The following is a 71,142-nucleotide window of genomic DNA, read 5'->3' as shown; positions in this document are numbered from 1 at the left end:
ATCCGGAGCCTTGGATTCGAAGATTAAGCGGTTGCGCGTTATCCAAATTGACCAGTACAGATCTTTACAGAGGAGGGTAATAGCACGTCACTGAAAATTTCCATTAATCAATCCGGACCATTCCTGTAGATTTTGATTTGGGTCTTTGTGCAAACAACCTGAGCACCCGAACCATTTCAAGAAACGACCCCAAAGAGACCATGTTATAGGACACCAATGGAAAAGATGATTAATTGTCTTGGTTTCCTTGCAGCAGAATAGGCAGTGAGATTCGTCATAATTAATGATTCTCCTCTCAGCTAAAAAACTTCTTGTACTCAAACTGCCATGAAGAAGAAGCCATATGAACATATCCACTTTTGGGGGGCATAACCATTCCATAGCAGAACAGGGGAGTGATTATTTTCAGTGGCCGATAGACTATCAAAGAAGAGGCAACCTAATTGAGCTGAGTACATGCCAGAGCTGTGGAATTTCCATAACTTGCAGTCTGCACAATCTGAGAAAAGAAGACCATGCTGCACCTCTGCGATCAAGCTCTCCCTCATGCAGATCTCACGGGGCCGAAGGGTTCTTCTCCAGGATAGGTTGAAAGATGTATCTGTCAAATTATATATATCTGCAAGGCTGGTGTTTTGCTGCAAGGAGAGGTTATAAAGTCTGGGGAATAAGAGCTGGAGAGTGGTTGCAGAGCTGAGCCAAGAGTCAGTCCAAAACCAGATGTTCCTCCCGTCACCCACCTTGAACCCGACATTTACATGAAAAAGACTGGCTATGTTTTGTGTTGAGAAGATCGCCGAAACAATGCCATGCCAAGTTGGAGATAAAGAACCTGTAAACTCAGGGATACCATTTATAAAGTGAGGTCAGTATTTTATAAGAATGTGTTCTTGCCAGCCTCCTGCCACTCCATTGTCTAAATTCCATAGCCATTTAAAGAGTAGAGCTAGATTTTTGTTGTGGATGGATCCCAGCCCGAGACCACCAGAAGATTTATCCTTTATTACCTTGTGCCAAGCCACCTTAAAAAGGCTATGAGAAGTTGAGCTTCCTTTCCAGAGGAAAGACCGGGTTAAAGAAGAGATGGCTTTAGTAATACCCTTTGGCATAGCAAAAACTGACATGTAAAATAGAGGAAGAGAGCTCAAGACTGATTTAATTAGACATAACCTTCCCGCCATGCTTAAAAAATTCCCTTTCCATGTGAGTAGCTTTGCTCTGATAGTGGACAACACTGGTTTCCAAGTAGAGAGTCTACTAGGATTGGCTCCAAAAGGTAGTCCAAGGTACCTAACCAGGAAAGTATCACTACGATAGAAAACTGAGTTCGCCAGGCTAGAGGTGTAGTCGTTGTCCAAGTGGATACCTATTAGTGAGCTTTTATAGAAGTTAACTTCCAGTCAGGAAATGATCTCAAACCAACGTAGTATCCTCTTGGCATGTAGAAGAGAGGGAAAATCATTTGGTAGGAAAATCAGAGAGTCATCGGCATATTGCAAATGAGTTAAGTAATGCCTTGGAGTAGTCTGTAAGCCTTTGAAGTAACCTGAAGCTGATGCCCTATTGAATAAAACTGTCAATCCCTGAATTGCGATGTCAAATAAGAATGGAGAGAGAGGGTCCCCTTGCCTGAGACCCTTGTCCAGACTGAATTCTCTACTAGGAGAACCGTTTATCAAGATGGCTAATTTAGAAGTGGATAAGCATTCGAATATCAGCTTCCTCTAGTGTGAGCCAAAACCCATGTATCCCATGCTTGTGTCAATATGTTCCCATAAAATTGAGTCAAAGGATTTATGGAAATCTACCTTCAGTAATAGGCCATGCTTCTTCTTGCTGCGCACACCATGGACAACCTCATTTGCTATTATGAACCCATCTAGAATCTGACGCCCAGCAATGAATGCAGACTGGTTAACATTGATCACATCTGTCATGACACGTCGAAGCCTAGTGGACAGTAGCTTTGCCACTATTTTGTATAGCCCGTGAATCAGGCTTATCAGACGAAAATGAGAGAATCTGCTCGGCCCCTTTGATTTCGGAATCAGAGTTACAAAAAAAGAGTTGATACCCTTTGGAAGTTTACCAGTTCTGAAAAAACTCTTAACCAGCATAAAAACCTCTGAGCTGATGATAGTCCATACTTTTTTATAGAAGGAGAAGGTGAAACCATTGGGGCCAGGGGCTTTAGAACCATCACAGTCCCACACAACTTGCTTCACTTCTTCCATTGAAGGTGGTCTTTCTAGCCAAATTGATTTGGCTTCTGAAATTTTAGAGAACCCCAAGCCTCCCATTTCAATTCTTTTACATGTTGGTTTGCGAAACAAGGATGAGAAGAAATTGACAGCGCCTTCTTTTATATCATTTGAGGAGACTAGATGACTACCATTATGTTCAATCTTACTAATGTAGTTGCAGCCCTTCCTTAGACTTGTTGATATGTGAAAAAAAAAAAATGTGTTCTTATCCCCCATTTTACACCAGCTCTAATGAGATTTTTGCCTCCATATATCTTCCACCCTTATGTTAACCTCCCATTGTTCAGAGTTCAGCCCTTGGAGCTTTGTTTTTTCGGTCTCAAATAAGGGACGCACTTCGCTTAAGTTTTTAAGTGTTGTAATGGAGTTCCGGATGTCTGCAAGTTTTAGATTTTGATCCCCGAAAGTGGATTTATTCCATTGTCTCAGCTTTTTTCCCATGTTCCCCAGCTTCTTAATCAAACTAAACTCACCTGGAAATTCCTTGTAGTTTTCAGACCAGAGGGCCTCAAAATCTGTTAAGAAAGAAGGGTGCGATAGCCAGCAGTTTATGAAATGAAACGGCTTCCACCCCCAGTCTACCTCAGGGCTTTGAAGAAGCAGCTGATAGTGATTGGACATCCCTCTAGGGTAGCGGCAGAGAGATAAAGACGAGAACTGCAGCTGAAAATCCAGGGAAGCGAAAGCTCTGTCAATGCGGCTCATAGAGCTACCCCTAAACCAAGTGAACCGATGCCCTTACAGATTGAATTCAACCAGTTCATAGTCTGATATGAATCTGCGGAATGAAGTTGAACCTGATGGATTGAGGTGACCACTACTTCTCTTATGAGCGTGTAGAGTTTCGTTGAAGTTGCCTAACACCACCAGTGGTAGTTCGAAAGCAAACTTAAGAGTGGTGATTACTTCCCACAGATCAGCACGTTCCTTCACTGAAGATGCAGCATAGACACCAACTATCATACAATTAAAGGAAGAGGGAATATGCGTGCCGCATAGGCTGATCCACTGCCCCCCCTAAATTCTACAGAGTTAACTTCAAAGACAGAGCTATCCCACATTGCTATAATCCCTCCTGATTTCCCTATAGATTCTAGAAAAGCCCATTTGACAATTGCAATATTCCACAGATTTCTAATGAAGGAGTCACAACAGTTATTTTTCTTTGTTTCTAAAAGAAAACAGATGCCAATATTATTGTTTATAAGCCTATTCTGGATGGAATTTTGTTTCTGTGACATACCTAAACCACAGCTGTTCCAAGAAAAGATATTCATAAAGAGAGCAAAAAACCAAGGCAGGCTAGACTTATCGGGGTAGAGAACTTACAACTGATTAACTGATGTCCACTCATCTACTTCTCTGTCAATGTTTCTTATTATTCCTTCTTTAAACCCTTTTAGTTCTTACGGGTTTCCCAAACCTAGAGCCACAGCATCTTGTATCATTTCTTGAGTCTCCTTTTCACTGTCAAACCCATTGTCTTGATGTTTCATACAAGTGATCTGAAACCGAATATTTCCTTGTTGGATTCCTGAGTTTAAGGAGTCGGAAGAATCACAATCCTCTATAGTGTTAGCAACACTACCACTTGCTTGTTGCAACTTCAGTTTTCTTATTTTGCTGTTATTCTCGTTTGCATTTTCATTGGTCGCGTCTGAAGAGGTTTGTGGGTTGCTTTGAGGATTCAGCAGGGGTGGTAAATGGAGATGCCTGACATTGGTTTCATCATCCGTGGAGGCATAGTTATGGTTCTTTCCAATGCCGGATGACTCAATAATAGGGGATGATGTGGTGTCTTGTAGAGGTGTGTTGTTTTGGGTGCTGGTTACCTTCATTGCAAGAAGGTTGGGTGCTCTATTAGGTATGTGAGCTGCAAACGATTTAACTTTCATCACATTCTTTCTTTTGCTGAAAAAAGATTTAAGCGCAACCCTTCTAGCTCTTTTAAGCTTCTTATCTTTCATTTTTCCTTCCAACTCCATTTCCACTACTTCTTGTGGTTCTACCAGGTCACGTATGAAGGCAGAGAAAGATTCCTGATGTGTATTAGGCTAGTATCATGGGTCTGGTTAGTTTTGGGGTAGGCCTTGTAACTTGGGCTGAGGAGGCTTTAGTTTGTGTTTGTTTTTTATCGAGGCCCACTCTCGAAAAGGATATTGCTGCTGAGTCATCTGGGTTGCTGTAGTTGGTTTCTGCCACTTGTATTTTTTTCTTAATGATGTCGTAGCATAGCTCTATAGAGGACAATTGGTGAGAGGTGGTGTGCAGTTGCCGGTTTTTTGTTTGTAGCTTGTGTGTTTCCTTAGTTTCAGGAAAGAGGCAGAAGGTTTTGTATGTTGTGTCAGTTTGGTATAGGTTGTTGAGTGATTCAGTGTACCTTGTGTAGAGAATGAGAGAGGGGTCATTTTGCATGTCCTTGTCCTGTTAATCTGTTAAGGTTCGGTCAGCTTCTGGTTCATTTATACTGGCCGACGAAAACTCTTCTGGAGGTGTGATTTTACTGCATGACTCTTCATTTGATTCTTCAGTGCCTAATGTATCCATTGAGTATTTAATTGTGGTAAGCAGGGGGCTAAAACCTGGCTTCATTTCCATGACTGATATATCAAATTCCTCTCCGTCTAGAATCAGTGAAAGCTGTTTGTTTAAAGTCTTGAAAGAGGTTGTGCACAAAAGCACCTTGACTCCCATAAGTGAACCTTTACTCACACTTGTAATATCGTAACCAATCATCTTGCCTGCATCTTCTACCATGGATTCAATACATCTTCGGTTCCAGCCAATCAGAGGAAGTCCCAGAATAGATACCCAAACAAATCTGTCTACTGCTTTTACTTCCCTCTTCCATGATTTGATACTAGAGAAGTAGTTTGCCAAGGCAAAGTTACTGTTTATTAATTCTTTCTCCATAGTCTCTTTGTATGTAAAGATGATAATTGCTTGGCTTGCTCCCAGGAAGCGAAATCCAATTGCCTTCTTGACAGTTTTCAAAACCATATGCTCCAGTTGTGCATAGTCCATTTCTGTGGCTATAGAACCGACTAAACTTCTCAATAGCCATTCCTTATCATCATGTATAGACTCATACATCACAGTCTTCTTTGATGGTTGTTGGACCAAAAGAGCTTCAACAAAGGTCCTGTTGTCTCTAAGGTCTAGTTTAGGTGAGATTTTGATTTCTAGCTTTGTGGTGAGGGCTGTCTTTTCCTTGGAATCTGTAGGTGTTTGAAATCTTGCTAGGTTTGCACGAATTTTAAAAGAGTCGAACCATACAAGGTTCAATCTATCATAAAGGTATGTATCTTCTAAATAGGAGAAGAAAGATACAAAACCAAACCGTCTCCCTCGTTTTGTTTTTTTCCTGGAAACAAAGAGGTTGGTGACAGGACTAATCTTTGAAAAAGCCTTTTTGAGATCTTAGTAATCAAGCCAAGATGAGAAACGTTCAAAATAAAACTTAGTAGAGACAGAGGGAGTGAGAGCTGTATTAGGTAAATGTTTGTTGTTTTGGCTATTGTTTGTGTAACACATAGGTTGCAAAAAGTTCAGGGTGGCAAGATGAAGCGAGCGGTGTTGTGTATGTTTAAGAGGGACATTTGCAGGTGTTTGTGGGGTTGGATTGTAAAGGGGAGGTTTGAAGGAGGTTGCTAAGACCTGAGTTGCAGGGGAGGGGAGGATAGACAGAAGGGCAGGTTTTTTGGTTGGGAGCATTCTTGCAGGTTTTCCGCAGGATAGACAGAAGGAAAACCTTTTCTAGTATTGAAGAGATCAAGCATCTGTCTTGTTCATCATAATATTCAAGGCCTGATGATGAAAATATATAGCTACAAAGAGCTGAAAGCCTGAGTATCCTTTCAGTTTATAATAGGAGATGCGGTCTTAGAACATGTCCTGCTTCTGTTCCAGTATTTTCTACCATTCAGATTTTTCTCTCTAGCCTTTTGAAAATATCAAGATTTTTTTCTGGTTTTTTTTTTTTTTGATGAATTAGTTCAGTTTTTTTTTTTTTTCAAATCAGTACTTCCACGCAGCCCACTTGTAAGTAATTCACTTAAATCATCTAAAGAGCAGAAAACAAACTGTCACATTCAGTAATAGGACCAAGAACATTATGCATATGATGCTCGATAATTAGGGAATAGAAACCTTGACCTCTCGTGTACAACTGTCGAGGAAAAAAACATTCAAGCAAATCTACCGAACATATGTTTTAGAGCCCGTTTGGCTCTGCGGCTGCAACTGCGTTTTATTTAAAACGTAGTGCGCAGCTGTTTGGTTAAGAAAAAAATCAATTTACTGTTCACTGGGCCCTACTTAATTTCTGCGTTAGAAACGCAGGAAAGAAAAAGTAGTCATTTCTTACTCTTTTTTTTTACTATACATGTTAATTGCACTATTCAATAAACAATGCAATTAACATGAACAGTGTATTGTGTACATTGTTCACTTAAAAATAGTGAACAGTGCAATTCTCTTGCACTGTTCACTTACCTGCAGGAACCCTCTTTTTTTTTAAGTATGTTATTTTTTTTAGTGTGTTATTTTTTTAACATTTAAAAAAAAAACTAGTTTAGAGTGAATTTTATACCTGATAATATTTTATCCAATTTTATTACATGCTAAAAATATTATGAAAACTGTAGTTTTTGTCGGATGTATTTCATACGTAAAGGAATTATAAATGATTTCATGGAATAATAAAAATATTTTATATAAAGTATGATTTATTTCATGATATAATAGCAATAATTAAATCCATAATATTTAAATTAAAAATCGTCAGTATTAATATATATTTTTTAAAATTATTTTATAACTTCAATTTTAAAAGCATTCTTAACCAAACACATTAAACTATTTTTTCTTCGACTTCAATTTCAATCACAGTTTTAACCAATCACCTATTTTTTCAAACCAACCTCAACTAAAAGTACTTTTTATAAAACAACTTTTTTTAAATCACAACCACAACAGCTACCGCAATACCAAGCACACTCTTAATGCTTTGCCAAATGCCAACAACCAGTTAGGGTTTCTAGTGACCAAAATACTAGGTGGCGACTCCAAAGAACCAAATCAAGCAAAAACGCATTAACATGAAATATCACCACCGGAAGTCGTGCGGGGGACGTGCGATAGAATGGCGACTCCGCTGGGGACCCTTGGACTAAGCTTGGTAATTGTTTTTTTTATTATGCTATGTGTTGTTGTTTTTTTTTTTACTATGAATGATACTTTGTTTAAAAGCTTTAGCATGTATCTTTACATTTTGTCATACATGATGTTGTCATTCATCACTTTATTATTATTTTCTTTTTGGAGAGCACACACATTAAATTTTAAGTTAAGTGGGGAACTAGCAGCTTGCCTTATGACTTGAGTCAAGGTTTAAGTTTGTGTAAACCCCAACTCTTTGCTGAATGTTTAGACTGATAGTGATTGGTACATGTGCCATCCCACTATCTGCTGAACCCCTATATTGCCTTTACGAGGGTGATCACTAGGACAGTAAGAGATCCTTTTTAGAGACCAAGTAGTAAACCTACCCAATGTCTCACATAAAGGAAATAGAACCTATCCTTAGGATGTATGCTCCATAATATCTTTTTGCATCCAAACAAGCCTAAGCTCAAAGCATTTAGAATCTCAAGACCTTCATTCAAAAGCTAGCCAAGGGAGAGATGTTCCAGAATTGGGAGATCCAAGAAGCTCCTTTGGTGTTCAAAATTTAATCAACAATGTTTGTTTGATCATGATATTGTGTTGTTTGCCTTTTTCAACTTTTTAAATCGAGGTTCCAAATGTTAATGGGATTTTATCCTTGTTTTTTTTTTAGCCAAACTTTTCCCTTTAATGAGATCATGCATTTTCAAAAGTTCATCTTTGTGTTTTTACACATCACTTTCCTTTTTCAAAGCAAATCTTCCATAACTACACCTGCACTTTACACTGAGAATGAATGGCCAGACTTTAAAGAATACATATTAGTTGTAGGAGAGGAAGAATTGTAGGAAAATAACATTAGGGGTTTCATAAAAATTAATAACATGAACAACATTGGAAACCCGCTAGAGAGGGGCTTGAAACCATAGATGTGGGCGATGAAGAAATCAAGAGAGAGTTGAAGATACAGATTTTGATCACCCTTAAAGAAAGAGAAGAGTTGATTGCACAACTCCGAGATTATGTAGATGTTTTTGCTTGGTCCTACAAGGATATGCCTGGTTTGTATAGGGTACCACTAGTAGAAGGATGTAAATCGGTTAAATAAAGGTTAAGAAGGACCAATCCGAATAAAGGCAGAAATTAAAAAGGAGTGGAACGTTGATTTTCTAAAATTAGTCATGTATCCACAATGGGTGTCCAATATAGTTGTCGTGCAAAAAAAAAGAAAGATAAAATCAATATTTGGACTTTAGGGACTTAAACCAGGCTAGCTATAAGGATAATTTTCCTCTACCACACATAGATGTGTTGGTCGATCTATATTACTTTATGGATGGATTTTCGGGTTACAAACATATGAAAATGGCGCAAGAGGATAAGAAGAAGGAACCTTTGTAACACCATAAGAAACCTTTTGCTACAAAGTCATGATATTTAGATTAAAGAATGTCAGGGCCACCTACCAAAGGGCCATGATGGCTCTATTTCACAACATGATCCAAAAGGAGAGTAAAGTATACGTGGATGACATGATTGCTAAATCTAGAGAGGGAGAGAATCATGTCCAAATATTAAAGGAATTATTTGAAAGACAAGTTGAGGTTTAACCATGCAAGGTGTTCATTCAGGGTGAAATCTAGGAAGTGGGGATTTATGATGAGTAACAAAGGGATAGAAGTGGACCCCGGTTAAGTAAAGACTATTCAATCTATGCCAATTCCCAAGACTGAGAAGGACGTAAAAAGGTTCTTAGGAATGTTAAATTACATTGCTCGGTTTATATCCCAATTAATCACGACTTGTGACTCAGTCTTCGATTGTTAAGGAAGAAGAATCTTGGAATTTTGAATAAGTGTGTGAAGAAGCTTTCACGAAAATCAAGCAGCACCTACTGAACCCACCCCTATCTATCAAGTTGAATTGCAAAATGACAAGTTCTACTAGCTGAGTACGACATAGTATATATGACAAGGAAAGCCATGAATGTCATCGTCGATCACCTAGCTGACCATGCTATGGAAAGATTATGAGCCGTTAAAATTTGATTTTTCTGATAAAGATGTGCTTTCAGTCAAGGAAGGGAAATCAGATTGGTGGATTATGTAATTTAATGGTGTTGTCGTAATAGAGTAGGGGCATTGCTAATCTTTCCTGATAAGAAATAATATCTAGTTTTAGTTAAGTAGCAATTTAGATGCACTAACAACACAACTGAGTATGAAGCTTACATTCTCGATTTTAGAGGCTGCATTGGAGCTAAACATCAGAAAGATAGATGTGTATTGGAGACTCGATTTTGATTATTTGCCAAATGAAAGAAAAAGGGTAAACCAAGGACGAGAAGTTGAGACCTTACCTAGAATACCTGTCTAATTTGGCAAGAGAATTTGAGGAAATAAAGTTCACTCATCTAGGAAATGAAGGAAACCATTTTGATGCTTTGGTCACGCTAGCTTCTATAGTTAGAATAGACTTTGGCCACAAAGTACAATCGGTACACATTGATACCAGAAATAACCCAGCTCATTGTTGCTCAGTTGAAAGAGAAATAGATGTAAACTCTTGGTATTATGATATCAAGAATTTCATCCAAAACCAGACATATCCCATAGGGGCATCCACAATCAACAAGAAGACTTTGAGGAGGTTGGTAAGGGATTTCTATCTTGATGAGGAAACTTTGTATAAGAAATCATCTGATAGGACTTTGTTGAGATGTTTAGAGGCAAAAAGTGGTGAAGAAAATTATGGAAAGAAATTTAAATTATGGAAAGAAATTTGATATGTCGATATGGTCTACTAGAAAATATTATAACTAATAATGTCCAAAACTTCAATAGCAAGATGATAATAGAACTATACGCTAAATGAAAAATTAAGCATTCCAATTCCTCGCCATATAGGCTAAAGATGAATGGTCCAGTAGAAGCTGATAATAGAACTCTACGCTAAATGAAAAATTAAGCATTCCAATTCCTCGCCATATAGGCTAAAGATGATAATAGAACTCTACGCTAAATGAAAAATTAAGCATTCCAATTCCTCGCCATATAGGCTAAAGATGAATGGTCCAGTAGAAGCTGCTAACGAAAATGTCAAGATTATATAGAAGATGGTGGTCACCTACAAGGATTGGCATGAGGCGTTGCCATTTTCCCTTCACGTGTACCACACCACAATTCGAACTTCAACAGGAGCCACCCCGTACACTTTGGTATATAGAATGGAGGCGGTAATGCCTTTAGAAGTGGAAACCCCCTTATTAAGAGTATTGGTAGACTTTGAGTTTAGAAGAGGTGGAATGAGTAAAAGTTAGATATGAATAGTTGAATCTGAGCAGTAAAAAAAAGGATAACTGCAATCTGTCATCATCACGGATGACCAAATCATATGATAAGAAGGTTCGACCTCGAGGATTCCATGAAGGAGATCTTGTACTGAAGAAAATATAGCCTTTACCAGGAGAAGATCAGAGTAAATGGACGCCAAACAATAAGGGCCCTTACATGGTAAAGAAAGTGTTCTCGGGAGGAGATTTATTGTTATCTAGAATGGATGGAGAAGATCTAGTTAGACTTGTGAATTCTGACTCTATAAAGAAATACTATGCTTTATGATCCATAAAATAAAGTTCGGCCGTGACTTCTCTCTATAAAGAACCTTTTCTTCATAAAGCGCATGTCTTATAGCATTCAAAATCTTTTATTTAAAAGAACTGTTTTTACACATGACTAAGAAGATGACTCCATCAATTCTCAAATTGAAGGGATCCAAACCAAATTTAAACCTGATAGGTATTGCACACCATACTAGGGGGCAAAAAGTGCACATAGGGGTCTATAGTGAACCAAAGCCTAAGGGGGTATCATTATAGAACTTCTGAAACACCTTTTATGAGAGTTGCTTAAAAAAACAAAATATGATGATTGCATTGAAAGTTTTAGTTTTCATGAACAAAACCAAATTTTTTTAGTTTTCCTTTTAAAAATAATTTCTCTAAAAAATAAAAAAGACAATTAAAACATCAGCAAAAGTATAATACAAAGCAACGTTTAATGGAGCAAGAAAGGGCCTCATAAGGAACTGGAGATCTCTTCACCAAGCACAAAAGGATAGGAAATATAGCGTGTGGAGTATATTCCGATCTAAGAGAACAGGTCGGACAAACAAATGGAAACAAGAGCTCGAAGAAGCTTACTACGGAAAGGGGGACCTATGTTTCCAAGATAGGTAACAAAAAAACATGCATTCTATATTGTCATAACACTAACCTGGCAGGAAAGGTGTGACGAAAGCCAAATAGTTCCAAGTTTTTGGGACTCGCTGAGATACAGAATCTCAGGTCAACGGAACTACGGAAAAGAATATGAATTGTGAGCCGGCAATGTTTCACTCCTCGAGGTAAGATGATTTCTTTTGAAGTTCAAAACGGGCAGATCACCCGATATTGAGACCATTTTTTTGAAAAACAAATGTGAGTTTTTCTAAAAAATTTAAAATAGAAAGGTCATCCGATTTTGAGACCATTCCTTAGAAAAAGCATGGAGTTTTTCTAAAAAATAAATAAATAAATAAAACGAGCAGGTTTCCAAATATTGAGACCCCTTTCTAAAATCATTTTCTCTTACATCTGGGTAGGCCACCCATCATAATGAGACCATCATTTTCCACCTGGGTAAGTCACCCATCATAATGAGACCATCATTTTTTCTGGGTAGGTCACCCATTATAATGAGGCCATTCTTCCCCCTGGGTAGGTCACCCATAAGAATGAGACCACTCTTCCCCCTTTCCACTTGGGTAGGTCACCCATCACAATGAAACCATCATTTTTTCTAGGTAGGTCACCCATTAGAATGAGACCATTCTCCATCTTTTTTTTACCTGGGTAGGTCACCCATTATAATGAGGCCATTCTTCCCCCTGGTAGGTCACCCATAAAAATGAGACCACTCTTCCCCTTTTCCATTTGGGTAGGTCACCCGTCATAATGAGACCATCTTTTCCACTCGGGTAGGTCACCCGTCATAATGAGACCACACACATTTTTATATTGGATGTGGTTAAAGGAGATCGCCAGATGGGATCTCAGGTTAACCCAACCACACACAGAGTTTAGCTTTGGTTAAAAGGAATCGCCAGATGGGATTTCAGGTTGACTGAGCTACACACCGACTTTGCTTCGAGTTAAAGAAGATCGCCAGATGGGATCTTAGTTTAACCCAATCAAAAGGGTAGGTCACCCATGAAAATAGACCAGCATGAGTATATGGGCAGGTCGGCCCTGAAAATAGACCAGGTTGAGTGTGTGTGGGCAAGTCGCTCGTGAAAATAGATCAATTTTCTTTTTTAAAAAAAAGTGAAGTCCTTGGATGAATGGATCACTCAGCCAGTAAGGAAGACTTTTTTTTCTTTACAAGCTTACTATGCAAAACATTGAGGAGTTTTGCTTCGTAAGCATTGTAAAGAGGGGGCATCTGTTGCCACCCAATTGTTGACCCATGTTTCGATAAATTTTCACAAATAAAAAAAATAAAAAATAAAGGTTTACATGTGGCGATAACATAAAGTATCAGGGATAATATTATTAAGGAAGCAATATGTCAAGGAGATAATTGTTAAATCATATATAATTACTGCAATATAAAATACCATGGATATATGATTTGATTCGTGTTGGTTATGAAAAATAATCAATACAATATAAAATACCATATATATAGGATTTGTTGGTGATGATTATAGAAGATAATCTCTACAATAATTATTGCAATATTTCCTTAAATAAACACATGTAGAGATTTTCTATATAAATAAACATCCAGCCTTATATACGAGGGGAGAAAAATTTGACAGGGGGCAAAGAGACAAACAAAAATCGAGGGAAACACAGAAAAACCCTAACCCTATTTCTCTAGCAAAGAAGCGTAGCCCTGCTCATCTTTTAAAAAATAAAAAAACAACGAAGCAGCCCCTCCCTTAGAGAAAACTAAGGATCTCTCTCTGGCCATTACACTGTCCCCTCTCCCTTTCACCAGAACCCCCATTCCCCTCTCAGCCGTTCCACCATCGCCATCTCTTCTCCAAAACACAGCAGCTCTCCTCTCTGTTAGTTCCCTATCTCCATTCTTCCCTTGCAACACCAGAGAACCCCATTAAAGTCACAGCCCCATCTCTCTTTTCACAAACGTCCTTCCCCTTCCCTCAGCAAAGTTTTCCCTTCCGTCAGTCTAAAAAAACAGCCCATGGCCGCTCATCAACACAAACTTTCAGACTCTCTCTCGACCACCCACCTTCAGCCTCACACTGCCCTTTCCATCTCCATTCTCAAAACCGAAAACACATTTTCCCTCTATCACCCGAACAGCAGGAAAACCAAAGCTTCGTCCTCTCCTTCTTTCTTTTTGGCTTCTCCCTATCACCACCAGATTCTCCCCCCCATGGTCCAACAACCTCTCTTAAGATCAGCCAAAATCGTGAGCCACAAGCAACGTCAGGAGCTTTGCTTCACATTCCAAACAAACAGTTCTTCTCTGAGTCCTGCACCAGAACGCAGCCGTCTCTAGCTTCAACAGCGGCGTCGTCTTCAGCCCCGGCAGCCTTCGCTAACTCGCAGCTCCTCAACTACTGGAAGCAGGTACTAGCCGCAACAACAATCCATTAGTGCGACCAGTCTCGTCTCTGCACCAGCAGCTGGTCCCAGTCGTCTCCAGAGAAAGACAGAGATCAACACCAGTTACCAGCATTCTTCGTTGTCTTCAGAATCAGCGATGACCGGTTGTGCGCAAGAGAAGCTGCAGTGCCATCTCCTTCGCCTGTTTCAGCGCCAGGATCTGCAAAATAGAGAGAGGATAGAAAAGCTAAAACCAGTAGAGAGAAAGGGACGAAGACATAGAGCTGAACGCAGGAGACCGACGCAAGTAGAGAACAAAGGGAAAGGAGCCGGAACAGACAAACACGGACAGACCAGCCAGCACGCCTTCAACATCACTGCAACTCCTTCGTTTTTCTACAGGTCCGTTATTCAATTCTGCATGCATTTCTTGGTTGCAATTTGTTACTGTTCAAGTGAAATTTAATTCACTTGAACAGTAACTCGCCAGTTTTGCACCCTTAAGATGTAACTGTACCCTTTTTTTTGTGTCCAGCCGGGTCACTTGCTTGGGCAGGTGACCCGGCCGGACATATTTTTTTTATTATTTTTTTTTTAAATAAAATAAAAGAAAGAGAAAGAGATTTATTTTCTGGCATATTTATTTCAAGGTCTGGATTTTTTTTTATATTGTAAAAAATATATCAATCTCGTATTTAGAATACCCGGTTTTTTTGACGCAATGTGACAAATATACATATATATCAAAAAAATATTTTTTTATGTGTTGCATACGGCCAATACCCTAACATATTTTGAATTTCCTCTTAAAAAAAACAAATATTTGAAGTTTCAAAAAATATGTTTTCGCATGGATTTCTTAAACACAAAAAAATATTTTCTTGCATTTTTGGATTTTACATGTTTGTAAAACTCCAAAGGGTATTGGCCAATATTTCAAAAAATACAAAAATCTTATTTTTGGAGGGAATTTATCTATTATTCACCGTTAATGTTTGGATAAAGAAATCCCACCGGGATGAATATCCAAAATATTATTGGGAATAACTTGTTATTATTCACTGTTAATATCCAAAATATTATTGGGAATAACTTGTTATTATTCACTGTTAATATTTGGATAAAGAAACCCTAAGTGGTAAATATCCAAAATAATTTTCTAGGAATAATAAGTCACCAAACATCATTGAAAGAAGCCTTGATTATAATCGAGGACATTTCAATTTTACTCAACGGTTTACGAGCCGTGAGAGTATGAAACACTAAGGCAAAAATAGGCTTTTAAAGCGCCTTGAATTTCCTTAGATTTCGAAATTTTTTGTCCCTCTTCCTTGTGATTTATGAGTCGCAAAACTCTTGAAATACTAAGGGAAAAATGAGCTTTCGAAGCACATGGAATCTCCTTGGATTTCTATCCTAATAAATTTAGTTTGAATCAAACCTAGGAAAATTGATGGGATTACAAAACATCAACACCGTAGCAATTATAGAGCAAACCAAACACCAAGCAGCTTACCTTAGGTAAGGCGTACTAGGGGTGCTAATACCTTCCCTTTACGCAACCAGTCCCTTGCCTTAGAATCTCTGAAAGACCAGTTAGGGTTCCCAGTGACCAAAAAACTAGATGGCGACTCCAAAGAACCAAATCAAGCAAAAACACATTAACAAGAAATATCGCCATCGGAAGCCGCGCGGGGACGTGCGACAAACTATACGATTCTTGAAAGAGCTTTCAAAACATGATTCATGGAGGGTAGATGATGAGGATCCTCCTCCATGCAACCCTTGGCCAGGAATGCCAAGCACATAGCATCACCCAAAGAATAATCTCCTCCCAAAACAGGATCCATGAATTCCTTCAACTTTTCCAAGCAATGAGAAGAATCTTCAAAACCCTCCATCAAATAAAAAACGGACTGAATCCTTCAAGATTTTCCCATCCCTAGAAAAATCTTTTCCTGATATTAGCTCAAGCAAAACAACTCCAAATGCAAATACATCCACCTGTAAAGAGGCCTGACCATTAGTAAGGTATTCAGGTGTCCAATGGGCCTCTCTGCCTGGAGTCATATGTTTATTCCAGACAATGTCTTCCTTTTCTTAGTCAGAAATGACAGGTTTTGCAAGTCTAAACCCAGAAATCTTGGCTCTCCAATTGGCAGTTATAAGCACATTTGGAGTGTTTATATTTTGATGACCAAAGGCTGGTGCTGTGCAGAAGTGTTAAGTAGTGAAGGGCATCTGCTAGATCAAAAGCAATCTGCATCCTTCTTAACCATGTAAGCTGCCTATCCAATTTCTTATTTGACAAGCAGTCCCTTAAGCTACCATTCTCAGCGAATTCGTATACAAGATAAGGATTAGCTCCATTGTATATTCCTTCAAGCTTTACAATGTTTAGATGATTGATCTTTGTCAAAATGTAAATGACACGGCGAGCACCTTCCTCTGACTCCATTTGTTCAATTGCTAGATAGTAAACCTCCAATTCTACCTCTCTGTACACTTCCACACCGATCTTAGAAGCCTCATTGAAATCTTCTGTCGCAGTCCTTAGCTCCTCCAAGCTGAAATTAATCAATGATTGCTTTAACTTGGACATTCCATCAAGAAAATCAGGTGAGACATTCGATGACACTGAACTTCTAGGAGTTAAGGGTTGGAACCTCCTAGGATGACACCGAATGCATATAAGAAGCCCACAAGCTACCATCATCATATATAACAAATGCCACAGAAACACCTACGCCAAGAAATACATGTAAATTCCATTTTGTTGATTTGGTACCAGGTACAACTTTTTCCAGGGGAAACACTGCTCCAGGAGCAGGTGAGCTTCCTGGAAGAGAACCAGCACGCCACCTCACTTCCGGGACATCCTTTGCGGGAACAAGCAAAGTTGTTAAGAGGAAAAATTGCTTCATATTGTCTTAGATTATTTGCATCCCTGATGTCTTTTTCGGGTAATCCAAATTTACTAGCGATGCCTTCAATGATATCCTTCTCTAAAATGGGTTATGTCACAAGATATTTCACTCCGTTTCTTCTTTGAGGCGAAGCAGGACAAGCGCATCGAATTGGTACATTGATCAGAGAACCAACAGGGAGATCATGGCCATCGAAATCTGCATTCTCCTCAATCAGACTTTGCACTTTCACCAAACCTGCAAAAACTTTGCAGCGAACTGATGCAAAAGAATCTTATTTGGACATTTTATACATGAAAATAAACTTAGAGAACCCCCCAAGGCAATGGCATGTAATTGGGATGATGATATCTTGCCCAAGCGGGAGACTCCAGTTAGAATCATCTTCAGCCATTTGTTGACAAAGAGAAGAATGGATTGATTTAAATTGAATAGAGAAGATATTAAAGAGATTGTGTCGAAATTCTCTTGAGCTCTGTAGACTAAATAAGCACCACAGTCTGAAAATCTAGGGCTGCAAAGCTAGTTTGATCCTTGAACTTGTGAAAGGGAGTCGCAGTTGGAGCTATCATAGGATTGTTGAGAAAAGGTGGGCAGTGGGCTTGACAAGAAAGATAATAATGCAAGAAAAGATGAATTTGGGAAGGGAAATCATGATAGACGTAAGCTTGTGAAGTGAAGCTGGTTCTTGGAGGATAAATGGAGGGAATGAAAGTAGATGTTTGCAGTACGTAGTCCAGAAAAATAAATATATCATACATAACAATGTATAACTCTCAGTTGAAACTTCTTAAAAAACAGTAACAAAACCACAAATCGGTTGGCTATGAGCTCCTTTGTCAACACACCTATCATCGAGATCTTCTCTATCCTTGCGACACTCCTGGAATATGAAAACAGAGAAATGTAATCTTTGATCTTCGAACAACACCTGTGATGACAAACAACTTAGAATATTTTAAACTTCCGACTTAGCATCAACTATGGCAAAATAGAAATAAAATATCGGAAAAGACGGCCACCCTCGATGAATGTTTCAAAGATCGATGGGCCATTTCTCCGTCCTGAACGATGATCATCTGTTAATAAGGCTGGCAATCAGGAGACGCCATTGTAGAAGAAACTAAATAAATGCTCAAGAACAACACACACTCATGTCCATTGGTAATTGTCAGTGTGTGGAAGCTCTCTCTCTCTCTCTCTCTCTCTCTCTCTCTCTCTCTCTCTCTCGTTTTTCCTCCTTTGACATGTGTAATGTGCAGATGAATCTAATCTAAATCCAACTGGATGGAGATTAGAATGTTGGTTCACGTTACGGTTTAACCTGAGTTTTAAAAATATATTTTGTATGAAAAAGAAATTAAATTAATGAATTTAATGTATTTCTTTTAGTACTTTTGAGGGATTTGATGTAAGATAAAAAAAAATATTTTAATATATTTTTAATTAAAAATACTTTTAAAAATTATTATATATCATAATATCAAACATTAATAAAAAAATCCATGTTCGTTTGATATTACAGTGCAAGCACGTCAGTCAAAAAAACAAGGTAATTCATTGGAAAAATTTCTTTGTAAATAATATTTTAAAATGTTGTTTGAAATCGCATTTCGAACAGTATTTTTAAAATATTAGAATTTTTTTATTTAAAATTAATATTTTATATTCAAAAATATTTTTTTAATACATATACGTTATTTTAATATATTAATAAATAAAAAAGCACCACCATTCCAGCCATATCATATTTCCTGCTGGCTGGCGTGTGATAAAACGAGACACAAAACGTGCATAGAAACAAGATCCAGTTTGAAAGATAAACTCAAGAAGCACTGGGCCTGGGCCTTTCTAATCCTTTCGATTAGTGAAATATTCATCCAAAAAAAATTCCATCATCATCAGCGACTAATGTTTTATGGTAAGTTTACAAAATGACCCTCCCAAAATAAAAACTACACATTTTGTCCCTCCCAGTGCTCCAACTTTGGACTCATCCCTGTCTAACATGACGTAAAAACAAAAATATGTGCATGAACATGAGATTATGTAGTGCCATATACATGTATACTCACATATTTGATCATGTGTATGTGTAAATCTATTACTTTTTACTTGAACAAACCTCAATTTAACCCACAACATATTATCTCATTATTAATTAAGTTCTAAACCTTTTGATTTTATCAATTTTGGCCCCAACATGATGAATACAAGACGATATTACCTTTCAATCCATCGAAATAGGTTATTATTTTTCTCTAATCTCTTTAAGTTTTTACAATAAACTTCAAGTTACCATAACGAATAATTCTGAAATTGATATTAAAATGAATTGTCTGACTGTTAGAGAATAATATAAATTATATCCTGAAATTTCACTTAACAGCTTAAATTATGGTTAAAATAGTTATTTAACATTGACTTATTTAAGTTTTTTTTTTTTTTTTTTTGCTTTTACCTCTAAGATTTGAGCATGGCAATATTTTATTAGTTTATGGTTAATTATTATGATTCTAATAAAGTAATAATTAACTATAGAAGATTTGGTGGAGGGCCATAGCCGATAAAAAGCAACAAGGTATTGCATGTCGCTTTCCATTCATCTCCCAAATCAAGATTAGAAACTTTATGGTATCCCTTTTGTTTTTCCTCCTCTTCTAAACGCTTCTTGTTCTTGGACCTTTTCCTTTGATTTCGCACTATTAAAGACAGAAAACTTGCAAATCTCAACTTTAACTTCCACCCACCCAATGATACGACTTTTATAGTCAATTCAATGAATCAAGGCACGTATAGTGCTAGCTCTATATGTGTTTGTGGAGGTTCACGAGCCTTTCATTTCATGGCATGAACTTGTGTATATGAGTTTTACATGTTGATTATGTCATTAGAATCCAAAACGTCTAAATCATTGGGATATGGTTCCTTTTTTTTTCTATTTGTAGCTTTTCACTTTCACACACCTCGTCATATAATACAGACATCAAGATTCATTTTGCTTCTTGCACCAGTAAAGTTACATACAATAACATGTAGTCAAGATTGGATCCTATGCGGGGACTACACTGGTGTAATATGATTGACTTGATAAATATAAAAATAATTTAAATGATTGATAAAAATATAATTTGATTATAAAAATAAAAAATAACATATTTTTTAAATATTAAAATGATAATAGTTTAGATCAACTTGAATTAATCTGTCAAATTCGCTATCCCATAAGAACCTAATAACCCTATATAAAACTTATTAAACTTAATTCTTAATCAACCCAATATTTAAGAAAGAAATTGAAAATAAAATACAAATTAAAAGTGAGCTGAGTCAATCCAAGTTAACATATCAAACTTGAGTTATAAAACCGAGATAACCCTATAGAAAACAAATTAAAACAAGTTATAAAGCTCAATACTTAATCAACTCAATGTTAAACGATGAAATTAAAAAAAAAAATCATTTAAAAAGAAACTTTAGTCAACACACCAAACTCGCAACCTTAGTTATGAAATTGAGATAACCTCAAAGAATAAAACTTGAATCATATTATGACACGTAATTCTCAATCAATCCAATATTTAATCATTAAATTAAAAAACAAAATCAGCTAAAAAGGACAAAAAACATAGTCAATCTGCTTAACTCGTGATCCGAGTCATAAGACTATGATAAACTCAAAGAAAGTAAATAAAAAATATGAAGTCCAATCCTAATCAACTCAAAATCAAAGGATTAAATTGAAAAGGAAAAAAAAACAAAAAACAAGACTCAAATCGACCCAAGTTTACTTGTCAAACTTGGGTTAGGAGAACAGGATAACTTCATAGAAACAAATTAAAAATAATTATAAAGTATAATTTTCAATCAGTTCAATATTGAATGGTAAAATTAAAAATATATATTTAATTAAAAAAAACTTTAGTCAACCTAGCTAACATGCAAAACTTGCAACCCAAGTCATAAGATCGTGATAATTTCATAAAAAAATTAAAAATAATTACGAAGCTCAATTCTCAATTAGCCTAATGTTGAAGGATAAATTGAAAAAAAAATGACTCAGGTCTACGTAACTAACCCACGTAACACATAACCCGAGTCATGAGACCGAGATAACTCCATAGATATAAAATTAAAACAAATAATAAACTTCAATACCCAATAAACATAATATTGAAAGATGAAGTTAGAACAAAACTAAGTTTGGATATAAAAAAAATCCTAAAAATTTTTAAGGATCAACATGAAAAAAACTTTAGTCAACCTAGTTAACATGCAAAACTTGCAACCCAAGTCATAAGATCGTGATAATCTCATAAAAAAATTAAAAATAATTACGAAGCTCAATTCTTAATTAGCCTAATGTTGAAGGATAAATTGAAAAAAAAATTACTCAGGTCCACGTAACTAACCCGCATAGCACATAACCCGAGTCATGAGACCGAGATAACTCCATAGATATAAAATTAAAACAAATAATAAACTTCAATACCCAATAAACATAATATTGAAAGATGAAGTTAGAACAAAAAAAAAACTAAGTTTGGATATAAAAAAAAATCCTAAAAAATTATAAGGATCAACATGAAAAAAGCCTTAACATTTCAATGCCTATTACTACAGTGAAATGCCCAAACCTTTTAGTACATATTAATCAATTAAAACCTTAATTTAATACATGTGTGTTGGAAAAATGCACCAATATAACTAAATTCACAATCTAGAATTTATAATTATTTTTCTCTCCTTTTGCAATTAAACATTAGATCAAGTAAGCAAGCAATCACAAAACATTAATATCAAGATTTTTACATGGAAAGCCCTGATTTGAAGAAAAAAACATGGAATCATGGTCCACTTAAGAACTTCTACTATCAATAATAATAATAATAATAATAATAATAATAATATGTGTACAAATGTTTTTTCTTAATTAATATTAAAGGTTAGAACATAAATCATAAAAAAATAACATATTTTTAGAATACATCAATATTAAAAAGAAAAAGTTGAAAAGAATTTTACAAAACTAGAAGTCATGCTTTTGTGATAAACAAACCAACCCAACCTTACATAATGAAAATTTATGTATTTGAAACATGTTATTCAAATTTAGCTCGATCGAATAGCCAATGGGTTACTTATCAAAGTATAAATAAAGATTGTCCAAGTTATCATCGTCTCTCTCTCTCTTTTATATATATATATATATGTGCGCGCGTGCGTACGCGTCCCATCTATCAACTTAAAAATAAAAATAAGATAAAATTGCTTGTAACTATCGTTTTAGTAATTTTTAATTGTCCCATTTTTTTTCATTTTAAAAATCAAAATTAATTTTTTATTTTTATGTCCTTTAATATATTTGAAATTTGAAATTCAAGAATGCATAAAGGTTTCGATAACTTCGAAGTAAAAATAATAATAATAGCATAGTAAAATCAACATAAATTGGGGAAAGGTTGATTCTTATAAAAAATAGGTGCCGGCTACCTACCGTGGAATGGTCAAATAAAAAAAAAAGGGCAATGAGTCTTTTTTTTATTAGTTAGATATCTTGTAAAAATTGATGGGTACACAGGGTATATTGATAAAAATTATTTTTTAAAGTGTATTTTTATAAATTTTTTATTTTAAAAAATTTATTTTTGATATTAATATAGTAAAATGATATAAAATGCTAAAAAATAATTTAAAACTAGAAAAAATAAAAAAATATGATTGTACTGTTATGAAGAACGAGTCTTTAATATCTATTTTCCCAGTCAAGGGAGACTAGATATGCTATATTATTTACTCGATAGACGATTTTATTTGATTAAAATTGCGGGAAGTAGTGGAAATTTCTTCGTAGAATGATGAGATGGATGACGCCTTCGCCACTTTAAGAAGGCATTACTGAAAGGTACACATGCCTTTGCAACTTCGAGAAGGCATGGCAGGGAATATTAAATTGATATTTTTTAAATATTTTTATAATTTTAATGTGTTTTTATAGAAATTTGCATACCAATATATCAGCAAAGTGAGATTTGGTGGAGCCGTAGTGACGACGGCTGAGAGAGATCCATTTTTGTGGCTGGCGTGGGATGGAAACAATTAACCAAGCAAAATCAGGCACGGCTAAGGTTCTCTTTGCAATTTGTCCGTTGGTTTTAGTGGCTGTAGTAGCCAAGCCCAAGCTTCTCTCTCGCAACTTACAAGTGGCTACATCGCACCGGACACTCTTTTCTATGGCCATAGGCCCCAGAGAGGCGGAAATGTTTTGAAAGCACAAATGTGGTCAAAGTCTCACGAAATATCGGGTATTTAAAAATATAATAATAATTGTTTTTTTAAGTATTTTTTATTTAAAAATATATTTTTAATATCCGATTAAAATAATTTATAAATATAAAAAAATAATTTGAAATATAAAAAAATTAAAAATATTTTTAAAACATAAAAATAAACGCATTCCAGCCAACTTTACAAAGTGACTAATCAACGTCCATAGTGGTCCAATTTGAGTTAATATTTTTGTTTTGTGGACCAAAACATGAGCAGTGAGGAACAATTGATTGCTAGTCGACGCATCATATCTTTATGGCTACATTATTTCTCTTCTTCTTTTGACAACGGCTAGTGTTTCGTCCCATCCATCACGTATTAAAAAAAATAAGGGCAAACTTCAAAAAGATCCCCAAACTATAAGAATAATCTTGAATAGGTCCCTGCCTATTTTTTTATTCTTTTATCTCTATTGGATCCTTGCATTAGTATTAATATTATAACCATTTAATCACTTGAAACAGTTAATCATGAGAAGAGGAAACAATCTTTTGATTCATGATTCCCTAAGTTTCTCATCTTCACTAACAAACGGGTTAATTTTATAATTTATCTTTTTATATCTTTTAACATCAATTCTCAAACATCTCCTTTTAATTATGCTTATTATATTATTAATTTCTGAATATTTTCTCAAAAAAAAAAAAACCCTCCACATCATCTCTTTCCCGAACACATTCACTGAAGTTGACATGTTTTGTCCTTATACTATTGAGTTTTCATAAATTTTGCCTAAGGGCAGTTTTTTTATATATAGATTCTACCTTCTTATAGTTTCTATTAAGGGATTTTCCCCTCCATCTAGTTCTTTTATATTGGATGTCACTGTCGCAAACCTGGACATCAAGGAAAAAAAAAATACGTGTGAAAATTTAAAAATTAATAAAAATAGGAAAAAAAACTGAATGTTTAAGAAATTAAAGTAAAATTATAGGAATAAAGAATGTATACTTTACTCTAAATTTCTAATCTGATTTAATTGATGTTATTTTAATTAATTTATGTAATATTTCTTTAGAATCAACTTAATTTCTAATTTTAAAATTTTTTTATATTACAAGAAGAAATATATTTAATCCAATAATTAACTTTTAATATAATCTAACCGGATGGAAGGAGAAAACTTTAACAGAATCAATAGCGTCAAGGTAAAATTCATATTAAAAAAAAAGGGGGCAAAACATGCCATTGACCTGTTAAAAAAAAAAGGGCAAAACTTCTTGGTTCATGAGGTATTTTGTTTAACTAATAATTAACTGGGTCAATGACTCTATATCACAATGATAAGATGTAAGAGTATATTTGTTTTTATATTTTAAAAATATTTTTGAAAAAAAATGTATGTATTTTTAAGAAATTTTTATTTTTTAAAATTATTTTTTTTTATTTTTTTCATATCGTTATGTTGTGTTGATATTAAAAATAAAATTTTAAAAAATAAATAAAATATTATTTTAATACATTTTTAAGTAGAAAATACTTTTAAAAACAACTGATTTTAATATTATATTTTTAGAATATCTTATACTTAAAAAAAAAAAAAAACTTTTGTGCACTATTAAGTGTATTTGTAATGGAAAGTAAAGTGTTTTTTTTTTGTAATAAAAATATTTTTTTAAAAAAATTAAAACATATTAAATTAAAAAATTATATTTATTTTTAAAATATTTGATATTAATATATTAATATCATTAAAAAATATCTAAAAAATCAATTTAATATTTTTTAAAAATTAATCTCAAAATTTCTTTAAAAAACAGGTTTAACCCTAAAAACTAATAAGCAAAACTTGATTTAACTCGAAAACTATTGTGACTCGGAAAGCTAACTTAATAATAGACTAGTTTGTGGTTATTTAAAAGGAATCTATAGGTTAACTTGGACTAACACAACTTTGTCTTAAAATATGAAAGAGTGGTTGTTGTAAATATTTTAAGAAAATAGGTAAATAGATGATAATAATAAGTGAAATCTGATGTTAGATCGCATGGGATTATATTATAAGGTCCCTTCCTTCGCAAAACCATATGGTTAGTTGCATGGCGTTGATTTCATGAATTAATAAGTAGCTGTTCTTTTCTTCTTTTTTTTATTGCTATGGATCATGATCTCATACATGCTGACTGAGATACCTAATGTGTTATATACGTACATATACATATACATACACACACACACACTTTAGCCCCTAATGTATTGTTGTGCTATTGATTGAGCTAAAATCTTTTGATTTTATCAATCTTACCCTAAGCATGTTCAATATTAGATGATGCCATCTTTCTATCCATCAATTATTTGTAATATTTAACCATATAACAAGCGAGCCAGTGATAAGAGCTTTGGATCAAGAGGCTTGCTTTCCATGTAGTTTCAGGTTCAAATCCTGCGGTTGATAATATGATGGTCACTAGAGGCTTACATAGTAATTAACTTTAGGGCCCGTGAGATTAGTTGAGGTGCGTACAAGCTAGTCCGGACATTTACATTAATAAAAAAATTATTTGTAATATTTAAAATATTTGTCCAATTAATTAAGTGAATCCATCCAAAGATTCAAAAATAATTTAAGATATGCTATTAAAATTAATCCACATAACAAAAATTTAACAAAAAGAAAAGTTTTAATTTCAAAATTTACTTAAATTTTCTTCCAACAAATGACATGTAAGCCTTGTTTATTTTTGTTTTTGGAAAGTGTTTATGTTAAAACTTAGATTTGTTTTGTTTTAAATTTAATTTTTATATTATTAAATCGTTTTGATATGCTGATGTTAAAATTAAATTTTAAAAAATAAAAAATATATTCTAATGTATTTTCAAACACAAAATATTTCAAAAAATAATAACTATTATAATACTAAACAAACTCGTAATATAAATAAATGATTTTTTTGTTCTTAGAACTTTCATATTTTATTAATTTGATAGTAATAAACTTACCTCGAAGCCTTACATATAAGCATACTTAACCAATACATGTAAACTAGATGAAGTATTTTAAGTGCTATTGCTATTAACAATGAAGTGATGAAAGGATATATGATATTGTTTATCATTGAAGTAAATTGATAAAATAAACATATGGGGGATTTAATTGTAATGAGGTAATATGCTAGGGTTTAAATTGAATTTTCTAATAAAAATATTGGAAGTTTCTATGATCTTGGGTCGATAAAGTTTCGCGCCTCCTTCCCTTTCCTTCGCCGTTCTCTCTCTTCCTGACCTTGCATTAATAGAAGGCTCTCTCTTTTTCTGCTTTCCATAGTCTCCATCCCTCTTCACAAGGCGCACACACTTTTTAAGAAGCCGCCACGGCCACCGCCACCGCCATGGACTCCTCCACGACAACAACAATCTCCTCCCTAAAAACAACCATCTCTCCCAACCCCAACCCTAACCGCACCAAGAAAACTCCTACTCTTCATTACAAGAAAACCAAACTCCCTTCTTTCTCCACCTTCAAATCTGTTAAATGCATCCACTCACCTCCTCCAAATCCAAAACCCTCAAATTCCTCACCTTTCATCTGCACAGCAGTCACCTTCTCTCCCTCAGAGACAACTGAGCTTGTCCCAAGTAAGCTTCACCATTTAATCACCGAATTCCAGTCCCTCTCTCAACCAGTCGACCGTGTTAAACGCCTCCTCCACTATGCAACCTTCCTCTCTCCACTACCAGACTCTTTTCGGGTTGATTCGAACCGGGTCATGGGCTGCACTGCCCAGGTCTGGTTGGAGGCACAGCTAGACCAATATGGGAAGATGAGGTTTTGGGCAGATAGTGATTCAGAGATTACAAGAGGGTTTTGTGCTTGTTTAATTTGGGTGCTTGATGGGGCGGTGCCAGAGGAGGTTTTGAAGGTGACAACAGAGGATTTGACAGCTTTGAACGTTGGGTTGCCTGTTGGAGCGAGGTCGAGAGTGAATACTTGGCATAATGTTTTGGTTAGCATGCAAAAGAGAGCGAGGATGTTAGTGGCTGAAAGAGATGGGAAGAAGGATTTCGATCCGTTTCCATCTTTGGTTGTTAGTTCAGATGGGATTCAGGCGAAGGGGAGTTATGCTGAGGCCCAGGTTAGGATCAAAGTTTTCAAATTTCCTTCGTATTGATTGGATTAGATGAAATAAAAGGAGGCAAATTTGATGATGAATTGGGCAGATGGGGCTAGGATTATAGAAAAAAAGAAGCACTGAAGAGATCAGTAGAATACATTTTACACATGTTGGAGATTGCTTGTAGGTCCTTTTTTTTTTGTTTTGTTTGTAGTCCTGGAGATTGAATTTTGAGATGATTTTTTTGAGGTTCTGTTACTAATTTTTTCTTGGAAAATTCTAGTTCATGTTTGATAAAGGCATATGATTTTCCTTTGTTTTTTTTTGGTTCTTAATTTTTATCATAAATCCTCTGTTTTTTTCCTCTTTTGGGTGAAATCATATTCTTCCGGGCCTGTGGTGTTCTTTTGTAGGCGATAGACATTTACATTAGAGACGTGTCTGCATTTCTATTCCGGATTAGCAATTGGGAGAGTGGGCAATGAGATTATAATGATGTTTTAAAATGATTTAATTGTATTTGTTGTTTATGTTACTGGTGATAAACTTTATGTCTTTATTAAAATCCTAAGTTTTATCTTAGTTTAATTGCAGGCAAGATATTTGTTCCCAGATGAGTCTAAGGTTCAAGAGCTTGTCAAGGAGCTGAAGGAGAAGAAAATTGGTGTTGTTGCTCATTTTTACATGGATCCTGAAGTTCAAGGTGTCTTGACTGCTGCACAGAAGCACTGGCCTCACATCCACATATCTGATTCATTGGTCATGGCAGATAGTGCTGTTAAGATGGCTGAAGCTGGATGCAAATTCATTACTGTTTTGGGTGTAGATTTTATGTCAGAAAATGTGCGTGCAATCCTTGATCAAGCTGGCTTTGGAGAGGTATATCATTCTCGTTGCTCATTATAATTGTTTCAGTGTCTTGTCCTTTTCTATTTCTTTTACTGGTATGAAGCACCTTTTACTGGTATGATGCACCCTTTGTCAGTGTTTGATATAGAGGATGGTGCATAAAATGAAGTATGTTAATGTATTAAATTTTCAACATCGTGTCAACCTTTTGAATTTTGTACACAGAATTATGGATGAAATGAAATTTGTTGTCTCCATGTACGGTTAATTCTACTGCAGGTTGGCGTGTACAGGATGTCAAATGAGCGCATTGGTTGTTCTTTAGCAGATGCTGCGTCTACTCCTGCTTATATGAGTTATCTTGGGGCTGCCTCTGGGTCTCCTCCATCCTTACATGTTATCTACATTAACACTTCACTTGAGACGAAAGCTTATGCTCATGAGCTTGTGCCTACAATCACTTGTACTTCTTCAAATGTTGTGCAAACGATCCTTCAGGTTAGTAGTTGCTATAAGAGTGCTTTTACCTTTTGAATCTTTTAATGTGGTGTGAAGCACCTAAAAAGGTTACCTTTTTTTTGTTTTCTGTTTTTTTCTCCTGTCCCCTTCATCCACAGGCTTTTGCTCAAATTCCAGATTTAAACATATGGTATGGGCCTGATTCATACATGGGTGCCAATATTGCAAAATTGTTCCAGCAGATGACAATGATGTCTGATGAAGAAATTGCCGAGATACATCCAGCACATAATGGAGATTCCATTAGATCACTGCTTCCTCGTTTACACTATTATCAGGTAATCTTTCATTTTGATTCATGAAGAAGCTAAAATGCAATGGAGTTGACTTTTGGATTTTTTGTCTGTAATGAAGCTACATGTCATGCATTAGAGAAGCCTGGTTTTTGCAGTTGTTTTGTTTGTGAATCATTGCACAAGTTTCCTTGTTAAAATGGGAAAGCAAGTTGAAGATGACTGCCAATACATGGAGCACTTTATTGTTTTTTTTTTTTTTTTTTTTTATCCACTGGAAGGTAGCCCTTTCCATTCCTTAAATTCCCATCCATGCCTCCCAAAAATTGAATGTGAAACCCCCTACTGGAAGTCCCAAGCGTTTACTGCTGGGGCATCCCCTTGAGGACATAAATGAAGCAGTTGCAGCTCAGTTTGTATTACAAAAATGGGATTGTTGCTGAAAGCTGTAATTATGATGTACATCATGCAATCATCATTTGGTTATATGTTAAGCAATTTTTCCCACCTTTTGTTGGCATGAGAAATATTTCTGTCTACAACATTGCAGATGGATAGAATGTGGCAGTCATTAACTTTTCCTTTTTTTATCCTCTTCACATTATCAAAATTTGTGGGATTTTGGAATGCTAAAATGCAGGGGCTTACTTTTTCGCAACATTGTAATGCAACATGAAGGGAAGCTCATTGAAACATCCTTTAAATTGGGCATCAATCGCTATTCCCTCTTTAGGAGACTCTAATGTTACAGTTTGAGGCCAGAGTCACAGATCCTCTTGACTTTGACAGGGTGCAGACAATGACACTTGCTCATGCTACCATTTTCCTTATGATTTGTCATGTTTTCATCTTTTTCTATCAATAATGTTAGTTTGGCATCATTCTTGCCCTTGGAAGGCTGTCTCTGCAATTTTATAATTGTATTTACTGCAACATCTTTTTAGCTTATTATCTATATTTTTTTGCGCGTGGCTGATTATCACAAATATAATATTCCGCTCTATGCATTCTATCTTTATTTTCTCCTGCATTTGTGGATTAATGCTCTCTAACCACCTTGTTTCCAATATTTTCTGATAGAATGCTGTTTTTGTATCAGGATGGAACATGTATTGTTCATCATCTATTTGGACATGAAGTTGTGGAGAAAATAAATGACATGTACTGTGATGCTTTCTTAACTGCTCATCTTGAGGTCCCTGGAGAAATGTTTTCCCTGGCGATGGAAGCAAAGAGAAGAGGAATGGGAGTAGTGGGTTCCACTCAAAATATATTAGATTTTATAAAGCAGAGGGTACAAGAGGCTCTGGATAGAGATGTCAATGATCACCTCCGGTTTGTGTTAGGAACTGAATCAGGAATGGTTACTTCAATTGTTGCAGCAGTTCGTCATTTGTTAGGTTCTACAAAGTCTTCTGAGAAAGCAAAAGTGAATGTTGAAATTGTCTTTCCAGTCTCATCAGATGCAATAACAAGAACATCAACAAATTCGACCTCAGGCCTAAATTCAGTTAAAGTTGGTGACATCATATTGCCTGTTATACCTGGAGCTGCTAGTGGGGAGGGATGCTCTATTCATGGTGGCTGTGCATCCTGTCCATACATGAAGGTTAGTGTATTCTTAGTAGCACACTGTCTGCATTGGTTTATTTACTTCGTTCTTTAATCAAATCCATCAGTCCTGAGTCCTGGTTGCTGTCTGTCTCAGTTACATGCACTCACAATACTATTGCAGGTAATTGTATATCTTAAACTACTCTGTTGTCAAGGTCCCCATACCAATGTGCTACTCACACATCTGAAATGCTTCCTTCCATGCTGGAAGTCAGGAAATATCTTTGTTTATCCCAAATTATCCTAGGGATTGCCCAAGTGAATCAATTGCTGAAGATTCAACCTGCATTTGTGTCACATTTTACATGGTGTGACCGGCTTCTCTAATGTTAATTTTGCTATAATTCTTGAGGCATGTGAACAAGCATGACTGGGAGAAAGCTGCCTTCTGGTTTTTTACTTGAGCTGTAAAGTCTTTTAAATTTATACCTTGGTTATGCTGCTTATTTGGTTTTACTATGATCTACCAGATGAATTCTCTTAATTCACTTCTAAAAGTTTGCCGTCACCTGCCTGGCGAGAAAAATAAAGTTGCAGCATATGAAGCTGCACGATTTAAATTGCGAACTCCAAATGGAAAATCAATTGCAGATGTTGGTTGTGAACCGATATTGCACATGAGACACTTCCAGGTTGGCTTAACAGTATTTTTGATCTCTCGTTTCATTGCTATAAAGTGTTTTGGGCTTGAAGACTCATCTTCCTTTGATTCACTTTGTAGGCTACAAAGGAACTTCCAGATAAGCTTGTTTATCAGGCTCTCTATCCAGACAGCAATGGGAGGTCAATATCGTAAAGTTGAACAAATCCACCTCGTAAAAGTGGAGGTGATGTTGATTTATAGAGAAACCCAGAAATACAAGAGATTCTAAACATGAGGGTCTTGCTATACAGATGAAGTTTTTAAGGGGTCAGGATCCTGTACAACTCTGTTATTCACAGCTCCTCTCATCTCTTTCCCTCCATTTGATGCATGCTTCTGTAATACTAGAATCATCACTTTCTACTTCTTTCATTATAGCTCACTGTTGGATTACAGGAAATCAAATAAGATTTCAATTCAAGATCTCCTTTTACATCTCATATAGCTTTAGTGCAAGTTTATAGGAACTCGAAATGAAATTGCAATTTAAGCCTCTTTGCTGTAATGCTCCTGTCCTTCTGACCACACGACATAAAATTCAGTGTTTTCATTCTGAATTTTTTTACTCTAAATTCCAATTATGTTCATGAGCTATATTTTCTTGGCCATGATCATGAACTCGGCTTCTCTCATCGGGAAGTGTGATTGAATAAAATATTAGATGGAACTTTCGGCCCAGATTATCTGATATATATATTCACAAGCGATGATGTGTTTGTTATTTCTTGATACATAAAATAGATGTCTTATGTATCAAGAAATAACAAACACATCATCGCTTGTTAATATATGGAATTTTTTTTTTCATTTTCTTGCACGAAGAGAAATGTTGGGGCTTTTCTTTTCGGCTTATTTTTTCTTGTTTACAGTTCCCTTTTAGCATTGTGTCTACCAGAAATGTTTAGATATTTGGAGAGAATCTCAATGTGTAGAAGCAAAACTTGTCTACCAATTATTTCTGGTAGACACAATGGGAATCTCTGTGTCTTTATTTTATTTTATTTTTTTTATATATAAGGATAAAATAAAATTAAAATATATATATTAATATATATATATATATATATTTTTTTTTATCTATGAAAGGTTGACTAAAATAAATTTAAGATATCTTATTATAATTATAATATTTCATCAATAAAAATTAACCACTAAAATAATATCATGTGATATTGAAAAAAAATTCAAAAAAACCCTACAAATTTTTATAAATAGAAAGTAAAAAAAAAAGAAAATTATTGGATATATAATTTTTTTTTCAAGATTAAAAAGGTCATCAAGAATGTTTGCACGTAGCTAGAAGTCTTTTTCTGTGCCAAAAGTAAAGAAGAAGAGTCGCTTTTGTTTTCTTGCCAGGGATGAATTGATTCTTGAATATCCCATCCGGGTAAGGATCTGCACGTACACAGATGTTGTAAAGATTGTTGCCGCCTTCGGAAATCCCATCGTTTCGTTTATTGATAAGAATGAAAGGTAGAGGAAAAAAAAAAAAAAGCAACGAAAGAGAAGGTGAAGACAAATGAATACAGGTCAATTTATTTCCATTTTATACGAAAGGAGTTGTTATCGATTAATTCATGGACAACTGGCTAACGCCACGGGCCTTTCCGTTCCAGACAAATGAACCTTATCGTTTTGATTTATCACCTCCTCCCCCTTTACGTCGTCACTACTGTCTCTGTCTGTCTCTCTAACAAACAATCGTAAGCAACCGACAATGTCATCTCTTTCCCTTTTCATTTTTGTTTATCTATATATGGATAAATTAACGAATATGTTCTTGAATTTCTGTGTTTTAAGTTTTGGATTTTCTTTGCTTTGACATACTAGAAGGCAATAATGCTGTTTCTGGCTTTCATAATTATACGGAAAGATTTTTTATCGCTGCTTTGGGGAATGGTAGAAGAAAAAATAAGTTCTGGGTTTATCTCAAGTCAGTAGATGTTGTTTGAATTGCATCACATAGAGCTCTGTGGGTAATTGGGCTAATCCAGCATGGCATAATTGTTTTATTTATTTATTTATTTATTATTATTATTATTTTATCTGGGTTTTCAGTGTACTTTATGGTTGGTTAGAATTTTCATATAAGTGGCAGCATATTTGAGTCCCAAATCTGCACTAGATTCTTTTTTGGTATTGGAAAAGGAATGGATTTTTAGTGAGATTTTCTAGTATCTAATAACTTTCCTTGAGAGTTTTTCTATAAATCCTGTTATTGGAGTGGGTAATGCAGGTGATTTTGTTTTTCTATTACTCCTATTATTGGAAAAGATTGTTTGTTTCATCAGTAGCCTTAGCCATAAAACATTGCAAGTCCTCCAATTGTCTACTACTGGCCTTAGTTAGAGGATAAATTCAATGGTTTCTTATGGAACACTTCCAGTTAAAACTCTATTATTATATTGTTGTTCTTCTTCTTCTTGTTTGCTTGCTTGTTTATATATCAACTTGTGTTAGATCCTGCATCATGCAGAGTGCAGTAACTAAGAATCGGCTCCTCTTTGTCAAAGGATTAATCTCCTTGATCTGTTTACATTATTTGTTTAGGTGTGGGTTTTCTCCCCCAATATTTGAGAACTATGACCAAGATGTAGTTCTCCCCCAATAATGACTGATTATAGCATATTAGGGTTGTGTTCAAAGGTTAGTAAAAGGGATGTGCTTGTTGTAATGTGTCGTTAGAAATGGGTGGCAAATTACAAGTTAATCAGCAGTTTTTCCTCAACATGATCTTTTCATTATACACAATAAGAGTGAATTAATTGAGAACCAGCTAGTTGTTCTAGAGCTCATAAAATTGTGTTCTCAGAGAGCATTTTTCATTTCCAATAGAAGTCTAGTTTTTTTTTTTTAAGGATATAACGTTCCTTCATTCCTTATATAAGCATTTGAATGCCCTACAAAGAAAAATATGTTGTATGAATGCCCACCTATTGTGTTTTAGACTTTTAGGTATATGATGTTCTGTATCCAATGGAATTGACCTCTTTCCATTAACATGAATCTCTAGAAATTCAATTCCAGGAGAGAAAAAGTCCTTGATTGGATTATTATTGATTTTACAATATCTTCCATTAGTTTGTTTATATTGAACTTTGTCTATGTAGTCATATTTTCCATTTGCAATGGGAATAATGATTCATGCTGACCCTTGCAATTTTTTTCTTTTTTAAGTTTTAGTTCTGCATTCCTAAGAATCTTTAAAACAGAAGTCTGTGTTTTTGCTGAATTTCATAAGTTTCAAGTGCGTTGCCTGGTTCTGTAAAAATCTTTTGTTTTGAGTTCTAATGACCAAAAGAATCAAAAAAACAAAAAGGAAAAAATCAGTGGAAGTTCACTTCTCTATTGTCTGTGATATACCCAATTGCCATGCAATGATCACAACTGTGGACTCATAAATCATAGGTTCTTGTATGCACATCTATGATGGTTGAATTCTTTCGCTTTTTTACCTTTGAGAATTCTTGCAGGGATAGAATTAATTCTCAATATATACTAATGATGCCTTTTTCTTTGTAAATACAGCATAAAAGTTCATGGATGTCCCTGCATGTATAGCATCTGGTTTGATGGTTGACCACCTACCCGAAAGTATATTCCAAGTCTGCATCCTTTATTCCAGTGGAAAACACATGCACTACAACCATGATGAGTAGCACACTGACTCTGAGATCCCTCCTTACCCATGCTGATTCCTTTATCTTTTGATCAGTTTCTTGGAGGACCTTGCTGATGATAAATCATCTTTTTCTCTGACAGATATTCTGCTCTGACAACGCAATGGGATCGACAAATGTATTGGTAAGCTCACCTGGGAAGCAACCTCTTTTCTCATTTGGTGAAATCTCTGATGTCCAGTATGCTGATATTCCTGATGGTCATTCATTCATTGGTGTTCCCCGGTATTATCAACAAAGCATTCGTGTATTGCACAGGGCAGTAAAAAAGTGGAATAACCACCAGAATCTTAACTTTGTGATCAACTTTGGGGATATTGTGGATGGGAAATGTCCGCCGGACCAGTCTCTGGATATTGTAAAGAAAGTAAATGATGAATTTCAGAAATTCAAAGGTCCTGTTTTTCACTTGATTGGCAATCACTGCCTCTATAATCTTCCCCGTGACAAATTACTACCATTGTTGAAGATTCCAGGTCTCAATGGCCATGCCTACTATGATTTTTCACCTGGTCCAGAGTACAGAGTTGTCGTACTGGATGGCTATGGTATCAGTGCCATTGGATGGCCTCGAGGTCATCCTAAAACCCTACAAGCATTGGAATTTCAAGAGAAGAAGAAAGTGATCGTTTGTTTTCATCTGCCTTTGGATCTTTGTGCCTCATCTCAAGAAGCACTCCTTTGGAACTTTGATGAAGTATGAACGCTATCCACCAGTGCAATTGTGGCAAGGCATGCCTTTCATGACACGATCACAAAGGTGGGCATTCAACTGATTCCCATGGAATACAGTACCATAGATCCTTCGAAGCAGCCTGTCCTCCTGACACAGATGCATTTCGGCATATTGATGTTTATGACAACAGGTTACTGCTTTGAAGCACAGATAGGATGCAGGGCACTGAAATGAGCTTTAATCCTTAAGCTGACTTGAGAGAATATCAGTAAATTCAATTTTCTTTGGTAAAATTGCCATTCATGTGTACATTATAATTTTCGTCCGAGGATTCTTTTTTTTTTTTTCATATAATGACGATTAAATACTTTACTAGCAATGTTTCTTTGCTTGTCATAGTCAATGTGATCATCATCATCCACCATCTTAATCTCAATGTTTTTTGTCAAGCTGTCGTAATCACGATCATGTTCTAACTCTTTTTCTTTCGTGCTGCTACGTTTGTTTTTTTTTTGGTTAAATCCTGGAAATGATTTTGAAGTCGATGGTTCTCCTCTTACAGCTAATTTTGATAAGATGGTTCTTGAAAAATCTGAAGACTTCTTTAGATAGAAAAATTCAGTTGAGTTAATTTGAAGAAGACCATGATTCCCATTTACTAACACATTATACATTGATCGAAGACGATTAAAACTAGCTTTCATTCAGTTTCTTCAACAAACAGCAATTACATACGCAATTTTCATCCCTTAGGTAACACCTTCCCCGCTAAACACAGGCGCTTCTTCTTTTCTTGTTTTCCCATTGCGAAGTCAACATTTCCCCAAGGACAACACAGGTAACACCTTCCCCACCAAACACAGACGCTTCTTTTTTTTCTTGTTTTCCCATTGCAAAGTCAACATTTCCCCAACCCCAAGGACAACACAATACAAAAGGCTTAAGAAAGTAAACATAAAACCCACTACTATAATACTCCATGGACCCGTAGTGTGATCTGATATCTTTTGCCATGCTCGCTTCACTGAGACCTCTTTGCCTTTCTCTTCTCATTGTAGAAGAAACCAAACAAGGACACAACAGAGAAAACACTGAAGCATACTGAGCAAATATCCATTGTGGCGTGGCGTCCACTGATTGCTTGGACTTGAAACAGATTGGTGGTCTTGTGTGCATCTGTTGTTTGCCCGTAAGCCACCTCCTTTTCATCTGCGTCGTAAGCATAGGCTCGTATGAAGTACGTGGCAGTGGGCACGTCACGCTCAACAGTCCACTCGAACTGGGCGGTGCTGTTAGCAGGGCTGTGAGGTCTAGCAACGATATCATTCTGGCAAGTCCTGTCCTTTTTTAGATCGTCTACAGTTTTTCTCCACCCACGGTCAACCTGGCTTATGGGAGCGTAGCATAGCTTGACCTTGATGGTCTTGTAGGTCGAGTCCGTCCCAGCTGCGAGGGTCTGGTTCAGCCCCCATGTCACGGTGATTTTGTCCACACCACCTTTCAATACTGCAAAGTTAATTAATAATTAGTTCTGTACTGTGCCATTAAATCTGGATGGAGCACTGGATGCATGGTGAGATCAAGGAGGGAAAGCAACCTTAAATCTGAAAGTAGAACTGAGAAGTTGAAAATGAAGAACAGACAAGAAAGAAAACGATGTCATGTGGATCGTGTTACCTTGTCCGGATGTTGGTGAGGCCGTGACTGCAAGAGTTCTTTGCAGAGAAGAGAAGAGCACAGTTCCATAGCAAGGCAATAGAAAGCAGGAGAGAACAAGTGATGCCAAGAGAAGAGCACGTGCTGCCATCGCTAGATACTTTTCTTTTCTTGCACTATATAGTTAACACTTTCGAAGCAAATCACCAAAAGCTAGGAAAGGTAGAAGAAGAGGCTATGATCCCACTGTATATAACCAATACTAATGATGATTTGATGGAGTGCGCAGACTGTCTGGGTTGACCTTATATAATACAAGGCCGAATGAGCTGCCACAGGAGACTATATGACCCTTAAACGTGAGGAAAGGGTGGGGTGAAAGCGGGTTTTGCTTAATCAAGAAAAAGAGGTTTGACTTTGTTTTGGCTATTAGTATTTTACAAGCGTGGAAATTCTTGGTGGATGATATTGATGAGAAGACATGGATGGTATCCGTTTCAAGTACATTTTCGTTCTTTGATTATTATTATTTTTTTATTTGGAGTTTTTTTATGCTTTGGCTCGTCCCCTGGAATCTCGAAAAGATTAAACAAGCAAGGAAGCTAGGAACTGTGAAGGGAGTTGCTGACCTAGCTCGACAATCGAAGGAAAAGCCAAATCGAATGGAATGGAAGAGGCGAAAGGTGTAAGCTCGTTTATGAAAATTAATTCCAAATCATCCCACTCAAAACCAGGTAGCTGTCAATCAAGCCAGATTTTCTCTAATCGCACTATACATCCATCCGAATTATCCGTCCTTAATCGGATTCGTATAAAAGAAATCTGGAAATTTTCAAGTAAACCCTCTCAAAATAAACAATTTTCCATAAAAATATTGTCAATGACCGAGCCACATGTTTGAGAAACAAAAAGCACCAAAGAAAACTAGCCAAGTTGGCCTTGCTAATTACATTCAATTGTTCATCTCATTAACAGTTTGTTTTTGTATTTTAAAAATTTAAATTTTTTATTTTTTTCTTTACTTCAAATTAATTTTTTTAGTATTTTTATATTATTTTAATGTATTGATATTAAAAATTATTGTTCATCTCATTCAATAATTTTTTAGATTATTTTGATACATTTTCAAATAAAAAATATTTTGAAAATAATTATTACGTACCACAGTACCACAAACGCTCTATTTAAAAGATATGCGAGAATTATAATACAAAGGGAGCATTGATTAGTGTTGCAAAAACAACTCAAGAATCTCAAACTAATTAGCAAGTATATATAAACACAATTAATCATTAAAGAACACATATAGAACGTTAGGGTTTCATTTTCAGTTCGATAGCAACTTATAGTATAGATTCCTGCTTTCAGGAAAGTCCTAAGTAAATAATGCATTTTTCCCCAAGATTCCTATTAAAGATATTTATGGTGTTCAACAATTTAGGCCTATTTTATAGGCAACATTATCAAGAAAATTAACTATGAGAAAATAGAAGATTACAATGTGTCATGTAAATTATTCTCTCACCAAAAATCATAAAATAACTCAAAATTGACATTTTCTCTCCTCTCTAACCACCAAAGTGTAGAGAATGAAGGTACTTATAAATAAATCTCAACCTTAAAATATGATAATTGTAGTCTTTTATGTATAGACTTAATACATGTACATTTCTTTTCTCACTTGGGCCAATAATTTTAGACAAATCCAATAAATCTCCACCTTGGCTTAAATTGAGCCAACTTACGAATATTGAACTCCTCTCTGATCGCCTCCACCAAACATATTTCAAGTATTACATAAATCAATCAAATCCAAGCAATGCTTGAACTTGATTATCAAGATAGATATCGTCAACATATCTGCAGGGTTTTTAATTGTAGCAATCTTCTTTCATTGATACAACACCTTGTAACATGATATTTAGAATGAAGTGATACCTAAAAGTCAACTCACTCTGGTCCTTTCATGGTAAATCTAGTTCTTAGCTAGATGAATATCACTCTAACTATCATAATGTATAACGACCAACTCATGTGACAAATCAAGATTGTCAACCGCAAAACTCTTAACCATAAAACTTATTTTATTGTCTTTGTCAATACCATATACTCAAACTCTATTATAGACAAGGTAATAATAGATTGTAAAATTGTTTTCCAACTAATGGCACACCCCGAGAGAGTAAAAGATAACTCGTCAACAATCTCATCCTATCTAAACCATCAATTTAATCTAAATCTAAGAAGTCACCAATATTATTTTTGGAGTTACTACCCCCTATCATATACTAAGTCATCTGTAATACCTGTAAGATAACAAAGTATCAATATCACAGCTTGTTAGTGAACTATACCAGGATTTTCTATAAACTTGTTGACCATACTAACAACATGTGAAATGTCTAGATGAGTGCATACCATAACATATATAATGCTTCTAATTCCACTAGCATATTAAACACTTGACATGTGCTCCTTATTCTCTTCAATTTCTTGTGACAAACCTGAATATGATATGAAATAGGCTACAAGTAGAGTACCCACTGGCTTGTAGTCTTACACGCCAAAAAGCTCAAGTACATTCTCAAGATACTTCTTTTATGACATGTATAAATTTTCAACGCTTAGATCTTCACGTATCTCTATACCTAAGATCTTCTTAATTGCATCCAAATCTTTCATCTCAAACTCACCATTTAATTGATCCTTCAAACTGTTGATATCAGACATGTTTTTGGAGACAATCAATAGGTCATAAACATACAACAACAAGTACATAAACGAACCATTTAAAAGCTTAATGAAATGCACATAACTAACATAGTCACTCCTAAAATAACCATGTTCAAGAATAAAAGTATCAAATATTTTTATATCATTACCTCGATGACTATTTCAAGTCATATAATGACATCTTCAATAAGCACACATGGTTTTTTTTTTTTTTTTTTTTTTTTTTTTTTTTTTTTATCTTGAGGAATGAAACCTTCAGGCTAATGCATATAAATCCTCTCCCTTAACTCACGATGTAGAAAAATTATTTTAACATCCAACTGCCCAAGGTCTAAGTTAAACAAAGCTATCATAGCGAGCAATACTTAAATAGAACTATGCTTCATAACTGGAGATAATACTTCATTTAAGTCAACACCTTTTCTTTATGTAAATCTCTTAGCAACTAGACGTGTTTTAAACCTTGCATCCCCAACCCCTGTGATTCCATCTGTTCTCTTGCAAACTAACTTGCACTTAATAATCTTCTAGTCTTTAGGGGTTTAACAAGCTTTCATGTCTAGTTTTTATAAAGAGACTTAATCTTTTTATTCATTACAAGTGTTATAACTCAATTTTTGACCTCCTGTTTTTCTAAATATTTTCAAAATACAAAGAAAGAAAGAAAAAATATATGTTCATGTTGTATTTGCCTTATTTTTAATATTTCCAACGTCATCTCAAAAGAATACAAATTTCTTTTCAATATGTTCAACTTTTCACATGCTATTTTTAAAATTGTTGATTTTTCTCATCGAGTCGATATTGTCTTTTTCAAGCCTTAAAAAAAATAAAAAATATTTGGATAAAAGGACCAAAATACAAAGGAAGAAAATGAGGGGCCAAGCAATTAAGGAAGAAGATAAAAATTTTCACCTATAAATAGACAATAATTTTACACAAAAAAAAGAGAGCCAAAAATATAAACTTTAAAGAAAATTAAAAAAAATAACAACAAATTCCTTCCCCCATTCACAAAAAAAACCCTAAATCTATTTTGTTACTCCCTAACCACTAGCAACCTCCAGTAGCGACCTCTTCTTCTTCCAGCAGCAATGCTAGCCTTCTCTCAAGAACAACCCCAATAGCGAGCAACTTTTTCTTGATTGTGACCAGCCCTGCACTTCCCACTATCCAACAGCGCCAGCCCTGCACATCCACATTGAGCAGCATCAACCTTCCATTTCTAGCACCATCAACCGCTCCTCCATATCTCAACTAATGATGCTCCGTCTCTTTTCTCCACCATGGCCAACCCTATATCAGGCATCCATTAGCAACCCCGTAACTCCAACCAGCAGCAACAACTCTTCTTCTTAGCCACGCTAGCCTTCCATGCTGTAAGTAGGGGTTTTTTTCTTTCTCAACCATGCCAACCTCCAACACTACCAGCAATGACCACCCTTTGCGTCAACAACACCTTTGAACCGTAGCATACCAGTTATGCTGCTAGCAAGGAGAACCATCATCTCCAACCTCTTCTTATTATATGTAGGGTGCACCGAGGGTGATATATTTTTCCTCTACATAATTAATTTCTTTACCCAGACTCTTACAGACCATTAGATTTTCTAGTGGCCATAATATTAGGTGGTGACTTCCTTTTTCTTTTTTTATTGATAAAAAATAAGAATTTCTCGTATTTTCCACCCTAATCTATTCCAATAACCCTGATCCGAAAGAATGTTTACCACGACACCGTCCACATGCTACAACAAGCATCCACTAAAATGACTTCTATAGTTTATTATATTTTCTCGATTAAAAAACTTATACAAATAGAATATTTAAAAGCATATATGTAGAAATAGTTAAATTTTAAGAGGAAAAAAATTGAGATAATTATTCGTCTTCTCACAATCATAAAAATTATCATGATAATTTAATTTTATGAACTCAAAACTAATTTACAATTGCACATCAAATATAAATAACATGATGTCTGTGTATATGTCTATACAAATAGTTTTGGAGAGTCGGTTCTGTAAATTTAGGAGAGTGGTTTTAGTCAATTGATGCAATTGATTTTTTTAAGTCAAATGCTTTTTTTAAAAAAAAATTTCTTTATATGTGAAGAAAAAATGATTGATACAAATCATCTCAATTTTTTTACTCGTTGCATTATAAATTGTATTCTTAACATTGAAATTTAATATTTGCCCTTTACTTCTCTCCATTTTAGTCTTTCTTTTCAATTTAATGTCTAAACTTCTGTCTTTAAATGTTATTTATACGTTTTGAATTATTTGTTTTTCTTAATTAAACTTGCATAACTAATTAAAAATGATTGCTTTTATTTCAAGTAACATCTTTTACTAGTATAATTATCATGATTGTTATTATTATGGAAATAAGTAAAGAAATTTTATAATTAATATATTTTTAATATGATAAATTAAAATCTTTTATCAGATTTTTGCATCTTCTTTTTAAACTATCAATTAAAAAAATAATAAATTTCATTAAAACCTTTTTTCCAACTCTATTTGGTAAGTGTGTAAATTTTCAAGGATTATGTTAGGTGTAATTAATACTATTTTTTCTATTACAACCCATCTGATGAAAAGCATATGATATATGTTAATGTTTGAGAAAAATAATTAGGCCTTTAATTGTAACAATTGTTACGAAAAGCTCGTTAAACTAAAAAACTTGCAAGTGATTGGTGTTGGAAAAAAATTGTTTGAAACATGATATATTAGGGTATATTTAGAGTGAAATTAAAAGTGGGTGCCCATACTCACTTTTAAAAATAAAATTTTTGTTAAATTTTATTATTTAATATAAATTTTTTAACACAAAATATTGATATAATTAAAATAAGTTATAGATAAATAAGAAATTGATATAAAAAAACTTCTAATTAACATGTTTTGGAGAAAACCAAAACCCTCTAAAACTCTATCCAACACAGGAAAAGAAACAAGATTTTTTTGTTGTTTTATACAATGAAAAAATAAAAAGTTAAAATTAAATCTATATGACACCCAAGTTTTTAAAAGAAAATAATCTAAGTAAAGCAGACTTTAAACTTAAAACATGCACATGACTTGGCTTAACTTGGGTATGAATTTATTATAAATTATTTGTTTGAACTATAAATGGATTATTTTTTGCTAATATATTTTTCTATGCTTGGGTTTGAATTTATAAAAGAAAAAAATTTCCCCATGAAAAATTATTTTTTATAAGTCCATTACTATGTCCGACTAATGAACATAGTCTGATCAATCTCTTTAATAACCTTTTTATACCTAAACGATTACTACATAAATTTTATTCAATTAAAAGTTAAAACTATCAAGTTTATTTTTGTTTTATAGTGGGTAATTTAGGATGATAATAGCAAGAATTAATATTATTAATTATCAAAATTAATTATATATCAGTTTTATTTTCAAAATTCATTATAAAAATGGGCTAGAGAAAAAGTGTTTTCTTAGAATTTTACACAATTTTACAACTCTTCTTCACCTTAATTCTTAGATCATTTTTTTTTTAGTTTTCTCCTCTATTTAACCTTTTTTTTTTTCTCTCCCAATCTCTAGCTTAAGCTCATTTATAAAACGACATTTGAGTTATATATATCTTTTAGTTTGTGGATCTTGTTTAAAAATATTTCTAGATTGTAGTGTTTTTTTTTAAACCGACATTAAATAATAAGCAATAAAACTTTTAAAACAATTACTAATCCTCGACGAATTTTGTTATATTTGAAATGTTTCAACAATTAAAGTTTAAATTTAATATATATTATATGATTAGTATATATATACTAGGACTGTATTTTAATTTCTTATGCAAGTTTAGATATATTTAGTGTGTGTATAATTGGCTGTTCTCTTCTCCTTTGTCGAGTCTCTCCTTCCTCCTCCTGTTCGTTCGTCTCCTCTCTGCTTTTGCCTGGTGCTGGAGCTTGATGACGAAGACAACGGCGGAGATGTGTTGATTGGCCAAAGCTAACTTCTCTCCTTCTCTGTTGCTGTCTCTGCTGCATGCTCCTTTTTGTTTTTTTTTTTTACTGTTGTTTGTTCTTTTTCCCCTGTATTATTCTGGTTTTTCGTCTCTGTTTCCTCCCTGGTTTTGTTTCTTCCAATCAAAGTAGTAGACAAATCCAAAATGGCATCACAAGCAGCCACTGAAAGTTTCCTTTTTCGAATCACTAACATCAAGATCAAACCTTTCACTGTCCCCACATCCAAAGCAACCAGTTCATTCATTTCCATTGACACCAGTGAAGCCAACCCAACAATATCTGCACTTCGATCAGTAACGCCCACCAACTGCTTGATAAAATGCGCCAAATTAAAAGGAGAAAGGAAATAATTACTTGGAGTTCATGAGGATAGGAAACAAAGAGAGGACTGAAATGGGAAATGTTTGGTTGTTTGAAAGGAGAGGGTGGTGTAATTACGTTAAGAGTTTACTGATTAAGATTTTGAAATTATTACTGGGTGTGTTGTTTTGAGTGTTGGAGCGTTGGGTTGTTAAGTTTAACAATTGGTAACTTAATCAGAAATAATTGATTTTTAATTATTTCCTGTTAAAATCGCGATTTTACGATCTGAGTTTGTGAAAGGCTTTCCGTGCCGTGTTAAAATCGCGATTTTAACAACCTTGGTGTATATTAAAAAGCTTGCATGTTTATAAAGAAAGATCACTATTCTAGCAATCTTGGACAACGATACGAAGCAATCATAAATTTTTGTTGAGCAGATCTCAAGATATTAACTAGTGAAAACAATCCTAATAATTTTAAATGAGTCTTCCATCCATTTATTTCATTAATTTGCAATTAGCATTTATTTGTGTTGATGTCCACTTAGCTTTTTTTTGGATTGTAGTTCAATCAAAGATTTTCACAGACCCATTGCAAAAGTCAACATTTCCCCAAGGACATCAGAATACAAAAGGCTTAAGAAAGTAAACATGAATCCTCTTAAAACTCCATGGACCCGTAGTGTGATATGATATCTTTTGCCATGCTCACTTCACTGAGACCTCTTTGCCTTTCTCTTCTCATTGTAGAAGAAACCAAACAAGGACACAACAGAGAAAACACTGAAGCATATTGAGCAAATATCCATTGTGGCGTGGCGTCCACTGATTGCTTGGACTTGAAACAGATTGGTGGTCTTTTGTGCATCTGTTGTTTGCCCGTAAGCCACCTCCTTTTCATCTGCGTCGTAAGCATAGGCTCGTATGAAGTACGTGGCAGTGGGCACGTCACGCTCAACAGTCCACTCGGACTGGGCGGTGCTTTTGGCAGGGCTGTAAGGTCTAGCAACGATATCATTCTGGCAAGTCCTGTCCTTTTTTAGATCGTCTACAGTTTTTCTCCACCCACGGTCAACCTGGCTTATGGGAGCGTAGCACAGCTTGACCTTGATGGTCTTGTAGGTCGAGTCCGTCCCAGCTGCGAGGGTCTGGTTCAGCCCCCATGTCACGGTGATTTTGTCCACACCACCTTTCAATACTGCAAAGTTAATTAATAATTAGTTCTGTACTGTGCCATTAAATCTGGATGGAGCACTGGATGCATGGTGAGATCAAGGAGGGAAAGCAACCTTAAATCTGAAAGTAGAACTGAGAAGTTGAAAATCAAGAAGAGACAAGAAAGAAAACGATGTCATGTGGATCGTGTTACCTTGTCCGGATGTTGGTGAGGCCGTGACTTCAAGAGTTCTCTGCAGAGAAGAGAGGAGCACAGTTCCATGGCAAGGAAATAGAAAGCAGGAGAGAACAAGTGATGCCAAGAGAAGAGCACGTGCTGCCATCGCTAGATACTTTTCTTTTCTTGCACTATATAGGTAACACTTTCGAAGCAAATCACTACAAGCTAGGATAGGTAGAAGAAGAGGCTATGATCCCACTGTATATAACCGATATATATATACTGGTGATGCTATGATGGAGGGCGCAGACGGTCTGGGTTTACCTTTTATATGCAAGGACGAAATACTTGCTGGCATAATTTGAAAAGAGAATTTTTATTTAATATGATAGATAGGAGACCTTCAAGCATGACGAAATACTTGCTGGCATAAAGTTATACATTTCATTCTAGTTGACTTTTATACATGGCTTGATCGATCAAACATCCCCTAGCAACTCTGAAAGAGTAAACAATCAGGGAAGCTAGGATTTGTGAAGGGAATTTCTGAGCTAGCAAGACAAATGAATTGGAAGGGTCGATTGCCTCCATGAGGTGGCCTTCTGGTCGCCCAAAGAGAACGTTCTAGAATCATGAATGGTCACTTGCATTTAACATGGTTATATAGATATATGATTACAATTGAAAGCTTATCAAGGGCATGGAATAGGTCCATGATCAATCCAGAATACAGACCTTGTCTACTTATACATGCGTTCGGTTGGTAAGAATTAAGAGGATAAAATTTGAAAAAAAAAATGGAGCATGGTGTCCAGACTCTAAAAAGATAAAATTCTAACAAGGATAAAATTTAAGAGAAAAAAAACTAAAAAATGATAAAAATTTGAAAAAACAAATCTCAAACAAAATAAATAACAATTAAGAAAATGAATATTAAATTTGAAAGATTAAAAAAAAATAAGAGGGAATGAAATTGAAAAATATTTATTATTTAATAGATTGTTTATAGATTAAAAAACTGTAGGGAGTGAAATTGAGAAAAATTATATAGGGCTAACCAACAAAATAAAATCAAAAAATGAGAGGAAAAAAAAAAACAAAAAAAAAGAGTTAAAATAAGAAAAATAAGCTAAAAAAAAAAAAAACCAAGTAAACCCGGACAAAACCTCCTAAAGATTTGAAATTTGATAAGAAGAAAACAACTAAGAGGATGAAATTTGAAAAAAAAATTAAAAAATGATCCCAAAGAAAAATAAATTTCAATTAAAAATAAGGATAAAAATTTGAAAGAGTAAAAAATAATATTGGGTGAAATTGAAAAAAATTATGATTTGATAGATTATTTATAGATTATAAAATTCTAGGGATGAAATAGAAAGAAATTGTTGATTGCTAACCCAATAGAATCAAAACACAAAAATAATAAAACAAAACAAAAAAAAGAGGATAAAAAGAAGAAGAAGAAAACATCAGTTTAGAAAAAAGAAAAAAAATCAAGCAAACCTAGCGAACCTCTTAAACTTAGTTTAATCTCAAAAAGTCGCAACCCATGAAATTTTTAACTTGGATTCAATCAAGAAGTCTAATTATCAATCAATTCAATAAAGAAATGATAGAATTTAATAAAAAAAACTCAAGGAGGATGCAATTTAAAATATATAAAGAAGTGATGTGAAATAAAATAAACAGTAATTAAAATAATAAAGGCTAAATTTTAAAGATAATAAAAAATCATATGGATGAAATTGAAAAATATTTATAAAAACTAGGCAAACTCGGCCAAATGTCCTAAACCTAGTCAAATTTTAAAAACCTGCAACCTGTGAAACCCTAGATCCAAAATCCAATTAAGAAGTTGAGACAATTTAAAAGTATAAATTTTTAAAACTTGTCGAAGTGAAAAAAAAATTGACAGTCAAAAGAATAGGGATTTAAATCTAATAGGAAAAAACATAAAAGGGTGAAATCATAAAATAAAATCATTTTATGATTTAAAATAAAAAACTTCTCAAGGTCAAAAAAATGACAATCAAAAGAAGGAATGATTAATTTTGATAGGAAGAAAAGCAAAGGAAAAATAGTAAAATAAAAATCAATTGAAAAATGATTTCAAACAAAAAAAATAACAATTAAAAAAATAAAGATAAAATTCAATGAATTATTTTAAGGTAAAAAAAATTCCATGCCTTGTGCTGTGCCATGTATCAAATTAAAAACTTTTTAATAAAAAAATAATAGCCATTGTTAACGTGTTTTAATATAGCATCAAGAAAAAGTTTTAATACAGGTTAAAAATTATATTTATCCATTTAAAAAAATGAAGGACTGAAAAATATTAGTAAATGTAAAAAAGAGTCATTAATCATAATTACAAAATAAATCGAGGAGTTGAGAGACCCCCTAACTTGAGCCTTTATTCTAACTTGAGTTTCAAATCTAACTGAGTAAGAATTGATATGACATGACCTGATTTGATATAAAAAAATAATTGCTTTTTTTTTTTTCAAGAAAGCATTGTTTTAACCTTTTTCTTTACATATTAAGATAATAATATTTTTTATCGACTTGGGTTAACCTGTTAAATATATAAGCTAGATGATTTAATAACTAGCTTTAAAAAAAAAAAATTGTATCTTACTCTACAACAATAAAAGTAAACATGCAAAGGAAAAGGCTACCAAAAAGAATTTTTAAAAAAAAATCCATTATGAAAGGCAGTAAAAAATAAGGAGAGTTTGCTAATGTTTAAAAAATAATGTGATAAACTTTCTTGAAAATAAACAAAAAAAAATTAAATAGTATTTAATTAAACAAAACCTAAAAATAATAGCAAGAAAAAAAATTCAGAAAAAACAATTTCATGAAAAGATTTTAATAAGAAAAAAAGTTTTAGCTAATATAATAACTCATTCCAAAGATTTTTGAAAATTCAATGCTATGTAAAAAAAAATTCAAATTATTTTTTTAAACATTCAAATATTTTGAATGGACTAAAATGTCAAATGTAGAAAAACAATTAAAAAAAAATAGGCTAGGTAAATGGGTCTTCATATATGACACATTAAAAATAGGCTTGGCCTTATGTTAGGCCTTTTTTTTTTAATATATATGTTATATGATGAACATCGTGTCATTCACTTTTTAATTTTTTAAAAAAAATAGTACAAACAATACACCATTTGCTAGCTTGGGTTAAAGTGGTTAGAAGGTTGCTCGAAAGAAAGGATGAGATTATTTTATATGTAAAAACTTATTTTTGACCAAATAACACTTGAAAAACACCGCATAGACCTTTATAAATTCATTTATAGCTTTAAACAATCCAGAAATCAACTCAAACCTCAAACATCCTAAGTTCAAAAAACTTCTCTCAACCCAAATCTACTCTCTCAAATAAGATGAAAGCCAAAAACATCATGGTGAAAGCCAAAAAACATAAATGGTGAATCTCATCTCTTTAGATGAAATTCATTGAAACTAAAATTCAATTTTTTTCTTGCGGTGAAATTGGTGCCAATAATAATTCTTTCTCTCTTTAATCATAATCTGACAAATCCTTTTCTCTCTCATATCTCAAACTTATAGAGTAGAAAATAAAGAAAATGAAGTTGTGGAATAAAAATAAAAATTTTAAAACCTAAATGGACTGAAAATATATTAGTTGGAAAATAATAACACCAAAATTAGCTTTTATGCTAATTTTGAAACTACCATTTAGTTCTCTTTGTGTTTTTCACTTTAGTCATCTATTTTTAAATTTTGTAATTTCTTAATAAATTAGAAGCAATTAGCCATAAAGGATCAAATCACTGAGAAAAAAAAAAGTTTTGATGACCAAAATAAATAAAAAATGCATTACTCTAATCTATAGTGAAATGTGAGAAGTTACCAAACAAATTTTTTTTTCTCCATCTCTTGTTTTTCCCTGTCTCCCCAATCCCCATTATCTTTGTTTCTTCTTTCTTTATAAATAGTAACCAAATACTACTTTATTGTTTCAAGACAAAATAAATAAATATAAAAAAGATAGCAACATGTTTGGTTACAAGAAATAGAGATAAAGATAAAAAAAAATCTTATTTATAAAACAATTTTGAAATGAATTTTTATACTTTCAAAACATGAATTATAAGAAAAACATGCCCACTCTATCTTCAATATATCTAATCCTTTTCATCTTATGATAATGACCAAACATTAATCCTATTGTGATGGCGGCAATGATAACATGGCTTTTGTGAAAACAATACCAAAAAACTAAGATATCATAAAAAGATCTTTAGTTTTTCATAAAGAAAATAGAAATTAAAACAATGTCAATCTGAGATGTTTTTTTATATATATAAAAAAAAAAAATATGAAAATAGCATTTTGGATAAACTTAGATCAAAGTGGGTTAAACTTTTCAAACTTTGCGACCTAGATCATAGTGCTGACTAGGTTTAATAACCTTGTTCTTTAAATTTTTTGTTTTGTTTTGTTTAACTAAATGATTACCAATCTAAAACTTAAAGGGGGGGGTTTACTCAAATTCTAAATAAAAAGTGCTCAAACTAAAAAAAAAAAAAAAAGGGTTTGGATAAAAAATTGAAAGAAAAAAATGAATAAAAAAGGTGAGGTGCTTCTGGTTTGGGAAGAAACCCAAGCATAGACATGCTTGACCTAAGAACTCAATTGCATGCCTAGGTTTAGTTATTTATTTTTTTTAAGTGCAGGGGTGAACAACATTTTTTTTTTTTTAAAAAAGGGTAAACAATGCTTCTTTTTGTTTTTTGAATGTTGTAATGATAACACGGTTATAAACTCATATTCCAACCATGATGGTTGTTAGAAAACTAGGGTTCAACCTTTTGGACCCTTAAACCCTATTTCTCAATCAATATTTCTCTTGAAAACATATAAAAAACACTTTATAGGCCTTTAAAATCCCATTTACAGTAATAAATTTGGAAAAAATCAACTTCAAAATATAGTTTAATTCTAAAAAACTTTTCAAAGCCTGATTTATTTTTTTAAACAAGATGAAAGTGAAAAGAACACATTAATAAAAGTAATTTTGTCGAAAAAAATTTGTTAACACCAAGACCTTTTTTATTACCTGAATCTTAATAATTTTCTCATTCTTTCGTTGGTTTTGCAACAACTCTCTCTTTTCTCTTAAATAATAGGACCCAAAAGAGTACATTAAAAAGAAATTTATTTCTGCAAAATTAAAAACAAATCAAATGGTTGGGCATTTTGTTGTGACTATTATAGTTTCATAAAAAATAAGAAGGAATAAATTATAAAGATACATTTTTAATAAACACAATATTAAATAACTAAATAAAAAAAACTTAAAAAAATAAAGAACGAAAAAAAAAAAAGAGACAGAACAGTGTTATGCGAGGAGATCTCCAGGGAATTCAATAATTCTTTTTAGTTTTGTTAATATAATTTTTTCATGATAATTTTTACTTAGACAAAATAAAATTAATATTCTACCATTATATTATCATGAATATAAAACATTAAGATAACTATTATTTATTTCCAAGTTCCAATGTTTTTTTCTTTACAATTTTTCATGCCATGCTAGAATTTTATGCTGACATCGAATAAAAACTCCATTCTCATAGTTTTTGTTTATTTTTACTGTGCATCCTATAAAAAACATATAAATTTCATGTTTTTGTTGTGCCACACCAGATGAATTCTTTTTTTGCTTCAAATCAAAAATAAATTTTTTAAAAATAAAAAATTTTTTTTGATATATTTTAAAATAAAAAAATATTTTAAAATACAACCATTACTATAATATCAAATACTATCTAAAAATATATTTATTTTTTCATTTATAAAGAGCTTTTAAAAAATTTTAAATTTTTTTATTTTAAATAAATTTATTTTATAATTTTGTATCATTTTATTGTATTAATATTAAAAATAAAATTATAAAAATAATATTTTAATAAAATTTTTTAAATAAAAAAATATTTTAAAAATAACCACTATTCAAATTTAAAACAATACCTCGAAAAGAATGGAAAGTGAACAAAAGCCACACAAACACGGCGCTACCAAAAAATCATCTTTCCCGCCCAGCTTCAAAAAAAAAGCGAAAGGAAAATATAAATTAGGGTTTGGCACGCCAAAATCTCCACAAAATTAAAAAACCCAATCTATTCTCCACTGCAGTGTAAAGAAATGGCAACAACTCCCATGGATATATCAATTCAAAAATCTATCGAAACCACCACAACCCATGATGTATCCGATGGACACGGTGTATCTTTTCCCTCCTCATCCCCTTCCCCCTTTCACACTCATCACAAATTCCTCGTTTCTGGTACCCACCTCTTGTTTTCCATATATATTATCTTTTGATTTTGAAGTTCTTAACTTGAAGTGTTTTATTATTATTATTATTATTATTTTGATGTAGTTGAAGTTTGCTTAAAACCCTCAAGCACTGCTCGCATTGAAGATGTTCGGTTAGCTGTTGAAAGGTTCGATTTCAGTTTTTTTTTTTTTGAGGTTTTGTTTTGTGGGATTTTGTTTTTTAATCTTAAAAGACAAGACAAGTTCTTGGTTTTCTCTTTATTTGATAGAATGCTTGAAAAGAGGAGTTTAAGCTATGCTGATGGACCTATTCCGGTGCCAATTGATGACCAATTTCTATTTGAAAATGTACAAAGAATAAGTGTTTGCGATTCAGGTTTGGGTTTTTATTTCATTATATGTTCAATTTTCTCTTTTTGTTACTTTGGTTTCTGATATAGAGGAAAAGAAAATGAAAGGTTTTGGAAGTTAATGCTGTTTTGGTCTATCAGCTGACTAACGTTGTGTGATATTTTTGTATCATAGATGAATGGGTGAGCAATCATGATATTCTTCTTTTCTGGCAAGTCAAACCTGTTGTACATGTCTTTCAGGTACTATGGATTGGACAGGTTTATTGGGTTTTCTTCTTTCTGTGTTTTTTTTCTTATTTTTTTGGCTGGTATAGGAATGTTTGTTTCTTTAATGCCTGTTTGAGACACTTTAAGGTTTGTTTTGGGTAAGGAACAAAAAATTGGGAAAATCCAACGTCATAACCTGTTCAAGGTGGTAAACATGAGTAGCTGATTCAATATTTACAAATTTCTTTTTCCTTTTGTGTCATGAGCCGCCGTTGTTTCTTTGACTTTCAAGTCATGTTTTGTTGAGTTGGTGGTTTCAAAATTCAAATGACTGCTGCTTTGCCAGCTTAGTGAGGAAGGACCATGTGAGGAGCTAAGTGGGGACGGTGAACTTTCTAGCTTTAATGAATGGATCCTTCCAGCTATGGAATTTGATGGGATGTGGGAAAGGTTTGTCTGAAACTTCCGTTGATCCTAATTTTTCAAGTTAATTGATGTAGGAACTGATGGCATGGCAATTTGATTTTGTAGCTTAATTTATGAATCTGGGCTCAAGCAAAGGTTGCTGCGGTATGCAGCCAGTGCATTGCTCTTTACTGAAAAGGGTGTTAATCCTTTTCTTGTTTCATGGAATCGGTAAGGAAGTTTTGTTTAATATGTCTGCAGGTCATTCCGATTAGTTTTCTTGCAAACAAAATCTCTAGTTTGAGGCTGTAGAGAATCTTGGAACCTTTTTACCCCTAGCATTCTCCTTTCAGCGCAATGGCTCTGCTACTAATGCAATAATTTGGGATGGGATGAAAACTTAAAACCACAAATGCATTTAGATTATCTAAACCAGATTTGGAAAGCTGTTGCTTCTAATGTGTCATGCTTTAAATTGATGCTTAATTGGTATATCCATCATGTTTGCAGCCTTATTCTTTTACATGGACCTCCAGGGACTGGGAAGACATCTTTATGTAAAGCATTGGCTCAGAAACTATCAATACGATTTAACTCCAGGTTTATACATAACCTTCTCTGATGAACATAATTTATCACAAATTCATTTCATATTAATTTCAGCTTTACGCTTCCTTTTTAATCAGATACCCCCAATGCCAATTGATTGAAGTGAATGCTCATTCTTTGTTTAGCAAATGGTTCTCTGAAAGTGGCAAGCTGGTATGTGGTCAAGCTGTATAAGCTTTGAGAAATTTTACCTCTGGCACTAGCTTATTATATTCATTTGGATGTTTGGTGGTATAACTCTGGTTTTAGCAAGTCACAACTTTGTTTGTTTGAGATTTGGTTGTTTGTCCATGTTTGAAGTCAACCCAAGCTATGTTTCTTGGTAAATCTATGTTCCCACTAGGAAGTAAAAATTGTTATATCTTTATTGAATCTCCAGCCCACTCTCCCAAGGAACACCCGCACACAAAAGAATATCATGGAAAAGGTTTTTCTGTCAGACTGCATTAAGAGGAAACAGAAAACAGATCATAATTACTTGTAATGGTTTTCCTTTCCAATGCAATGGGAGTTGCTTTTTACTGGAGTTTTACTTGAAATCACCTTGATGCATTTTTCATATTATCTTGTGCAAAATCAAATGTTTAGAATTTGTACATCATTTCCTTTCAATATGACTCCTCTGCTCATGTCAAATTCTCAACCCACTGATCTTTATTTAGCTATTTATCTACCTTGTTTGACAGATCAATTTAGGCAAAATCTCAAAACATTGAATTTGCTTATTGGAACAGGTTGCAAAGCTTTTCCAAAAAATACAGGAAATGATAGAGGAAGAAAACAATCTGGTATTTGTTTTGATTGGTGAGATTTGTGACGACATTATGTTTTTTAATATCCAATACTGGGCTCTTTTCATTCTAGCATGTAATGCTATGGATTTGGTAATGCTGCAGATGAAGTTGAAAGCCTTGCTGCTGCTAGAAAAGCTGCATTATCTGGTTCTGAACCTTCAGATTCTATTCGAGTACTGCCCCTTTTGTCTACTCCCAAACTAATGTCTAATTTCTTTAACGAAGTCATAAATAAATGAGTAACATGATTTCTTATGAGGTTTTTTATGCCTTCGGCTTGTTGAAATATGTCCCATAGGTTGTGAATGCTCTATTAACGCAGATGGACAAATTGAAAGCATCACCAAATGTGATCATCCTGACTACATCAAATATAACTGCTGCTATTGGTGAGCCAATGATCTATCTCAATATCAAGCAGTTTTCTCAGACTTTGATGCTAGCTTGAATTCCATATTCTCTCTCTTCCAGCGAGATCAGATTCCCTCTAATATAATTTGATAGAATTCAAAAGAATGCATGCATCTTTTCTCATATGTTTAGATTTTGGATTGAGCAGGAAGAATATTGTATATATTGGTATAATGTATTGATTTAGCAGTTACTGTGTTGCAGATATTGCATTTGTTGATCGAGCTGACATCAAAGCATATGTTGGTCCTCCAACTCTTCAAGCTCGTTATGAAATTCTAAGATCCTGCTTGCAAGAACTCCTGCGAACAGGAATAGTATCAAATTTCCAGGTGTCAATTCTGTTTCAATTTTCAGGTTTTCTATTGATTCCTCAATCACAAGAACTCTACTGATATCATGCGGACATGGAATGGTCAAATTAATCTCATTACTAATGAGTGTTGCAATTTCTGCAGGACTCTGACCATCTCGTGCTTCCAGATTATTCAACCTTGAGAGAGAAATTAAATGCACCAACCGAAGCTCAGCCTGTGCTGAACTTTTGCAAGCAATTGCTTGAAGCTGCAGAGGCATGTGAGGTGAGCAGTAAATCTTTCAATCCCTAGTGAATCCTGTTAATGATCTAGTAATCAATTGCATGGCTTCTTGTCAACTTATGCAGGGGATGAGTGGAAGATCATTAAGAAAACTTCCATTTTTGGCCCATGGAGCTCTTTCAAATCCAAACAGTTGTAATGCTAGCGAATTCTTGTGTGCAATGATAGATACAGCAAGGAGGGAGCATTCTGAGCTGCCTGAATCCTGATTATTAGCTTTTACTCCATCTGAAAAATGTGCCAAACACTAAATGTAAAAGACCTGCCTTGTATTTCGAATGCAACTCATGTCTCAGCATCTTCAGAATGAGATTCCTGTCCGTTTTCAGGGTTACTCATAACATGAAATAATTAGTTATATAGAGACTTGATATCTTTTCTAGCCTGCCTGCCTATTTAAGCTCGTGCCAGCTCTTGTAGAAATTTATTGAAGAAAACTTCCCATGTAAATAGTTAACTTTACCGAGTGTTGAACATGTTTCTTAAATTCCTTTTGAATGTCTCGCAATACTATTAACTGATTAGCCCCGACATTATCTCTCTGCAACTAGAGCCCTTGTGCGTTTAAGTATGCCCACAATTGGGTGGGCAAATGTTTTATAGTCGTCTGGATAATTGTCAACTCTGCGCGACGTTAGATTAAATTGTCTCTACATAAAAAAATAATCAAGTTAATAGGGTCATTAACGTGTTTTTTATTAGAAAATAAAATAAAATTATATAGGAATTAACTTGATTTGAATTAGTTGAACTTGAAATAACCCAAACAAGAAAAATAATATTAAAATAATATATTAGATTAACTTGGATTAATTTAGAATAATCTGTCAAATATGTTATCCAGGTTATAAGATACTGTTAACCTTTAAAAAAATAAAAATGTGGGAACAGGTATTTGAACAAATGTGGCTTCAACCACATGAAAATATAAAAGATTCCAACGATGTTTCGTGATGGCATAACTTACAAATTTCATGTATACTAGAAAAATAAAAGAAAAGTCAAGCAGTCTTATCACCAGTCTTTGCAGAACCAAAAAGTTTGCTGATTTTATGATCTTTACGGATATGGTGAGGGCACTTGAACAACAGATCTCTGGCTTCAGAATCTCTGCCTTCTCTTAAAAAGGAATCCAACATCCGAAGGTAAGCGACAGATGATGGATACTCCTTCACACTTAGCACCTTAAAGAAATTCACAGCATCCTCCACAGTCCCAAACTTGGATATATATTGATCAAAAGGCTCGGGAAAAGGCGGGTAGTTATGCTTCTTCATTAAGCGTAGAAGGTCTGTTGCTTCTTCGAGCTTTCTTACTTGTAAGAGCTTTTCAATTAGAAGTTTATAAGTAGCTTGCCAAGGTACCAAACGAAGCTTGTTCACCATCTCCACAAGAAATGTGTATGCACCATCCATCTTCCTTTGACTGAGGAAACCTTTTACTAACACATCCAGCAAATCAGCATCAGGATCAGTGTTTTTCTCTGTCATCTTGACAAGACACAGTAACCCCTTGTCAACTTGATTAGCAGCAAAATGCCCTTGAATCAAAATGGTCCAAGTCTTGATATCTGGAATGCATCCTCCTGCTTCCATTTCATCCAAAACCTCGCATGCTTCTTCCAATCTCTTTGATTTACAGAGTCCAAAAACCAACTGACTGTATGTGATGTTGTCGGGCTCGTACCCTGCATCTCTCATAGCTTTCACAATCTTTTCTGCCTCATCAAACTTCCCTGCACTCGTGAAGGACCTATGCATCCCATCATAAACAGACTTAGAAAGGGAATTTCCTGTTGCCTTGTATCTATCTACAACCCTAGAAACCAAATCCAAATCTGGATTATCGCTTGCTGAGACGCTCCGTAGAAGAATATAGCAATCTTGAACTGAAGGCTTAAATGGGCCATCCATCATAAATTCATAAAGCCTGACAGCATCCTCCATCAACTTGATTTTCTGAAACTGCCTCGAAATCTTAATATAAGTGTCAATATCCATCTCATAACCCGCATTCTTCATCTCATCAACAACACTCCAAAATTCCCCAATCGAGTCATCCCTACCAAGAACCCTCACAAGGGCATTATACGTAACAGTATTGTGTTGATACCCTTCACGCCTATCAACCCATTGGAAGAACCTCAAGGCTTTCACAGGATAACTCCGAAGCTCCTTCAATACTCTAATCACAAAATTATCCGTCAATACAATTCTCATTCCCACCAACTTTTTCTCAACCTCATTATTCCAATCTCTCTCCAAAATAATACGAACAACATCCTTCACTACATTATCCTTAGCATTCTCATCAATCATCCTATCATAAAAATGCTTCAAAGCCGCCACATCATTAGCCATTTTTTCTTTTTTACAGATCCCCATAATGGTTAAATAAGTTTCTTCATCAATATAAAACCCTTCTTCTTTCATTTTCTTTATGGTAATCCAAAACTTCTTCATCGAATCCTTGCTAACAACTATTCTAAGAACTAAACTATAAAGCAAGGAACTAGGTCTGAACCCATTTCTCTCACTGACCCAATTAAAGAAATCCCACGCCTTTTGTGGGTCTTTATCTAGTTTCTTCAAAACATAAATGACTGTCTCATGGGTCCAGGAGGGACTCAAACTTTCCAAATCGTTTTCCAACTCTGCAGACCATTCATTTGTCGATAAAAGCTCTACAATTGAGTTTGGTTTTGATGAGAAGTATAGCTTTTGATGGGTATTGAACCGGTAAGTAGTATTATGAGATTGATTTGAGAGAGCGCGCAAAGAGAAAGGAGAGAAAGAGAAGTGAGTCACCTGAGTGGAGAGTGACCGCGTTGTGGAAAGCTGATTCGAGCAGACCGAGCTGTAGAGTCTAAGACATTTAAGGATTGTTCTCGCTCGATTCATGGCTGCTTTTTGGGACTCCAAGTTGTGGCAAAAATGAGAGAGGAAGGGTTTAGGAAAGTGAAGTTAGACCTAAAACCCTGAAATTCTAAGAGGTTGAAGGACTTTGGGCTTGCAGTCGTAAATGGTTGGAAGGGGGAGAAACCCCCACAGTCATTGAAGGCAGGCCTCAGTTGACGGGCCAACGAGGTGCTGAGAATGGGTTCTGACTCTGTTATCCATCTCATGTCAAAACAATAAACCTTGCCAGAGAAACTGTGGGTTAATTTACTGGTTATTTTTTGAGTTTATTTTTTAATAATTATAAGTTTGAATTCTTCAAATTACTAGAAATTTATATATTTTTTATTTTAGAATTTATGAAATTAGTCAGAATATAATTAATTTGATCTGAATATCCATATTATTATTTTTTTTAAAAAAAAACCTTGAAGGATTTCAAGCAAAGTAAAATTTCAAGTGAAAAGGTTTGATTTTGTTTCCTTATACCCGGGCAGAGTAGGTTGTGATCTAAAATCACGATGATAGAACTAAATAAGAGACTGAATCAAGAAAAAAAATTGAAAAAAATTATTATTATTATTATTAGTAGTAGAGTTGGATCTGGATATTCTTTTAGTTTTATATTTTTTAAAAATATAAAAAAAATTTAAATTTTAAATAGATAAACAAATCATAAATTTATCTGTCAAGTTACCCTCCAAGTTGATTTTTATTTAAAATCTAGTTTAAATTAAGTTTTTGATAAGTTAAGTTTTAGATTGATGAAACCATGAAAAGTTTAATAACTGTGATCAATTCTAGTCATGATTAAATTAAATCTTTATTAGATTATAAGAAATTATGCAATTGATCAAAACCACTTGAAGTCATCCATTATAAGCATTGAAATCTAGTTGCCAAAGATCCGCTTACTAGCTTTATCATCATGATTTCAAATCATTTTGAAAGAATACGTTGCGGTGTAATTTTATAGAAAAATCATCCATAGTTTTTCTAAGTAGAAGAAACATTAAATTAAAAAAAAAAAAAAAGGCAAACTAACAACTATTTTTTAATAACTTACAAGTAAGGGTAAGCAAAAAAACTGAAAAACTGAATTAAACCAGAAAAAAATAATCAAAAAAATCAAACCGTAAAAAAAAAAAAGATTAAACATATTAAAATTTTAAAAAAACTGACCGGTTTGGCTTTAGTTTTTTAAACTTGAAACTGAAAAAATCAAATTGAACCCAAATAAAAAAAAAAACGGAAAAAAAACTGAGCCAAACCAGAAAAAACCGAGCCAAATTAAATTGAACCGGTTTTTTTTCTAAAACCAAAACCGGTCTGTTTGAACCGGTTTCAATTTTTTTTTAAATCAGTTTAATTAATTTTTTATGATAAAATCTAAATCGAATTGAAAATGATAACCCCTACACGAACCAAGTTGTTTATTTACCTTTAGGAGAAGTCTAGGGATAAAGAGTTGGATCCCAAAGATTTAAATCCCAGGGAACAAATCGATATCACAATTAGAAATAAAGATAAGAAAAATACAAGTGACAAAAATAAGATAGATATTTAAGGATGAAGATTTTCTACGAGGATATCCCAATTCTATATTCTTGGTCTTGAGGTTAACGAGTTAACCTAGATTGACTTAATTTTTTGTTGTTGTTGTTTTTATCGAATAATTTTTTTTTTAATTGCGCTCTTTGACATTTGATTGTTTGATAATTGAGCTTCATTGTTTTATTTAATTTACTTTTGATGGGGTTACCTCAGTATCGCAACTAGGTCACATATCTGGCATGCTAACCCAGATTGGTTCATATCAGTTTTTTTACCTTTTTTGTTGTTGATTTTGTTGTCATTTTCTTTATTGTTATTGTATTTTTTTTTTAATTTGTATTATCAAAATTATACAAGCTTATTAAATCAAGTCAAGGTAATGACACGATTCTCAATTGTGTTTTGCTTCTTTGAAAACACTTTCATTGCCTTAGCATCCTCGTTTTATGATCAATAAAAATTTGAGCTAGCTTACGGTGGTGTAGTGGGGACAACTTATCTAGTTTGTTTTGTATAGTGCGAATGACTTATCTAGATAGCTTTAAGATAAAATATTTTTAAGTTTGGTATTGTGGTAGCTTTTATAATTGTGATTTGAAAAAAGTTGTTTTATAAAAAATATTTTTAGTTGAGGTTGATTTGGAAAAATAAATGTTTGACTAAAACTGTAATTCAACAAAAAGTAGTTTAATGTATTTGGTTAATAATGCTTTTCAAATTGAGGTTATAAAATAACTAAAAAATATATATATTAATATTGATGATTTTTAACTGAAATATTATTGATTTAACTACTGCTATTATATCATAAGATAAATTATGTAGTACTATTGAATAATATTAAACATTAGTTTTTCAAATAAACACAATACCTGAGAAATTTTTTCTTGTATTTCTCAAGTATTGGATAATTAAATAAAAAAAAAATGACAAGTTCAATGGACATTAAACATTGTCAACATGTTGTATGAACATGATCATAAAAAAATAATGACAAGTTTCACGAAGGAAATGTAAACTGCAGATGGAAACAAGAGGACAATAAAAAGCAGGTCAGGAGAACATGAAAAGCAAGTATGGCATGCTTTTGATGAACCCGTAGTTAAGCCATAATTATTATATAGATTCTATATTCTTCAACTAGTGTTTTAATATTTTCCAAATAATCATTGATTGTGGTCATACCACACCATATTTTTTATCACAAAAATAAACGGTCTCTTTATATTTTTAGGAGCAGTATATGAGAATGAAGTGGAATGAAGAAAATAATGTATGAACTCTTTTTTTCTCCCTTCTTTTTTCGTGTGTATATTTGTGTGTTTGGTATCTTGTGATTTGGTTTGAAATCTTAATACTACAGTTTAAATGTAAGTTGTCCTAGATTTGAATGTAATATTATATTTAGAGCAGCTTAAAGATAAATATTGAATGCGATGCATGCATGCTAATAAATAAATCAAATATTATAATTTAAATTATAATTATAAAAATGAATAAAAAAAATAGAGAAGCTAAAGGAAGAAAAGAAATCAACCACTTAAAATAGAAAAAAAAAAAGAAAAAAGAAGCGCACCTGCATGAGTAGCACAAGCATTGCGCATTAGGATGAACTAGGAGTGAGCAAAAAATAAAAAAAATAAATTAAATCGAAAAAATTAATAGAAAAAACCCGAATCGTGAAAACAAACTAATTAAACCGATTAAAATTTTAAAAAAAACTGACTAGTTCGGTTTCGGTTTTATAAGCCTGAAACTAAAAAACCGAACCGAACTCAAACTGAAAAAACCTTGAAAAAACCGATCCAAACCAATTTGAATCGGTTTTTATCCTAAAAATTGAACAGAACGGAACCAAAACTGGTAGGTTTGAACTGGTTTTAGTTCATTTTTTTTTTTTTTTTAATATAAAAATTTCGGTTAGGTTTTCTTTTTTTAATAAAAAACAAATCGAATAAAAAATAATCACCCCTACAATAAACGCTAAATGAAATCGAAAACAAGACTTTTGAATAATCTCTTATACTTATAGGCTAAATATATTACTTTGCACCATGTTTTTCATAAATTCATAAGAAAACTTAGGTTATTGTTTTAGTTAATTAAGTATGATTTCCTAAAATTAAAAATTTATCTCACCAATTAAACAAAAAAATTCTTCCCTACATTTTATCCACTGTCATTAACTTTCCTCTCATTTCTATTAATATCATTATCTATTCCACTCTTTATACTGAATATTTCATTTTTAAATTTTTAAAAATTATACTCACTTATCTGAAATACAAAAATCCAAGTGCTTAATTGACTGAATTAATTAATTACAGAGTGATTTTGTTTTTATGAATAGGAGAGAACATAAAATGAATGATTTTGTCTATATTTATATTTAGAACTTATCCACCAAGTACTTTGATCTTGATATATACCACAGCACAATTCAATTTTTCTTTTTTCTTCTTTACTTTTTACCGAGGAAGAGTGAGAAATCAAAATGAAACACGAAAGAAAGAAAGAAAGGAAAAAAAAAAAAACTATTTTTGGCGGCAACAAGATTCTCAGTTGCCAAGTCAGCTTTTGGTGGAATACTAACAGAAATAGTGAGATACTACAAGACAGACAGGCCCACCGATATAATATGGGCCCCCACCTCATTTGTCTTCCACGCGAAGTTTCACCCGTTAAAAGGATTCTTACTTTTACGGTCCCACCACCACCCCCTTTTTTAACGGGCGTGCTGTAATTTCTCGCAGGAAGTGTCGGTCGTTCTTTGGTTATTTTGGACAGTGGGTCCGGGTTCCAAGTCTATCTAAATGTTTTTTAAAAAAATTAAAAAAAATATTAATTCAATATATTTTTTAAATAAATAATATTTTAAAAAAATAATATTTATTTTAATATAAAACAGGAAATAATACGCAGAGGAGAGAGAGATGTACAGGTGGAGCTAAACATCAACGGTGGGGAGCCTAGACAAAACAGCCGCTTGATTGAAAGGGAATGTAGAGGTGGTCCACTATGGGAAATTGACGGATTGCCTCTTGATTGTCAATTGACTTTATCGGCAATAAAGTTTTGTGATGTGGCTTCCCAAGAAACATTAAATTTAAATATTTAATTTTAACACTAGTAGTTTTTTTAACTTAAAAATTTATAAAAATAATATTTTATTTATTTTTAAAAATTTATTATTAACACCAACACATTAAAACGAGCTAAAGCGATAAAAAATATATTCTAAAACAAATAAAAAAATCAAATTTATTAAAAATATTTGTAAAATGCAAAAAGAAACAAAATCTAAAAAAATTAAATATCAATCCTTATTCATTAAAAATTTCAAGAATTGCCTCATGATTAAAGGTCGAGAAGCACTCGCAAAAAAGTTCATTCAAATGGAGTCCTTGTAATGAAAAGGGGGCAAGACAAGTACTAGATGGATTGAACATGAGTTGAAACAAATGTTCCATCCAGGTTGTGTTGTTAAATCGGGCAAAGGAAGAAAGAAAATTTAATATGTCCCAATTTTTCTCTCGGCCATGACAAGTTAGAAGCTTAGAATATAATAGATGATTGCATTACCTTAGGTTGCGGGTTAGATATTTAATTTTAATTTTTTAATATTAAAAAAATATTTAGGTGTTGTTAATATATTTTTTAATAAAAAATAAATTTAAATAGTATCAAAGTTGACTTGATGAGATCCCATTATAATATATAAAAGATAAAATAGTCAAAATATTTTAAGTGTAAAAAAAGATAAAATAGTCAAAATATTTTTCTTTACAATGAACAGGAAAAAGCTAGTTGATTCCTTTTAGGTTTTTTTTTTTTTTTTTTTAAAATGAATGAATTGTATTACATTCTTAACTGTTACACCCATGTCATTGTGAATTTATGAATTCATTCTTAAAAGGTTAAAAGAGAGTATTGTCAGCTTGGTATAATTCATCACTTTTGAAATATAAAAGAAATCAGTGGTGGTAATTTAATGCAAATTGTTTATCCTGATTTAATATGGTATGACCTGATAAGTTAATCTACGATCCAGTGAATTAAGCTTTTAATCGGGTTTGAATTTGGTGAAAACCTGACTTACAATTGGCCTAGTGAATTTTGCTTGGTTAGGCCAAGGCAACTTGTGACACAATAAAACCCAATAGATACATATTTTTTTAAAAAAATTATATTTGATTTAACTAACATTATATATATATATATATATATATATATATATATATATCATGTCCATGAACATTTCCAAGTGGAATATAAAATACATTTTCTTACAAATAGAAAAATTAAATCAATGTATAACAAGGCTTGAGGGGCTCTTTTCCATTTTAGTTACTAATTCATATCAAAATTCATTATAAAATATTAAAAGAAACTTTATTTTTTTTTCAATGTGGAATTGAAAGCTTCTTAGTATATATACTATATGTTCATAAAAGAAAAAGGTTGTGTTTTTCCAATATGAGATAAAAAAAAAACCTTTTTGATTTAAATACTTCAACTTAAAATAAAAAGATAATATTCTTTCAATGTGGCATAAAAAACCTTTTGAAATAATCTTATAAACTTTATTATTTATAACATGTATAGCTTACATCCACATGGATTGTTTCTTAATTAATTTTTTTATGTGGAATATTAAAACCTCAAATGTTTTTTTTTATATATAAAAAATTTGGGTTGACCCATATTAACTCGTGCGGCTCAGGACTCGTACCCTTAACCAAGTCAGCCCCCAGGTTAGGTTTGATAATATGATGTTACCTCCTCTTGATTTTGAATATACTTGAGTGTATGTGTTTGGACAGGTAAGCTAGACTAAAGTTTAGGTTTATTTTGATAACAATGTTCATCGTACTTCAATTAATATACCGACAACAGATCAATCAAACTAAAACTTACTTTTTGTACTTGCAGTAATCTTCATTGATGGAAATATTTACACTGTATTTGGATCCGTTTGTTTTTTAGGAAAATATTATTTTGAAAAATAAGTTATTTTTTATTTTTTGGATAAAAAAAAATCATGCCAAATAAAATATTTTTCATGATAATAATAAGATTGAAAAACTTTATATGCTAGTGATATAAATAATGATGGGTCGTAGTGATTGCGGTGATGTTAGTTGTGATGATTGTAGTAGTAGTAGTAATATATAATAATAATAAAATAATAGTTGTAGTGATAATTATTTCAATAACTAGATAATGGTAGTGGAGGGGGTAATGAATAGTTGTGGTTATTGTTGATATGGTAGTGATGCTGTTAAAATGATGGTGGTGGTAGTGAAAATAATGATAAAGTCATTATTACATTAATGACTTATGGATTGTTTGACATTGTGGCCCAACCATAATTTTTATTATTTTTTTATTTTTTTAGTTTCAAATTAATATTTTTTTAGTGTTTTTTATTCTTTTAATATGCTGATCTAAACAAAAAAAAAATAGTATTTTGAACACCATTAGTGAAACATTTTCACCTTGACATAATGAACTTAACTACACATAATGAAGAGAGAAACATAGAAACATAGATTAACAAGATAAGAACATAATTATATAAGTATACTAAATGAAAGGAAAATCATAAACAATAGATTAAAAAATATATAACATGGAATAAAACTTGAACATTACAAAATACAAATAAAAAGAGTAAGAGCAAGATCTTAATCTGAACAACCAAAATAATTAAATGCATGACAAATACGTTCTTTTATAGGCTAAAATTTGAAATTATTGATTTGATGACTAATTATTGAGTGGGTGGCCACATCTTGACTTTGGTGATAATCCTTATCTTCTTGCCTTTGAACAAAACATAACATTGTTAACATCAAAATTTGAACAGATTTATGTCATGAAAGTTCTAGAAAATTGTCTTAGTTTTCAAAAAAAAAAAAAAAAGAATCAGTGCATTTGGACTTCTAGAACTCGAGATATGAGCTGGACACTAAACAATATATGGGTTACAGGACTGATTCGGGCTTCTCCGTTATTTCTACAATTTGAACTTGAAAACAACCTTTTTGAATCTTGCACTCCCTATGAAAGTTTTAAGTCTATGTCTTAGCCTTCCATCCATATAGAGCAGATCTAAATTCAAGTTCTACAACTCTAGTTACGATCCAATAATAACCGAATGATGTTCTAATTTGGATTGAACCAGCATCTCTTCTTTAAGCTTAGTCTTCTCTTTGTCTTCTCAATTTCAGTAGTTAAACTCATTAATCAATCCCTTGATTTATGTGATAGGCTTGCATTTAAGATAAATATTTATCATAAATTAAAATTATTAGATATGTTATTATAAAACATGACTCTATCTAATGAGTTATTGATACTTCAAGTGCAAAATAATAATACAAAACCTTGATAAAAGTATACTTTTAAATATAAATCACTGTGATCATTATTTCAAGTCCATTATTGGTGTAGAAAATGATATTTGTCTTGTAATAAAAAAAAAATTATGTGTGTATAGAAAAAATTATATGTATAAAAAGTTTGTGCATATGGCTCATGGAAACCAGAAAAAAATACATAAAAAGATGTATCAGAAATGATTGGATAGGTCGGGTCAATCCCGGGTCGGGAGTGGAGTTTCATGCTGAAATTAAGCCATTTAGACTAAAAAGGCATGCCAGGCAAGATTGGATAGATCGGGTGATGGGATGGAGGAAAAATATTATGTTTTTTAAGAAAAACTTCTAGCTAGCCATGAGCTGAACGGTTCTCATAATCGATACACTCTTTTTGTAATTATGGTGATTGCTAAATCTGATTTACTTGGTCTGTGATCTTTAGCAATGAAAAAGATGGTTCCTTGACCAAGTAGAAAGCGTACCTGTATATCTATAGTACTTTCAGTTATTCATGATGGAATGTACTCAAGCATATATATATATATAGCAAGCTTGTAGTACCCGTCAATTTTGCTTCGTGCCAAAATTTACGATAAGGTAAATAAGCATTTCTGATGATTAATATTAAAACGTAAGCAAGTACGTACTTAATTATTAATATAGGCGAGCATCATCACAAATTCAAACGTCTATAACAATTCATACGGTGGGATTATTGACTTTAATTAAGCGGTGAGGGTAGCATCATTGTCCCCTCCTAAATACATATCTAAGCTACATAATATCCAAGGTATTGTTGAGCTTGGACATGGGATCTCTTCAAAATCTTAAAAGAAGCCCTAGCTACTTGCCATAACACAACAATTGGAAAGGCAGTGCCAAAAATTTAGAGTCCTTTTTGACACAATAGATCGAAACAAAAACTGGGGGGTGGAGAGCCAAAATTTTCAAACCCTTTTCCATATAAAGATCCCTTATGGTGGTTAAGGCCTAGAAAACAGCCTCAGCTTTAGGGCACCATGCTTTGCCTCCAAAAAAACCCTCCACTGTCCATCTCTCTCTCTCCTTTTCCTGTGGAAACATGCCGTGTCACTACTGTACATTAAAGAGAGAATCGTGCATGCGGGAATATAAGATTAGGTAGAGTTCGTATAGTATGCGTGCGCCACGATATTACACAGCTGCCTTAACATAAAGCTCCCCCCTCCTTCTACTTCTACACTTTCCATTTTAATATAAATGATCATACTTGCATAGACATCTACATGTTTTTGAGTCACTTCTCTTCTTCTTCTTCTTCTTCTTCTTCTTCTTCTTCTTCTTCAAGTCTCAACCAAATTAAGCGGCAATCAACTGCAGCGGTCTTCGTTTCTGTTCTCACACCATGGTGGTAGCATTCAACTTTGTGGTTTTCAAACCCATGTTTAATTCTTTCCTTCAAGAAAGGCCATTTAGACAGTATCCTACTCATTTCCATGAGAGGAGTAACCTTTCAAGCTTCCATTCGTGCAAGCTAGAGATGGTTCTTCCATAACGAAGGATAATTACATGCATGGGTGCATCCATGCAAGGGGAATCGAGCGTTCCTGGTCCGACTAATTACTATATATTTATGTGAATTTTGCTTCTACAGTTGTACAATTATCAGTCCTTGTTTTCATTACAGATTGATCCTCTCTTTGTTCCTGTTCTTTTCCTTATCGAGCATTATTGATTTTCTTTTGAGAGTTAGGATTGTATGATCTGTATTTGATTTTATATCATCATAATTAAGTGCTCTTGTAATAGTGGAAAAAGAGAAGTGGTTATATTGGCTTGATGATTAATCTGTGTCGATGCAGACAGTTGTTATTATTAGGCTGTAAGAAGTGTGTTTGAGTGCTTAACGAATTAAAAAAATTCCATGTTGTCCTCTAATCAATATACTCTTCTGTCTTCCTTCCTCTCTCTCATAAACTTGTGTGCTTCTTCACACCTCAAATGGATATATCTTCTGTAATCACTGATAAGAAAATATACAAGACTACAGCTTTGCCAGTGACCTAATTAAACATATAAAACGTAGAAAATAAGACATGAATGATGGCTCCATGTTTCCAGAGGTTAAGAAATTAATTTAGGCTTGACTATATTATCATTTTTTTCTCTTTTTTTTTTTTTTTATTATTATAGTGTCGATTCATCATTGCACTTTTGTTAGCAGGTGGGGATATCCATTACTTGATTCATATATTCACTTTAAGGCAGTAAAAGGAAATGACAAAGCCCTTATCTGGTTTTTCATTTCCTGAAAGTTTTCCCAAGAGCTGACCCCATGTGTGTGTGTGTATATATATATATAAAGCTTTTGAGGGCTATTTACTTGCTAGTTGATGACAACATTATAGCTGGGGCTGACCCTTTCTTTCTTTAATCTTGACCCACAGTTTAGCTATGCCTCCACACCTCACCTCAAGCTGAAATTAAATAGAGCTCAAAAACTAACAATCACTTGCTGACATCAATTTAAACATGACAAGCTGTAAGAAACACTCCTTTTTTTCTTTTTCTTTCTTTAATCATGAAAAGATTATCTAGGTTGACCAAGGGTTGGTGTTGTGCCTACGGACCCTTAGGGAGATTCCACCTATATATATAGATCTTTTATGTTAAAAGCTAAGGATTTGCTGGTTGTTATCATTTCTCTCGTTATTCCTTTATAACTTAATGATAACAATAGCTAAAGTTGCTGTCTTAGCATAGATTTCATAGAGATGAGGATCATCTGTCTGTGGGGAGCACCAAAGCCTGTGGACCCCAATAGTGTAAAATTCCTTTTTCTAGTACAATTAGAAAATTATTGTCTTGATTTACAGGGAAATCCCATCATTGAAATTCTAATTTTCCTCCTTACTTTAAACTGTAGGATGGTCCAAAATCATAGTAAAGTTATTACCATGCTTGATAACACTGTGAGTACCTATCTCTTTCTGTCAAAGTCTGGATTGAATGTGTATGATCGATGTGTCCTTTATCCACCAATTGTTGAGAGCGCCATGGATTCCTGTATGGAACCTTTTCTAGAAATAGTCCTACTGTACATTTTATGCGTTCACATCAACCTGCGCTCCTTCCATTTGTACATGGACACCATGAATACATGCTGAGGATGAATATAAGGATCTGTCCACATTACAAAATACACTGCACCAAGCTGTTGGAGAACACGAACGCCTCTGGAAAAGAAAAGTAATCTCTTGTGTTACAGTGCGATCAGGCATTCCATGCGGAATCAGTTCTTCTCGATATGTATATTCTTCTGTTGATATACAGTACTGTATCAACTTATAAAATCAATGATCTCTTGCCTTAATGGTTCTTACATTCTTACATGAGTAAGGTAAGAGATATTCGTAAACCGAGGTAGGTACAAGGCCTGAGCCCTTGAATAATAGATGTTAGATTATTAGGTTAATATATAAAGCTAGATTAACAGAGCGTTTGTTTTTATTTGTTTAAAGTGTTTTTTTTTTTTCTAGAAAGCATTAAATTTATATTTTTTATGTGTTTTTCATAATTTAAACGTGTTAATATTAAAAATAAAAAATATTATTCTAACATAATTTTGATTAAAAAACATTTTAAATAAAAAACACATTTTTCTTTAGATAAAAGCAGTGTATGCCCACTACTTATTAAAAGCCTCCCTCTGTTGGGTCTTTACAACAAGTAGGGCTTAAGTCAGCGTGTCTGACCATCACCTCTTCCTTTTCATTCCCGTCCCGCGTATGCACCAAATGTACACGAACATTATACTTTATTTCTAATTAAGTATATATATGCACTTATATATGTTTTCTATCATTACTTCTAGTTTTGATGAATCAAACCATTAATTTAATTCTAATCAATTCATGGATATTCTGTTTATATAAGTTCATTACTATGCTATACATTTATTGATAAAGTTTAAAAGTTGTGCTAAAAACATTTTATATGATACTATATATCATCAAGATTAGTATTACAATGTTATTTTATTGCTCGGGTACTTTTAGAGACTGATTTAACTTTTAAAACCAACTTTCTATATCCATAATACTATCCTAAAAAGTTGGTCCCAAAATTTCCTAAAACATCTCATTGTATTTTTTTTGCCTAAAAAGCTTAAGACATTAAATGATTATATCAAACATATTTCTAAAACCTTCTGGTAAGCCAAACAAGATGTTGTACACTAGTTAGCTACAACAAATATAAAATTTAAAAGACAACGAGTAAACTAAATACCCTTATCAAATAAAGATTTCTTGAGACCTTTATTATACTAGAAGGCAACTTTACTATCATATGTGGCCAACCAAATAAGCACTTGAATTAGCTGAAATTATTCTATCTATTGTGCTCAAATATGTGAGAGTTGTACCAAGTTTATGTTGGGTTTTGTTTTAGAAAAAACATAAAACCAACAAAAATAATAATTTTAAATTTTTTTAGGAGTTTTAAGAATCTCATTTAGATATTTTAGGATAGTTTAGGATTAGAGTAAAGATTACCTGCAATATTAGCTCTTCTTTCAAGAGCTTGATCAATTCTTCAAGGTTGAATTATTATAAATAACAAGTCGCCAATTATCTGGTTCTAATAGTAATTCATACAAACCATTAGATTAGAAATATCTTAAACTCTTTTATAAGAGAGCTAGTTCTTTCTTTTTTTTTTTTATGTTTTCAAGTGTTTCTCTTTGATCTCTTGATAAAAAATAAAACATGAGACATAACATTTTATTTATAAAAAAAAACTGAATATCTCTATTGAAGACAAATTATCACTTTTTCCCTTGAAAAATATCACATATAGTATTTCAAGATAATTATTATAAATTTATTTAATTAAGTCCCTACTTTAATTTTTCTAGATTTAGAATTGTAATCCATTAATTTATTTACAATCAAGTCATCAAGTCTCACTTGATTAATTATTCTAGTTTAATCTCTTACTAATTATTCTTAATGTGTG

The 71,142-nt window shown here is 33.3% G+C and overlaps 5 protein-coding genes and 1 pseudogene across 11 annotated transcripts; 3 read left to right on the top strand and 3 right to left on the bottom strand.

Annotated features, from left to right (window-relative positions):
- The first annotated feature begins 26,493 nt into the window (after positions 1–26,493).
- LOC118057421 (quinolinate synthase, chloroplastic) lies at positions 26,494–35,948 on the top strand. 7 transcript variants are annotated; one of them, XR_012168014.1, is made up of 10 exons: positions 26,495–27,376; positions 27,950–28,234; positions 28,484–28,702; positions 28,822–29,001; positions 30,056–30,565; positions 31,041–31,202; positions 31,292–31,480; positions 32,570–32,742; positions 32,830–32,916; positions 34,742–35,948. XR_012168014.1 is itself a non-coding variant. In XM_035069991.2 (7 exons), exons 1-7 carry the CDS (start codon positions 26,633–26,635, stop codon positions 31,364–31,366), a joined length of 2,175 nt encoding a protein of 724 aa, XP_034925882.1. In that variant the 5' UTR covers positions 26,495–26,632; the 3' UTR covers positions 31,367–31,779. The 7 variants fall into 7 exon arrangements, 2 of the variants coding, with proteins under 2 accessions (XP_073260865.1, XP_034925882.1); XR_012168015.1 differs by having other exon boundaries at positions 32,570–32,916; positions 34,742–34,868; positions 34,976–35,948; XR_012168017.1 differs by lacking the exons at positions 32,570–32,742; positions 32,830–32,916 and having other exon boundaries at positions 34,742–34,868; positions 34,976–35,948.
- Positions 34,997–35,948, top strand: LOC118057423 (manganese-dependent ADP-ribose/CDP-alcohol diphosphatase-like; annotated as a pseudogene).
- A 294-nt stretch (positions 35,949–36,242) lies between these two features.
- Positions 36,243–37,523, bottom strand: LOC118057424 (high-affinity nitrate transporter 3.1-like). The gene is made up of 2 exons (XM_035069993.2): positions 37,247–37,523; positions 36,243–37,075 (listed from the first exon to the last, which is right to left on the bottom strand). Exons 1-2 carry the CDS (start codon positions 37,374–37,376, stop codon positions 36,591–36,593), a joined length of 615 nt encoding a protein of 204 aa, XP_034925884.1. The 5' UTR covers positions 37,377–37,523; the 3' UTR covers positions 36,243–36,590.
- A 7,316-nt stretch (positions 37,524–44,839) lies between these two features.
- On the bottom strand, positions 44,840–45,893 carry LOC118057425 (high-affinity nitrate transporter 3.1-like). Its single transcript, XM_035069995.2, has 2 exons — positions 45,645–45,893; positions 44,840–45,473 (listed from the first exon to the last, which is right to left on the bottom strand). The coding sequence occupies exons 1-2, from the start codon at positions 45,772–45,774 to the stop codon at positions 44,989–44,991; spliced, it is 615 nt and encodes a 204-aa protein (XP_034925886.1). The 5' UTR covers positions 45,775–45,893; the 3' UTR covers positions 44,840–44,988.
- Positions 45,894–51,677: 5,784 nt separating this feature from the next.
- Positions 51,678–55,808, top strand: LOC118057422 (pachytene checkpoint protein 2 homolog). Its single transcript, XM_035069992.2, has 14 exons — positions 51,678–51,939; positions 52,036–52,099; positions 52,202–52,308; positions 52,458–52,525; positions 52,839–52,942; positions 53,024–53,128; positions 53,408–53,497; positions 53,584–53,659; positions 54,241–54,310; positions 54,403–54,473; positions 54,599–54,689; positions 54,916–55,043; positions 55,170–55,292; positions 55,376–55,808. The coding sequence occupies exons 1-14, from the start codon at positions 51,798–51,800 to the stop codon at positions 55,517–55,519; spliced, it is 1,383 nt and encodes a 460-aa protein (XP_034925883.1). The 5' UTR covers positions 51,678–51,797; the 3' UTR covers positions 55,520–55,808.
- A 345-nt stretch (positions 55,809–56,153) lies between these two features.
- LOC118057426 (pentatricopeptide repeat-containing protein At3g48250, chloroplastic) lies at positions 56,154–58,408 on the bottom strand. Its single transcript, XM_035069996.2, has one exon. The coding sequence runs from the start codon at positions 58,208–58,210 to the stop codon at positions 56,312–56,314; it is 1,899 nt and encodes a 632-aa protein (XP_034925887.1). The 5' UTR covers positions 58,211–58,408; the 3' UTR covers positions 56,154–56,311.
- Between the last annotated feature and the right edge of the window lie 12,734 nt (positions 58,409–71,142).

Source organism: Populus alba, chromosome 15, assembly GCF_005239225.2.
Source record: "Populus alba chromosome 15, ASM523922v2, whole genome shotgun sequence".
Lineage (NCBI taxonomy): Eukaryota > Viridiplantae > Streptophyta > Magnoliopsida > Malpighiales > Salicaceae > Populus > Populus alba.
This window is presented reverse-complemented; position numbering and strand designations above follow the sequence as displayed.

Excerpts from the sequence above, each read along its gene's own strand:
- LOC118057421 (XM_035069991.2), top strand. The coding sequence starts at position 26,633 with ATGGACTCCTCCACGACAACAACAATCTCCTCCCTAAAAACAACCATC. Across the intron at positions 28,703-28,821 it reads TTGTGCAAACGATCCTTCAG|GCTTTTGCTCAAATTCCAGA; the intron begins GTTAGTAGTTGC and ends CTTCATCCACAG. Across the intron at positions 31,203-31,291 it reads TGCACATGAGACACTTCCAG|GCTACAAAGGAACTTCCAGA; the intron begins GTTGGCTTAACA and ends TTCACTTTGTAG.
- LOC118057424 (XM_035069993.2), bottom strand. The coding sequence starts at position 37,376 with ATGGCAGCACGTGCTCTTCTCTTGGCATCACTTGTTCTCTCCTGCTTT. Across the intron at positions 37,076-37,246 it reads CTCACCAACATCCGGACAAG|TATTGAAAGGTGGTGTGGAC; the intron begins GTAACACGATCC and ends TTAACTTTGCAG.
- LOC118057425 (XM_035069995.2), bottom strand. The coding sequence starts at position 45,774 with ATGGCAGCACGTGCTCTTCTCTTGGCATCACTTGTTCTCTCCTGCTTT. Across the intron at positions 45,474-45,644 it reads CTCACCAACATCCGGACAAG|TATTGAAAGGTGGTGTGGAC; the intron begins GTAACACGATCC and ends TTAACTTTGCAG.
- LOC118057422 (XM_035069992.2), top strand. The coding sequence starts at position 51,798 with ATGGCAACAACTCCCATGGATATATCAATTCAAAAATCTATCGAAACC. Across the intron at positions 51,940-52,035 it reads TCACAAATTCCTCGTTTCTG|TTGAAGTTTGCTTAAAACCC; the intron begins GTACCCACCTCT and ends ATTTTGATGTAG. Across the intron at positions 54,311-54,402 it reads TCTGGTATTTGTTTTGATTG|ATGAAGTTGAAAGCCTTGCT; the intron begins GTGAGATTTGTG and ends GTAATGCTGCAG.
- LOC118057426 (XM_035069996.2), bottom strand. The coding sequence starts at position 58,210 with ATGAATCGAGCGAGAACAATCCTTAAATGTCTTAGACTCTACAGCTCG.